A 71,300-nucleotide genomic window follows, 5' to 3' on the forward strand; every position below is an offset into this window, starting at 1 on the left:
CGAGTCTCTTTCATTTGAAAGGAAACTCTGGAATGAGAGGGCATAGGATGAAGTTAAGAGGTGATAGTCTCCAGAGAAATCTAAGGAAATACTTTTTTACAGAAAGTGTGGTAGATGCATGGAATGGTCTCCCGGAAGAGGTGGTGGAGACAGAGACTGTGTCTGAATTCAAGAGGGCCTGGGATAGGCACGTGGGATCTCTCGGAGAGAGAAAGAGATAATGGCCACTGCGGAGGGGCAGACTGGATGGGCCATTTGGCCTTTATCTGCCATCACGTTTCTATAACCATAAAGCTCTATGACCTCACAATGCAGGTGTAAATAGCCTTAGCCTATAGGAAGAGGAGATGCAAATGTTAAGAGCCTTAGCCAATAGGGAGAGGAGAAGATAGTAGATGCTGCGGATGGGCCATTGGCCTTTAACTGCCATCATGTTTCTATAACCATAAAGCTCTATGACCTCACAATGCAGGTGTAAAGAGCCTTAGCCCAATAGAAGAGGAGATGCAAATGTTAAGAGCCTTAACCAATAGGGAGCGGAGGAGATGGTGGATGCTGTGGATGAGCCATGTGGCCTTTGTCTGCCATCATGTGTCTATGACTTCACAATGCAGGTGTAAAGAGCCTTAGCCTATAGGAAGAGGAGATGCAAATGTTAAGAGCCTTAGCCAATAGGGAGAGGAGGAGATAGTGGATGCTGCGGATGGGCCATTTGGCCTTTATCTGCCATCGTGTTTCTATGTTTATTAAGCATTTATGTATACATAACAAACCTAAAGGAAGATAAAATAAAATTACTCTTATTGGTGAAATTCTAAGTACTCCAATTCTTCACGGGAACAAACAGCTGGTCATAGAAAAATACATATCAAAGAATAAAACCCCAAAAGAAGACAAAAAGAGAGACTTAGAGCAATGTCATTGCCTTTAATCAAGTATTAACAGAGGAGCTCGGCCTGTATTTCCCTGAGCACTGCAGCTCCACACACTTCACGAGTGACACCTTTGAGAAAGATGTCATACGCCCCTGACGTAGTGAAAACTCAAAACACAGATCCACATCAGGACAAACAGGAAAGTATTGCTAACCGGCATGATGAGAACAGCAGTGAAATTGCATTAAAAAAACACAAAAACCCAAACCAGAGGACTTTTGGACCTTTGACTATGACAGGAAAGAAAGTAAGGCAGTCACAGCTCCCTTGTATGAGGCTCCTTAAATATAAGAACTAGTGGGTCTTTTCGTAGGGTTACATATGGCTCCAGGAAAAGGAGGGCAGATTGAGACATCCAGGTTTTACTTCCCTTGCTTTCAAGGAAACTAAAGCCCAGATGTCTCAAACTGTCCTCCTTATTTCCCTCGCTTGCAATGAAGATAAAATCCGGATGTCTCAATCTGTCCTGCTTACTTCCCATGAAAGTAAAACCCGGATGTCTCAGTCTGTCCTCCTTTTTCTGCAACCATATGGTAACCCTAGTCTTTTCTGGTACATTGGTCATGTGAGAGGATTTACAAACTTTACAATTGGGTTTTGAAGAAATCCAGCTGAGCAATGAGATGTTTCAAGAGGATGGAAATGAATACATTGGTGGTTTGAGCAGAGACCTTGATGCTGCTCTGCTATGATCTTGGTACATCACACACTATTATACGTCTTTTCTACTGAATCATTCATATGCCACAACTTCCAGGACCAGCCCACAAGAACTGTGGAAGCAGAAGGTTTTCCAGCTCTGCAGAATATCCTGCATGCAAAGCTTCTCGACAAGATAATTATTCTCCATGAATTCAGGTTGGCATGTTCCACCATGGCTGGCCGAACATCAGCATGTCCCTCCACCGTGAGGCGCTGTTCCATAGTGCAAATACAGGAAACGGGAGCTTTCAGATAGCGCAGGGAAGCTCAGTTTAATATGGGAAGCTTTGGTATTGGTTGAGACCTCGGGCACATGGCTGGTACGTGGGATATCACTAATGAGGCACACAATTTGGGGTACGAAAGCTCTAGCCTAGATGAAGAAAAAAGTGCTTTTGCTCCTCTCTAGTCCGGGAAAGGAAAAGTGAGCACAATGCTTCTGTGTTAGCCAAGCAAACTCCAGTAACACCTGCAACCAGAGCCCCTGCTGGATGCTACTGCAACCGAACACCTCAAGAGTCTGACACACACAGAGCCTCTGCAGCATCACTCGGCCCTTGGTTCACCCCGCCGATGGCAAAGAGGCAGTTCTTCACCACAATGCTGGAGCAGGTGCAGCGAGGGGTGGGCATGGGGGCCAAACTCTCCCATTTATTCTTGCTCGGGTGGAAGGCTTCAGCCGAGTCCAGTACGTTTGGCTGGTTCCCTGAAAAACAAACATCCAAAAAGTGACGAGAAGAAAGTTGAGGCCACTGATAGCAGGATGAGGGGTGAAGCTGTTCATCCCTCTGTTTCTGCTTCAGACATTGGACAGAAAGCAACCTTTTAAGACCTACAGGGACCTCATGTCACTGTAGTGTTGACTTAGCATCATAAGCGTAGTTTGCAAGTAAGAAAGCCATATTGGAATTGGGGGATGAGGGGGACAAATGCAGATTCAGCATTAGCAACCCTCCCATGCCCACCTCAAATTATATCTATATTTAAAGGAGCGCCCAAGGCCTGCAATGATGGAGTTGCATCATTTCAGAAATTCCGTTGTGCCAAATTTTCAACAACTAAAAGATGTGAACGAGGTGAACTGGGAATGATAGAAAGTCCTAAGTGCGGTCTCACCGAGTCCTCCAGCGATGACCACCCGGCCCTTTAGAGAACCAGCGATGAAATCTGCTCGCCTCTTTCTCAGGAAACAGGAGCTGTCAGTCTTCATCCAGCCACCTGCAGGCACAGCACACAGAAGCCAAGGTGACACGCTGCTAATTACATCTACAGTTCATTTCCAAATGTGGACCTGTAGCCTAGAACCATAAACCACTGGCCTCCTTTTCTGCATTTTGGGCATTGAGTGAGCAGAGAAAAAGTCTAGGACTGAGTAAAGGAGCAGTGATTTCATAACAGGGTTACAAGACAGGCCCAGAACACTTGGTTCTGGAGAAACCCAGTCCTTCATGTTTCAAGAGCAAATGTCAACATTCAATTTCACTTTTCAACAGAGATGTGAAAAACCCAGGATTTATACATCTGGATATAGTTAGGGTTACCAGATCTTACTTTAGTAAAATCCGGACCCCCTAGATCCGTTCCACCTATCCCCGCCCTGTTATGCCCCAGTCCCACCCCCCGCTGCCTGCTCTTGTCGGGCAGGAGGGCATCCACACAGAAGAAGATGCCCTCCTGCCCGATGCGATTTTGAAGAAGCTTTTCAAAACCCAGACAAAGAGCTGGTTTTGAAAAGCTGTCCAGACCCCCTGGACATGTCCTTGAAAAGGACATCTGCTAACATTAGATATAGTGGCGCTCATTTGATCCAAGGACACTAGTTAAGTGTTAGTTTTCTGTGTGATGGCAAGTGGAACATACCACTACCACTATTTGATATTTCTATAGCGCTGATGGACATCTACACATTTAAAAGATAGTCCCTGCTCTGTAGAGCTTACAATCTAAATTAACAGACAACAGGACAAGTGGGGCTTAGGGAATTTCTCAGGGTGCTTAGGGGGAGGGGGTTATGAGTTAAATCTAGATTTAGTCTGGAACGTGAGATGGTGGTGTGTGGAAGGTACCTGTACGAGGGGCCGCTGAAAAGTCTCCATCGAGGGCTAATACACGTAGAGCTGCATATTCAAAACATACGTCTAAGTCTGATTTGGGCTTATGGCTTAATATCCTGATTCACTCTTTGGTGATGTCTAAAATCGACTATTGCAATTCTCTTTTCAAAGGAATTGCTTTACATGAAATAAAACGTCTTCAAATTATACAAAATGCATCAATTAAGCTAATAACCAAATCTAGAAAGTTTGATCATGTAACACCTCTCCTTAAAAACGCTCACTGGCTTCCAGTTATTCACAGAATAACGTATAAACTTTGTATAATTACCTTCAAAACCCTTTATAATATGACCCCTGCTTTTTTATTTAAGTTATTAATTCCATATTCTGCAAAGAGAATTTTAAGATCTAATGAACAAAACTTATTGTCTATTCCTTCGTTGAAAATTATAAATACTAGACGACAATTTATTTTTTCATGCTCTCCCTATATCTTTAAGGGAAGAGAAGGAATTTGGAAAATTTAAAAGTAACTTAAAAACATTTCTCTTCAAAGATACCTTTGCAAACTAATTTTATTATCTTACTACCCTACTCTATTTTATTATATTTTTTATTTGTTATCCTCTTGTACTTTCCCTTAATGTCTTCTCTTTACTTTAAAGAATTGTATTTCATTCCTCCTCAACTAATGTTATGAATATGTTAAATTGAGTGTAATTTTGTCCTTTTTTAAGTATTTTTATTTATTGTATTGTCACCTAACAAATGTAAATTTTAAAATGTACATCGCTTAGAAGTTTGATTAAGCGATTAATCAAGAAACCTAATAAACTTGAAACTTGATCAACCACTCTCTCTGTGAAGAAATACTTTCTGGTGTCGCCATGAAATTTTCCGCCCCTGAGTTTGTGGCCGAGGGTCCCTTGAGAAAGAAAACATCATCTTCCACTTCGACACGTCCCGTGAGGTACTTAAATGTTTCGATCATGTCTCCCCTCTCCCTACGTTCCTCGAGAGTGTAGAGCTGCAATTTGTTCAGTCTCTCTTCGTACGAGAGACCCTTGAGCCCCGAGATCATCCTGGTGGCCGTCCGTTGAACCGATTCAATTCTGCGCACATCTTTACTGTAATGCGGCCTCCAGAATTGCACACAGTACTCCAGATGAGGTCTCACCATGGCCCTGTACAACGGCATTATGACTTCAGGCTTTCGGCTGACGAAACGTCTATTGATACAACCCAATATCTGCCTTGCCTTAGATGAAGCCTTCTCCACTTGATTGGCAGTTTTCATGTCTGCACTGATGATTACTCCTAAATCTCGTTCTGCTGAAGTCCTAGTTAAAGTTTCTCCGTTCAAGAAATAATGACAATGCGTGTACATCAAATTTTAAATAAAACTTGAAACTTGTACTTATACCTGTTTTTACATCATCTAACTCACAACGTTTAAGTTTCGTCCAGGATGTCTAGTAAAACATTTGATTATCCCTGCAGGACGACTAAGTCTAGGTCAGCCATCCACATACTGCCCTAACCACTCCTCCAGATATGCCCATCTCAGCTCTGGGCGCATAGCAGCATTCAGAGGCACATCCAGAAAGTTGGTTTGATTATCGGCACTCGGATGACCTGTCTTTTAGGTCGTCCAAGTGCCAAGTGCTTAAATTTTGATTATGAGCCCCTTTGTCTAGCGATTTTCCACATTTTTTGTTCCAACAGAACAGAAAAAATGGAAAATCACTAAACTGAGTGTATAACCCTCGATGGAGACTGCCATAGCTTTGGCGGGTGAGCTGAGAACGGCCCCTTGTATATAATATGTAAACCATAGAAAGGCAGCATATCAAACGTATGACCCATAAGCCACTCAGGCATGGATAGGCTCCTATGCTACCATATGGAGTGACTTGCCAAGGCCTGTTTATATCTTCCTGGCTAAGGAGGCTCAGCTGTCCCTTATCAGGACTTCCTCGGTAGAGGGACCTCCCTTCCTCTTGGCTTGGAACTCACCTTGATCCAAGTCAAACACATCCACAGTCTTTGTGAATTTGGGGCGGCGGTATGTGCCTCCCTGCCGCAGCCCTCCTATGCTGAACAGATTGTTGTCTGCGATGACGAAGCTGGAAAAAGCCCTTTTGTTGGGGATGTTCGCGAATTTGTTCCATGACTTTGACTCAATGTCAAATACTTCAAAGGCATTCACTGCGTATTTCGACTGTCTTCCTCCTGGTAAAGACAGGTAAAAGGTCAGAATGTAACATAACTTGGGGGGTAGCTGGGGGATATTTTTTTTTCCCAGTTAACGCTCTCGTAGAATATTTTTTGTTAATTGGAGGGGGGGGGGGCTGCTATATGTTCTACCAGGTGTGCCACGAGATGCCAGCAAGGAGATGCACCTCTCTTCGCCGGCACCTCCGCTCCTTCTCCTCACCTCTCCATCTGCAACATCCCCTCTACTGGTGGTAATAGGAGGCTCAGGACCAGGGCCGGAGGACATCGACATGATAACGTCATCGTATCGGCATCTGTGCATTTCCGGGTGCCCTCCAGCCATGGCCGCAAGATTAGCGTACCGCACCTTTATAAGTTTGCGACACCCTGAAATAGCATAAGACATTCACTCTGCATTTTTTTTTGGAGGGACGGCTTTTTCCACATCTCTCAGTGTCCTTACTGGTCACTTAACCATTGAAGAATACGGAGAAGAGACTCATACTTACCAACTACATAGATCTTGGAGCCACTCAGAAAGGAGGTAGCGGCGTATCGTGGGGTGGGCATGGCAGTACAGTGTACCCAGATGTCCTTCAGTATGTCATATTGTTGCAGGTAAGCCTGGGGACGCAGGTCAGCACCCATTCCTCCTGCTGCATAGACTCTGCAGTCTGCAAAGAGACAAACCATCAGAAGGGGGAGTGCAGGAGGATCCTGGGAGATCAGTGCTCAAATTCTGCTATTTCCCACTGCCGTTCCTTGTGAACTCTTGTCAACTCAGATTCTGGGGGCAGGGACTTTCTTTCTCAGATTTGGAAATCCATACCAGAAAGGAGAGGGGTAGAGTCTAATCCAAATTTCTCAAACTGCTACATGTAGCGCCTAAAAAAATAGCCGCCGATCAGATTGGCTTTTAGTGTGATTGTATAAAAGGCACACAACTGAATATCAGCAACATCTCCAGCAGAAGCAAATCCCTGGGAGTGACACTCGATCAGATAAATGCTGTGGTACGCAAAGGATTTGCCACTCTCTGGAAACTGCGATCTATCTGCTCATACATCGACATCCTCAGCATCCTAGACCAGTGGTTCCCAACCCTGTCCTGGAGGACCACCAGGCCAATCGGGTTTTCAGGCTAGCCCTAATGAATATGCATGGAGCAGATTTGCATGCTTGTCACTTCCATTATATGCAAATCTCTCTCATGCATATTCATTAGGGCTAGCCTGAAAACCCGATTGGCCTGGTGGTCCTCCAGGATAGGGTTGGGAACCACTGTCATAGACTACTGTATCCTTGTCTACCTTTCCTGCTTCAAGAATCACTACAATCCAAAATTCAGCTGTCTGAAAAAATCATTTTAGCATAACTTCTAATTTGCGTCAGTTATGAGGTGTTAATTACCAATTATCAACACCGATTGGTCATATTAAACATTTGAGGGTCTGTTAGTTGGATTTTAAAAAGATTTGGACAAATTCCTGGAAAATAAGCCCATAAACTAGGTAGACCTGGGCACAGCCACTGCACAACCCTGGGGGTAAGTATCCTGGAAACTCACTACTATTTGGGATTCCGGAATCTTGCTACTTTTTGGATTCTGGAATCTCGCTACCCAGGTCTTTATCTGCTGTCATTTACTATGTTACTATGTTACTCTTTGGGATTCTGGAATCTCGCTATTTTTTGGGATTCTGCAGGAACTTGCAACCTAGACTGGCCACTATTGGAAGCAGGATACTGGGCTTGATGGACTTCGATCTGACCCAGTGTGGCTATTCTTATGTTCTGATGGAAGCCTCTCAAGGCGGATGCGCCCTCCTCTGTACCCACCACACAAGCAGGAGAGGCAGTGATAAGCAGGCAAATGAGACTCACCTTTCACAGTCACAGAAATGCCCATGGCCGCTTCTCTCAGCATTCTCTTCTTTTTCCACGTCCCCTCATCTGTGTTGTAAACCTCCACTATTTTCAGAGGGGTCTGCTGTATCCCAACACCTCCTATCACCATGATCCGCTTGCCCAGTACTGCTACTGCCACCCCAGCCCTAGCTGTGGGCATGGGGGGCAATGAATTCCATTGGTTTGCTTCAGGGGAGTACATCTCAAAGGAATTCATAGGGGTGCCACTGTCATCACAGCCTCCAAGGGCAAAGATTTGGTCCCCAACCTCCACCAGTGAGCAGTAGACCCTTTTGCTGGGTAGTGGTGCCAGAGTTTGCCAGTGAAAGTCACTGGCATTTGCTATATCCATGGCGGGTCACCAAGAGGAACAGAACATCTGGACTGCACGTCACAGTTGTGGAAGGCTGGAGGCTACATGAAATCAGAAGAGGCCATTAAAGAGCAGGATGGGCAGAAGCTTCTGGTTCTCCAAGTCCCGTTGGTCTCCTTCAATTTAGTGGCGGCCTGTGTCTGTCCTAATCGCTGCAGCGGTCTCCGTCTTCCCTTCCCTGCTGCATCAGGTGGGCAGTTTTTCGGAGCACTTCTGCTATACAGGAACCATTGGAGACAGATGAAGGTATGGAGAGATTACAATACAATTCAGCTATGTGGTCATGTTTTTCAATCTAAACAATGTTCTAATAACAGAGTTCTGAGCCACCTGCCAGGAGCTCAGTACAGTCTGGGGGATACCCAAAAATACGATGTTACAATAGTGTAGGAATGCCACAAAGGCATCCCTTATATGGGCAACAATCAAACTTTGCCTGAGCAAGGCTAATCAAGAGAGCTTAAGAAGCATGCATTATAACCTTTGGACTTTCACATGCCATAGTAAGATTTGAGACATATCAGAAAGGTACACATTGGGAATCACTTTATTATAACTGTTATTATGTATTCATATGTCACGTGAGTTAGTAGCTTTGAGACACACATGATATAGATAAACAATGGTTTAATCCTCACTGTAAATGCATTATGAAATTATAACCTTGTAGAGCATTAACTAAGTAATTAATGGAGATATGATTCTCAATAAAAAGAGGGAGAGACCATTCATTTGGAGCGCCTCCTCTCGACTCTAAGCCTGAGTGTTTGTGTTTCCTTTGTGGCATTCCTACACAATAGTCCATTGTCGACAACACTATAGCTTGAAGTATATTCTTATAGTCATCCCATGGTAAGTAATGGTATAGTCTATTCAAGAGATGCAACTTATTAGGTGTTTCTTATTAGGTTAAAAGACAGCTGGGGATTTCTTTAGACCATAGTGAATCTGGCAAGTGTGGGCAGAAGTGAGGAGGGGGGAGAGGGGGAGGGAGGGCTTTTCCATTCAGTATCATCAGACATGACTCAGGACTGACAGCCTGACCCTCAATGAATGGCAGGCAGCACAAGGTAAGAGCCAGCGTTGGAAAGACCCATCCTACCTAAATGCAAAAAAAATGCAAAGGAGGTGAATAAACTGGAAAGCACAGACACCTCCCGCACACATACGCATGCAACCTTCACCTTCTCCCCACACAGATACTCCATCTGTGCTGCACCACGTAGTCACATACAGATTTGGCCACATAGACATTTCATAAGTTCACTCATTTCTCTGAGGATTTCTATAGATGCAGCAATAAAAACAGAGAAATAGAGACAAAGGAAGGCCTATCCATGCCTCTACTGTCCCTTCCTCTCTCTTAGAAATCCTATGGACTTCTCCCAAGTTCTTTGGGATTCAGATACACCACCCTTTTCATGAAGAAGTATTTCCTTAGGTTACTGTAAAATCCGGACCTATGGCTCCGCCTCCTGGCTTGCCCTGTTCCACCCCAGCCTCATCCCTTCAACCTGTTCTCATGCTTGGAGCCGCGTCGGGAGGGATTTTGCACATGTGCAGGTGTGATGCAAAGTGCCGGCTTTTGAAAAGCCGTCCGGACATGTCCTCTAAAAAGAGGACGTGTCCGGGTAAATCCAGACGTCTTGTAACCCTAAGGTTACCCCTGAGTCTGTCCATTTCTTCAGGAGTCCAGGAAAAGAAGTCCCCAATCATGTACTAATATCATTGGACATCAGCCAAGTAGCATGGGCTCCTGAAGAAGATACCTTATAGACCCCGAAACACTGGCCGTGTTGAGTCAGTTTAAGTTTACTTTATATTACGACTTTGAACAATGATCTCTTTGAGTGACTGTCTGTCAAACCTTACCATACAGTTTCTTATAACCCACAAAATTTCAACAAGGATTTAATGAGGTTTACCCTCAAATTAGGTTCTACAAATTTTAACCAATATTCAAGGATAATTAATATGACAAATGATGTGTCTTCAATATTTTTCTGAACTGATAAAACAACTCAAGTTGACGCACATGTAATGGTAAACTATTCCAAACTCCTTTGCTTTTGAGCCTTCATTGGCTCCCGGTTCACCTCAGGATTCAATTCAAATGTGTTTCTATTACTTTCAAAATTTGCTATGGTATTTTTATTCCTCTGCTATGGAACGTTTATAGAATTTCCTATCAAGAGGCATTCAGCAATTTAAACTTTCCCTTCCTTCAAGAACTTTAGCCTTTCTTTGGCTTTTAAATTCTCTCAATTATGGAATGAACTCCCTTTAACTTTGAGATGTCCTAGTCCTTTCCGCAAATCTTTAAAAACTTTTTCATTTGCTAAACATTTTGAAAATTAATCTCCTTTGCAATTTGAGCATATTTTTCAGAATTATTGTTAACTGAGTCGAGCTTCCTCTGGATAAGGTTTAGTTTAGTTTAGATTCAAGCGCGCGTTTATGGCACACATGGAAAGGAGAAGGGAAATTTAACTTACCCCTTCCCCTTTTTACAAAACCATGAAAGTGATTTTTAGCGCTGGCCGGTGGGCTGAATGTTATACACTACTCTGATTAATTCTATGAGCAGCGGAACAGCCTTCAGTGCACTGACCAGCGCTAAAAAACGCTTTTGCAGTTTTATAAAAGTGGGGGGTTAAAGTGCTGTATCGATCTTGAATTATTACAAGATCTCAAGATATTAATATCAAAAATTAACCTACTAGAATTGAACCTATATATAGCCTTATGGACGACCATGCAAACAATCTTAAATTGGATTCTCTTTTTCAAAATGGACTAGCTCTCAAATTGATTTAATTGAAAGATTAATCTGGCCGCTGTATTTTGGAGTAACTGCAATCTCTTGGACGCATTACAAAGTGTTGCAAGTACAACAATCCTAAAGCTAGTCTGTCTTAAAACTGATCTTATTGTTCTTAATTGCCTTAATCTAAAGAAAAATATCTTTACCAGATAATTAATCTGATCTGCAATCTTCTTCATCCTTGTCTTTCATTCCCCCATATCTCCTCCTCTTCCTCCCTTTCATCTTCTCTCTCGCTGCTTAGTGACAGATGGAGAATAATGACAGTTTCTATGATGGTTTTTTACTTTCAGTTCATTATTGACAAAGTTGTATATTTAAAAGAAAAAGGGACTTGTATACTGCCTTTTTGTGGTTAGACAACCACACTCAAAGTGGTCAAGCATTTTCCCTCTCTGTCCCGGTGGGCTCAAAATCTATCTAATGTACCTGGGGCAGTGAAGGATTAACTTCATCACATTTCCCTTAGTCCTACTATTTTTGGAAAGAGTAAACAAGTGATTCCACTCCACTCAGTATTTTATAGACTTCAATCATATCACCACTGAACAATTCTCCAAGCTGAAGAGCTCTCACCGCTACAGCCTTTCCTCATAGGGAAGTCATCCCATCTCTTTTATCATTTTCAAAACCCTTCTCTGTATCTTTTCTCATTTCGCTATATCTTTTTTGAGATATAGTGACCAGAACTGTACATAGTATTTGAGGTACGGCCATACCATTCTAACATTTTCCTCTTTGTCTGCCATTCCTTTCCTGACAATTCCTAACATTCTATTTGCTTTCTTAGCAGCCGCCGGACACTGAGCTAAGGGTTTCAATGAATCCTCAACGATGACACCTGGATCCTTTTCCTGGTCAGTGACTCCTAACACAGAACCCAGCATCACATAGCTATAGTTCAGGTTCCTCTTTCCCACATGCTTTGCACTTGCTCACATTATACGTCATCATACATTTTGACGCCGAGTCTTCCAGTCTCACAAGGTCCTCTTGCAATTGAACAACTTTGTGTCATCAGCAAATTTAGTTATCTCACTAATTATTCCCATCTCTAGATCATTGATAAATATGTGGTCCCAACACAGATCCCTGGGGAACCCCACCATTTACCCTTCTCCATTAAGAATATTGACCATTTAACCCCACTTTGTTTTCTGTCTTTCAACCAGTTATCAATCCCTAATAGGACATTACCTCCTGCCCCATGACTTTCTAATTTCCTCAGAAGTCTTTCATGAGGTACTTTGTCAAATGCCTTTTCAAAATCCAAATACACAATATCAACCAGTTCACCTTTATCCATATGTTCATTTATTCTTTCAAAGAAATGCAGTAGATTGGTGAGACAAGATTTCCCTTGACTAAATCCATGTTGGCTTTGTCTCAAGAATCCATGCTTATGTATAGGCTCTATAATATTGTTCTTTATAATAGTTTTCACCATCTTGGCTGGCACCAACATCAGGCTCACCAGTCTATAATTTCCAGGGTCACCTCTAGAACACTTTTTAGCAACTGGTGCTACATTGGCCACCCTCTAATCTTCTGGTACCATGCTTGATTTTAAAAATAAATTGCATAATAATAGTGCTTTGGGATGTATACCATCTGGTCCAGGAGATTTGCTACTCTTTTAGTTTCTCAAATTGCCCCATTACATCTTCAATGTTTACAGAGATTTATTTCAGTTCCTCTGAAAAACCACCAACAAATACCATTTCTGGCATGAGGCATCTCCCTCTCATCTTCCTTGAAGAAGACCCACGCAAAGAATTCATCTCTCCACTATGCTTTTGTTTTCCCATGTCCCTTTTACTCCTCAGGCATCTAGTGATCAAACTGATATTTTTACTTGCATCTTGCTTCTGATATAGGTATAAAAGTTCTGTGATTTTATCTCCAAGGCAATCTTCTTTCCAAAGTCTCTCTTTGCCTTCTTTATCAGCTCTTTGCATAACACAATGAGTTGTAAACATCGGATCTAGCCCACCTGAGTTTGTTTGAATGTTATTTAAGCAGTTGTAAGTTTCCTCTTTGCTCTCTTCCATTCCTGACTCCTGTTTGAAGCACTTATTGGGTGCAGGGGAGGTGATGGTGCCATGACTCAGAATCAATGACTTCCAGGAGTGCAGAGCTCAGCTATTTAATTCCATCTCTTCCCAGGCACAGGGAATTATCACTTAATTATACTAACAAATTGCAGCTGTTACCATTGTTTGAAATGACTATGTTAATAGAGAAATGAATGGTAATGGATGAAATGGTTTTATGCATTGGCAGTACTGTCTGGGGGCTACTGTAGAACAAACGTAAAATGCATTGACATTTTCATGGGGTGGAGTGGGGGCTGGCCTCATTACCAAATAGCCGGAGTACAGTAGGAGGCATAGCGCCCTCTGTCTTACAGTGTGAGCAGTAAAATTCATGAGTTCTGAAATCCTGTTTAAAACGTAAAATGGGAAATGGTGTAACAGTGTTTGATTTCATGGAAGGAATCTATCGGACTCCATATTCCAGCTGCTGACACACATGTCACAGATAAACCGTCACGGGGGGGGGGGGGCTTTAGTACTTAAATGGCTTTCATAGATACTGCAGAGAGGGAATAGAATTTTATCTTTCCGCAATTACTTTCAAAAGCCATTATTGTTTTAACTTGCCCTGAGGAAGCCATTCGAATGAGGTGGATGTGTGTGATCCCTGCAGTACTCAGAGGGAAGCCAGGATACTTCACTTTCTCAGAAAAATGAATGGAATATACTGAGGGACTTCAGAGCACCTTTTCAACAAATGACAGCAGTGGTGTGCTTAGTATATTTGACACCCGGGGGTCTGATCATTTTGAATACCCCCCTCCTCTATATATATAAAATCTATATTTTAGTAATAATCCATGAGTCACATAACAAGGGTCCACCTAGGAAAAGGCAGCATCTTAAACACTGCAGTGAGCATTATAACATCAATATACCAGATTAATATAAATCGATCCTGCACAGTCAATGCAAACAGAAAACCATGTTCTTTTCATACACACAAACACAGATACACCCTCACCTAGTATGGAATATGTAATCACAAACTAAAAATAGAAATATGTAGACAAAAGTTAAACTGAACCACCAAGAAGCCAGACTCTACATACAATGCAACACTACAGAAACAGTGACTTATGTCCCCTAATACTATGCAAAATATAAACCCCTCCTTTTATAAAACGGTGATAGTGGTTTTTAGCGCAGGTCGGCATGTTGAATGCTCTGCGCTGCTCCTGACGCTGAAAGAAACTCTATGAGTGTTGGGAGTAGCGCAGAGAATTCAGAGTTCTGGCCTGTGCTAAAAACTGCTATTGCGGTTTTGTAAAAGGGGGAAAAAAGCAGATGTAAATTTGAAAAAACAGACAAATAGCAATCACTTTACAAATTAACAAATAGAAATAAAACAAAATAAGAAAATACCATTTTATTGGACTAATACATTTTTCAATTAGCTTTCAGAGCTAAGACCTCCTTCCTCAGGTCAGTACAGTATAGCATACTGCTGTTACAGTATCCTATCCTAACCTGAGGAAGGGGGTTTAGTAGTCCAATAAAAAGATGACCTTATTTCCATTTTCTTTTTATAAACATTTATCAATGTAGTTACAATACTATTTTATTCTAAAGCAACAACAACAAAAAATATTTTTTCTACTTTTTGTCATTTCTGCTTAAATCATCTGTTTATTCTGTTCTTTCCACCCAGTGTCTGTCATCCCTCTCCTTTTCTTGCAGCATCTGCCCTCTCTCTCTCTGCCCCTTCCATCTACTGTCTGCCCTCTCCCCACCCTCTTCCCCTTCCATAAGGCATCTTTTCTCTTTCTATGCCTGTTCCATAATCGGTCTTTCCTGTGCCCCTTTTCTTCTTTATACATGATTCATTTCAGCTTCACCCCCTCTCCATTTTCTCTCTGTCTCCACCCCCTCCCTATGCTCTGGCATCTCTCTTTTTTCCTCTCTTCCTTTCCATCCCATCCCACCCCCAGTTCTGGCATTTGTCTCATTCCCAACCATTTCTAACCTCCCCCTCTTCCTCCATGCTCTGGCATCTCCTCTCTTTCCCTTCCTCCTTCCTTTCCCCCTCATCTGGCATTTCTCTCTCCTTCCATTCCATTCCCTTCCCTCCCTGCCATGCCCTGGAATCTCTCCCTCCCCTTCCTTCTGTTCTTTCCCACTCTCCCTCCCTTCCCCATGGTCTGACATCCATCTCTCCATTCCTCTCCCTTCCCTCATCTTCCTTATCCCTCCCTCCCCCAATCAGGTACAGTATTTCTCTCCTCTTCCCCTCCTCCCCCCGATGGGTACCTCTCTCTCTCTCTTCCTGCTTCTGTGAAAACAGGACCTGGCTAAGAGGAAGGCCCATCACTGGCAGAGTAGCTTCAGTAATTGTGAAGGCTATTGCTGCCTGTGCCAGAAGGGGAAAAAGTTCCCAATCATGACACCGGCCCTTGGAGCACCCTCTTATGGTCTGCACCCATGGTAACCCCCCTCCCCCTGCCCTCACCTTGGTATACCACTGAGTGACAAAAAACCTGCAAGATTTCTTGGGGTTAGCAGGAACCACATGAGTAGAACAGAAAGAAAAAGAAAGCAGATAAAGACCACCTGACCTATCCAATTGGTCCATCCATGTAATCTACTATCTTCTCCTCTCCCTAAGAGATCTCATGTGCCTGTCTCATGCTTTCTTGAACTCAGACACCTCTAGATTACTCCGGAGCTTATCACCTCTTAACTTCATCCTATGCCCTCTCATTCCGGAGCTTCCTTTCAATTGAGACTCAACTCAGGTGTGTTTATGCCACTTAGGTATTTAAATGTCTCTCTTCTCCCGCCCTTCTTCCAAAGTATACTTATTGAGATCTCTAAGTCTATCCCCATACGCTTTGTGTTGAAGACCACCAACCATTTTAGTAGCTACAGTTGGAACTGACTCCTTCCTGTTTATATCTTTTTGAAGGTGAACATAATACCATAACAATAGCCTTACAGGGTCAGTCCAATGGTCCATCAAGTCCAGTAGCCTATTTTCACGGTGGTCAATCCAGGTCCCTAGTATCTGCCCAAAACCCAAAGAGTAGCAACATTCCCTGCTACCGATCCAGGGCAAGCAGTGGCTTCCCTCATGTCTTTCTCAATAACAGACTATGGACTTTTCCTCCAGGAAATTGTCCAAACTTTTCTTTAAACCAGCTACGCTATCCACTCTTACAATGCATTCCAGAGCTTAACTATTCTCTGAGTGAAAAAAAAATTTCCTCCTATTAGTTTTAAAAGTGTTTTCCTGTAAGTTCATCGAATGCCCCCTAAATTCCTTCCATATCCTTGGACGTTTGCCAACCAACTCCATCACAGACTGAGATGCAGGAAAGCTCAGTGGTCTTGTGGCTAATGCTGGAAACACAGGCTCCAGCCTTCGCTCAGGTCTTTAGTGTGGAGTGGCGGAGGCTGCACCCACACCTGAGGCCTACATTTCGTTTGCAAGTAACTTTAGACAGCTGCAATGTGTCCTGAGCACATGAAAAGAGAAGAGGAAGCAGAGCCTGATGATCTAAAGAAATCAGAGAAGCTTCAGAGCCATATAAACCCCCTCCTTGTAGCCTCAGCATAGGTGGTGCCAGTCAGAGGCTTATCACATTGTTTCCGCTGCATTTCAGAATATCATTTGCCAAACTAGGCCATTTCTCGAACAGCAAGATAGGGTCTGAGTCCAGAAGGAGCACAACGCAAAGCACAGCTTGAAAATGGAGACTGGACATTAGCCCTTCATCTGTACCTATCTCTGGGAGCTGCAGGGCACCACAAGACAGCAGCGGGCGCTTCAGAATGCTTAGAACCGAATACAGAAAGGTGGGATGGAGGAAAACGCAGATTCAGGCGCACTAGAAGAAATGAAGCACCTTCTGCCTGTTTTGTTATGGTCAGAACAAAGGAGGCGGCTCAGACAATGCACAGAAAAAAACGGACGCAATCCTGTGCTAAAGATTGCTTTTTCTTTTCCAGAAGAATTAACATAAACAAGGAGATTTCCTTGTTCAAATTTTGCCTACAGGCCACTGCAAATGTATTGATGTCGATTTTTGAGTTGCCAATCCGAAATGACTATATATAGCAATTGGTTCATACTCAGGGTTGTCCAGGAATTCACATGAGAAAGTAGGGCATAGTTTCCAGGTAACGGAGGCTGGAAAAGTCACCCCATGCAGGGAAATACATGAGATAAAGGAGAGAAGAGAATCCTTTGGGACAGAGATCAATAAAAGATAAGGCAACCTGCGCAATATCTCAGGCTTTTTTTTTTTTTTTTTGGGGGGGGGGGTAATTGATGGGATTTAAAGACAAATTAAACTCCAGCCCCCTAGTGACTGCATTTTGTGTGGGCTGAACATCTCCTTCCCTGGAACTGTATGAGAGGGAAAAATGGCCGTGAACAATCCTCTCTTTTCCCTTTTTAAAGCAGTAGCGTGTTTCCATATTTGGGCCACATAAAGCTAAGGTAGAGGATTCTGCTGCGACCCAGAGTGGTGAACGCCTGGAATGCTCTCCCAGAAGAGGTTGTGGAGGAAACCACCATTCAAGGTTTTAAGGGCAAGTTGGATGCACATCTTGAAAGCCACATTGAGGGATACGAATAACTAAGGTATTCGCCAGGGTAGGCCTGGCTGGGCCTCCGCGTGTGTGGATCGCCGGACTAGATGGACCCAAGGTCTGATCCGGTGCAGGCATTTCTTATGTTCTTATGTTCTATGTATGTATGTTCTATGATGCTCATAGGAATTCGATGAGTGTCGGAGCATTTCGCGCTCCGGGTCACAGTAGAAATCTCTACTATGGCTTAGTAAAAAAAAAAGTGTGTGTGTGTGGATTAATAAAGTAATACATTGTCACTGGACTAACTCAATGCATTTCTTCTCTGTCTTGAATACAGGCAGTCCCCAGTTTAAGAATGCTTGACTTAAGTCGAACTCATACTTATGAACCGGGGTACTGCTTCTCCCTTCCTGTCCCTTCTGTGCCCCTTTGTCCCCCTCTGTTCTGCATCCTATATTTGTGCTTCCCGCAGGTGTTTCCTTCCTTCCAGCCACACTTTTCTTGGCAAAGCCGCAAGTTGCGACTCCAGCACCTACTTCCCTGGTCTTCACAAAGCCGCGAAGGGCGGCTTGTGCATGCGGCCCGCTGACCTGGAAGCCTTCCCTCTGATGCAGATGTGAGAGCGAAGGCTTCTGGGTCAGTGAACCGCGTGCAGGGGTCACCGTTCCCGGCTTTGCCAAGAGAAGTGCGGCTGGGAGGAGGGAGCCGGCCAGAGAACATAAACGCGGGAACCAAAACTCCACTTCTAAGTCAGAGGTAAGTACCCTTGCTGCAAAAGATTCGCTAGGAGACACTCTAATTCAGATGGGTAACTCTCTAAAGGAGTTTAGTAGACACAAAGAGTGGAGAGCTATGTATGTAAATGCACACAGCCTAGGGAATAAATTTCTAGAACTAGAAACAGAAATAGTAAATGCAGACCTAGACGTGGTAGCAATATCCGAAACATGGTTCACAGACTCTCATGGGTGGGATATAACTATACCAGGATACAACCTGCTTCGCCAAGATAGAGAGGGTAAGTTGGGAGGTGGGGTAGCACTTTACATCAAAGAGAACATCAAGACAACTAGGATCACAGATGTCAAGTACACTGGGGAATCCATCTGGGTAAACCTGGCCAGAGGCGGAGAGAAATGCCTATACCTCGGTGTGGTATACAGACCTCCAAGACAATCGGAGGACAAGGACACAGAATTAATTGAAGACATTGAGAATATCACATTACGGGGGGACGTTGTCCTGTTAGGGGACTTCAACATGCCTGATGTAGACTGGAACACATTCTCAGCAACAACTTGTAGTAGCAGGAGGATATTAACATCCATGAAGGGAGTATAGCTCAAACAAATGGTACTAGAGCCCACTAGGGCCCAGGCCATCCTGGACCTGGTACTTACGAACGGGGAAAGCGTCACGGAAGTCTCAGTGGGAGAAATGCTGGCAACCAGTGACCATAACATGGTATGGTTCAACCTTAGAAAGGGCTTCCCTAGATCACAAACAAAAATGAAGGTACTCAATTTCCGGGGCACTGACTTCGCAAGCATGGGTGATTTCGTCCGTCAGACGCTACAGGCTCAAGAAACAACGGATGATGTGGAAGCTATGTGGTCAACACTGAAAAGGACACTACACGAAGCAACTATCCGCTACATAAAATCGGTAAATAAACAACAAAGAAAGAAGAAACCCCGTTGGTTCACTGATGAAGTCTCACACCTAGTCAAGGACAAGAAACGGGATAGTACGCCTTAGAACAGCAGATGGGATTTATGTGGAAACAGATTCCAAAAAAGCCAAACTACTGAACGATTACTTCTGCTCAGTCTTTACCTGCGAGGCACCTGGACACGGGCCACAGCTGGAAGCAAAGCCAAGCAAGGAAGACCCATTTCAGAATTTTGGGTTCTCACCAGCTGATGTTTACAGCGAACTGTCAAGACTCAAGGTGAGCAAAGCTATGGGACCAGACAAATTGCACCCACGAGTGCTCAGGGAGCTGTGCGATGTCCTGGCGGAACCATTAACCATGCTCTTCAATCTCTCCCTAAGTACGGGGAGAGTCCCCCTGGACTGGAAAACAGCTAACGTCGTTCCTCTGCACAAAAAGGGTTGCAGAGCGGAGGCTGCAAATTACAGACCAGTGAGTCTCACATCAATAGTGTGTAAACTCATGGAAACACTACTTAAATGTAAATTAGACACGATTTTGGATGAGGGGAATCTAAGGGATCCTAGTCAACATGGATTCACTAGGGGTAGGTCATGCCAATCCAATCTTATCAGCTTCTTTGATTGGGTAACAGGAAAGCTGGACTCGGGAGAGTCTCTGGACATAGTGTACTTGGATTTCAGTAAGGCTTTCGACAGCGTCCCACACTGTAGACTATTAAACAAGATGAAATCGATGGGGTTAGGTGAGACACTAATTGCATGGGTCAATGATTGGCTGAGTGGAAGACGTCAGAGGGTGGTGCTCTATAATTTGGCTCTGTCTTCTTCTTATACAACTTTTCTGTGAAAAGAAAAACTTAAATGTCTTTCAAACTTCAAAACAGCCCTAGGGGGTTAACCTGAAAGTCGAGGGGTGGGAGGGGGGGAGGTAATCTCCAAAGAGGGACAGCTACATTTCTAGCTATCTTACTGGGCCATCCCTGTCTTTGTCCTACAGTGGAAGAAAGCCTGCCCCTGCCCCCAACCCCCCTGTAACTGGTTTTGTAGTGAGGCTTCCCCTTTGCCCATTTAGAAGCCATCTGCTGAGATGAAAGAAGGACATCAGTTCACTCATAAGAACAGTAACAAAACCAGGGACCTAAAGGTCCAAATAAAGAGGCAACACGGATCTATTCTATAATGTTAAGACTTCTCTGGTGTAGGATGAGCAAGTTCTAGTTCCCCCCTTCTCCATCCTACAGAGATTAGAGAGGGCTGCCCAAGTCCGGTCCTCGAGATCTACTGGCAGGCCAGGTTTTCAGGATATCCACAATGAATATGCATGAGAGAGATTTGCATACATAGAAGGCAGTGCAGGCAAATCTCTCTCGTGCATATTCATTGTGGATATCCTGAAAACCTGGCCTGCCAGTAGATCTCGAGGACCGGACTTGGGCAGCCCTGGACTTTCGGATGCACATAAGCATTGGGGTTGGTCCTAACACCGGAGACCTTCATCACAATTTATTATTGTTTCATTTTGACCTTAGACCCCTGGTTTTGTTGCTACTTTTCTGATAAAATAATCATCTGTACTGGGGGAGGGAATAAACTGGCACAAGCTGAGCCAAGGGCTTCGACCACAGACTAAAGCTCACCTCAGTCCCTTTCTCTCTGCCACCCCCCCCTGCTGTGGGAATCTGAGAACAGGGGCTTTTAAATGCGATGAGCAGAATATGCAAGTACTCCCCCCCCCCTTTTTTTTTTTCAGGCGGCTCATCCCTGGCTCGAGTCTCCTGCTTAAGCCGGTGGTCTCAGGGAATTTAGTCTTGCAAAATTAGAGCATAGCTTTGCTGGCTAAAGCCTATCGGAGACCCCCAGCAAAAGGATTCTCTCCCCCAGGCAGGTGGGCTTCCTCTGGGAGGATCAATATTGGAAGCACGGGGGGGGGGGGGTACATCTAGAAGAGAGTCGGGGGGCAGGGCTGCTGTACTCACCGCTAGCCCCCTGGTGATCACCCATCCAGCTCTTCTCAGCCTTCATTTGCAGCGACCTGTAAATTCAGCACCGACAAGTCTAAACCGACAGGAGCTCTGCCTCCTCCAGAGGGAGGGAAAAGGCAGCTAGGAGCAGGCTGAACCCCTCCCCCTCGTGATTCCGGGGATCCCCTCTGCTCCTTAGGAAAGGGGAGGGGGGAGTCACCAATGGTCACAGAGCTCTGCAAGAGACGAGACCTGCAGTGAAGGACAGAAGGTCCAATCTTTTGTCTCCTTATCAGTGAAAAATGCCCCCCAGACCACCCCAAAACTATTGCATAGGAAAAGCGACATGGTTGGAGCAGATCTAGTCTGCAGAAAGGATTTTGCTCTTCCCAGAAAAGCAGAGCCCAAGCAGCAGAATGCAAAGCTGGAAAAGCAGGACTGGCTTCAAGTGATCCAGTGGCTCAGAGTGGCCTGTGGCAGCTTGGGGGGACCCTGGGGGCCTGAATGACTTCCCAAGGAGAAGAAACCCCCACAAGCATCCCAATGTGACTGTCTTCCTCCTCCCGTCATTTCATAGTGACATTAAGTCATCGATAGCCTGCCACACACTCAAAATAACAGCTTGCTGTGGGTTGGCTCTCTTGCGCCACCTTTTGGTCGTATTCCTAGGTCTCCTTGATTTTGCTTTTTTCTCTTTGGTAAGACACAAGGCTGTTTACATTAAAGATATGATGAACTATACTATGCAGAAGAATAATCTACTATAATAAAACCCTAAGCGTGCATGCGCACTTCAAACTTCGTGTTCCGTGATCTATAACTCTGTGCCAGTAGAATGCTACTGCATATGCAGAGTTTAGCGACCACGGACGCAAAGAGAACATTCTGGCGACTCCCTCCTCCCGCCCTCACTCACTCTCTCTAAGGCCCGCTGCTGCTCTTCGTTCGCGTCTGCCCTCCTCTTCAAACCAGCCTGCCGAGGATCGCCGGTCGGCTGTAGCGAACCTCGCAGGCCGCTCTCCACCTCGGTAGCACGTTCCCACTGACGCGATCCCATACATCAGAGGAGGGGTGGGATCGCATCAGAGGGAACGTGCTACCAAGGTGGAGTGCGGTCTGCGAGGTTCGCTACAGCCGGCCGGCGATCCTCAGCAGGCTGCTTTGAAGAGGAAAGGGACGCGAACGAAGAGCAGCGGTGGCAGCGGTTCATGCCGCTGGGCCAGAAGAGACCAGGAAGCCGGGATGGAGGGAGGGTAAGAACGGCGGTTTGGGAGTAATACAGACAGGGAGAGGGAAAGGGGGCTACTTTGGGGGGAGGGGTGTGCTGGGGGGCAGACAGCAATCATGCTTTACTCTGGGGGGAGGAACAGAAGGGGGCCACAGAGCAGGCAGGCATGGCACAACAGAGAAATACAGGCAGGCAGGAGGTCAGGGAGAGACACAGACAGAAAGAATGACAGACAGACAGCGGCCAAGGAGAGAGAGAGAGAAAGAAAGACAGACAGACCCATCTCTTCTAGCACCCGTTAATGTAACGGGCTTAAAGACTAGTGTAGACATAATCAGGTAAAAACCCTGAAGCAAGAACTCTGCACAGAATGAATATAGAAGAAGCCGGACTTAAGAGATGTGCCTGGAAAGTTGTTAGGCCTCTCTCTGAAGGAGGATTACTGGAATAGCTTTTTGGTAGGAATTCCCAAATGATTTCAGAATGCTGTGGTGGCCGTGTTCGTCCACTTTCCAAGGTCACCCTTCTTCTTCAGATCAGAGATAAGCAAATGTTGACCTGAAAGCATTTTCTATTGGCCTCATTTTCTTTCTTCTGATCTGAAGACCTTCAAAAGCTCATCATAAAATACATCGAGTTAGTCCAATAAAAAGGTTTCAGCTTATTTCCTTTGTTCTGTTTCTTTATATTACCTCAGATTGCTGTGGAAGGTGCAATTAAAGGCTTGTCTAACCCTGAATATATCACTCCAATTCTGGCAGAGCGACACAGGTTGCCGATTCAATATAGAATCTAAGATTATGATGGCAGTCTTTAAAGTTTTTTGATTGATAACTCCAGTGGTATCTGCTTCTTTGGCATTTGGCGTAAGGCGACAGACTTAGAGGTCTCAATGTGTATACTTTGGGGGAAAGGGTCCGATCTTGAGGCTAAGAGAGGTGCTTAGAGGAGACCTACAGGGATGTTGTAGAAAAGTCCCACCTCCAGTTTGGCAGCTTCTGTCTCGGAGGAGGGAGGTCTTCTTAAAGGAGAGCATCACCCTGATGAAGTAGGAGACAACCCTGTAGCCAGGACCTGCCCACCAGGGGATGAGCCGAAGAGGGAAGGGTTAGAACAGCCATTATAGTGGGAGATTCTATCATTAGGCATGTAGATAGCAGGGTGGCTGGTGGACAGGAGGATCGCTTGGTAACTTGCCTGCTTGGTGCAAAGGTGTCACTTAGAAAAAGATTTTAGACAGTGCTGGGGAGGAGCCTGCTGTCTTGGGATGTCCCATTTTCTTCTTCACCCCCCTGGTCTGGTTACCTCTGAGTCTATCCCCTTTCCCTCATTCCAGAGTTCTTTCCATTACTGGTTAGAGCTACAGCCTCAGCACCGAGGTTGTGGGTTCAAATCCCACACTGCTCCTTGTGACCCTGGGCAAGTTGCTTAATCCTCCATTGCTCCAGGTACATTAGATAGACTGTGATCGCACTAGTTCAGATAGGGGAAAATGCTCGAGTACCCGATTTATAATCCATTCTGAGGTGCTTTGGGGAAGATGAGCTAAAAAATCGAATGAATGAATAATTGAAAAAATCTCAAGTCTCACATGCAGCCCAGCTAAGGAAATGGATGAACAGCTGAGAAGTTGCCCTACAAGTTGCCTCTTCAATGTAATGGCTGCTTCGCTGGGGTTGTGAGAACAGTTCCATTTATGACCTCACTGTGACCATGGCCAAAACGATGCTTCATTTGCAAGGAATCTCATCCTACCCTAAGAAGCACAATGCACTTGAACCAGCGGCATTTAATATTTGCATCCACTGGCTGCAATAAAGCCATTTTTCTGACTTGATCTCTAAAAGGTAAAGCCAGTTTTTGTATTTTTCTAAGCTGTTTACTCAGATCCAAGAGGATCTTGACACCTAGATGAATCATTAACCACATACCTCTCTTCCCCCTGCCATTTTCAGAAAGACCTAGCCTCCTATCATTTCATTGCCTTTTATCATTCAACAATCCAGGGGCTTCCAGCAGCCGTGCCCAGCCAAGGTGAATGCAGGCCAGCCTAGGCAGGGCAATTTGAGTACAGAACTACAAACCTTCAGGGGGATGGAAGGCACCAGGTTTTGAGCAGGTGCAGGGGCTAATGGCCATGCTGGTACCATCCCCAACTAGTACTCCACACTGCTCAGGCAGGTCTGCCTTCAGCGCCTCCATTTTGGGTTGTTTTTTTTTTTTTTTTTTAAACGCAAGGCTTCTCCTTAATCAATAGCTGTCTGTTGGATTCCATAACTATGTGCTTGTTCACCCCTCCTCCCACTACTTATGTCTAAGCTCCTTTACAGAAAGCCTAGACTTTCCCAGCCTCATTTAACAGGTGCTACCAATATATCAAGAACTTGGTGTAAGACTTATTGGATGGTGTTACCTGGGCCACCTTAGGAGTCCTTTGCAAAGGCAGTATGGCCCATATTCTAAAAGAGAGCACCTACTGAAGTAATTATTTTGATTGGCTATTAACGGCATGGTAACTGACCAATTAAAAGAAAAAAGTGTAGGCACCACTAAGCGCCTACAACCAGAGCGCTGGAAATGCAACTACGCAGGCAAAAGAGGTGTGGTTATGGGCGTGATTCCGTGTCAAAGGTAGGTGTTGCACATGGACCACATTTCCATTGCCTACCTTGGACACAGGCCATGATTTGTAAAACGGCACTGCGATCTGACCGACACAACCAAGGCTATGTTTTCAGGCGCCACTTTCAGAATTTAGGGCCTATGTAAGCTCTGCTCGTGCCAGCTACAGGATTATCACACATCCAGGGTTGGCTTAAGCATTTAGGCACAGAAGGCAGTCACCTAGGGCAAGAGCTTCTGGTGGCAGCAAAAAGCTAAACAGGTCCAGCGATTCACACAACTCAGAGAACCATCATTTCCTGTTAATAGCAAAAACAGAAAAGAAAAAAAAAAAAAAAAAAGACATCTAGGAGCAGAGTGGCCAAGTGGTCAAGGCTGCAGCCTCAGTAACCTGATGGTGGAGGTTCAAGCTAGAGAATGACACAGGGACAAATTTTCCCTGTCCCCATGGGAACTTATTTTCCCATCCTGGCGAGTTTGTTTCCTGTCCCTGCAAGCTCTGTCCTCATCTGCACAAGCCTCAAACCCTTTAAAAATCAGTGTTCGAGGTTTGTGCAGTTGAGGCAGAGCTTACAGGAATGGAGCAGGGACGGGACAAGGAAATTGAGCTCCTGTGGGGACTGGGACAAAAATTGTCTCTGGGTCATTCTCTAGTTCAAGCCCACGACTGCTCCTTGTGAATCTTGGCAAATCACTGAACACTATTGCCCCAGGTACATTAGTCAGATTGTGAGTCCATCGGGACAGATAGGGAGAAATACTCGAGTCCTGAATGTAAACCGCTTAGGCTTTAAGTGGTCTATAAATAGCTTTGGAAAACTGACCTCTTGTTTCATTCCTGGAGGAAAGAGTAGTGGTGGTGGGGAAACAATTAGGATATCCAATATTCTTGCATCAGCTTAGGTACATCTTAGGTTTAATACAAGGGGACGCTGAAAAGTTCTCAGCCCAACCAACAAATTAGAGAAATATGGAGGGGGGAAAAAAATAAAATTGCTGGATTGTGTATAGCCCTCGATGGAGACTGGTTGGGCTGAGAACTTTGCAGGGGCCTCTTGTACTTTAGCCACCATTCTAGGTTGTTAGTGGAAAAACCACTTCTACTTCTTCCAGAATTACAAGACACCTCCCTGCACTGGCTCCTAAAATAAATATTTAGATAAGAGGTTTGAATCACAAGCAGCTTTGGAAGGAAAGACTTGACAGGTTACATAAATAAAACCACAAATCTTTATTTGAACACAGCACAAATAGTGATGTCTCTAAAACATGAGTTTTCAACAGATAAAAAAAAGAGACACCCTAAAGCCTCTCTTTTGTTAGCCTGCAACTTGGCTATGTAAAGAATTACATTCATTTTATTTGTAATCATACATCCAGCAAAACTTGAACTTTGAATTAACATGTGAACTACAATTGACCAACTTGTCTACTGAATGGTAACCATTGTCAGATGAAAATCTCATTTCTAGGGTTTAGGATGAACTGAGGTAGTGCCCTCTACTGTTAGGAGGAATGATCTACATCTAATGTGGTATATAAACAAAAGCTACACAACCATATTGAACTCCATTAGACACCTAGAACAGTGAATTCACAGCAGAGAACACTAAATACAGAGCAGCGGGTGGCTTGGAGAAACCCAAGTGTTAAGGGATTAGGAATACCTCCTTTTGGATATTTCAGGTGCTGCTGCCACTTCACTTTCTCCTGTTTAAAATAGTTTGGGTAGGGGGAAAAAGTCTGGCTAGCTCAGGACCCCACTCTAGAAGTGAACTGTCAGTGGAAAGCACGGTTTGTCTCTTCTGGGCACTTTCCATTGCTATGGACGAGGCATCACAGTGGCTTACTCCAACCAATAATTCTCAAGTTAAGAAGTTTAAAAGAACTGGCCTTTACCTCAGATTCATTTTTATGCACCACAAAGAAAAAAAAAAAAAAGTCAACATAAAGCTACCCATTCAAATTCCAAGGACTGGGCAGCTGGCAACAATTCCTGCCTAACTCCTATGTTGACGCTGAAAGAGAGGTTTTCTCTCCTAACTACTGCAGAGTCTTCAAAGTACAAATATGCAGCCAAGTAAGACCATTCTATTTGTCACTCTGTCACTTTGATGGGTGGGTGACCTCATTGCTCCAGTAGGAGACCCTGCTTTTCTGCTCTTAGCACATGAGAAAGGTCCCAAGTAAAGCCGCAGACACCTGTCGCATTATTCTCTTTAATGGCGTACATTCTTCAAAGCCGTCTGCAGTCTATAGATGGAAACGAGTTCACGGAGCTTGGTGCACTTCCACTTTCTCAATGAGTGATGTGAAGGGATTATCAGAATCGCTTTCCATGGTGAAGAACACTAGTATAAAGAAAACCACGATGGCAAACAGCACAATCTGCAGCGGCACAGTTAGCAGGCGAGGTGGCATTGCCTTCTTGCCCACCTCCACCTTGACCTGCTCCATTAGCTTCGCCTGGGCTGCAATGTCGTCATATTTGAACTGTATTGGCCGTCCAGCTGCTCCTTTAATTGGTCTTCTCCGGGTGGCACTGCAACAACATTGTAGCAAAATGGTTTACTGGGATGCCGTACTCCAATCCTAACCACAAAACCTGCACCCTGCCATAGGAGATCCAAGCAGCAAGAAGAGAACCAGTGCAAATTCAAAGGCTGCACTTTTGCTTCCCTGAGCAGGAATTTAAGTTACCTGTTGTGCCCCCAAATCAAAGGGCAGCTCTTAAGTGACTGGATTTCAGGGATGTAGTCACAGGTGGGGCTAGGAGAGCCTGGGATTTGGCTGTTCACTTTCACCTAATAGTGGAAGCTTCAAGCCCCAAGCTGAAGACTTCTGCAGCCTGCTAAACCCTGTCAGTAAACCACAAGAGGCAGCGGCAGAGCTCCAAAATGCCGATGCTGTGAAAGCTAAGCATTGCTGGAGTGATGAAAGCAGCTCCTGTGGTTTTCTGGCAGGGGTTGTTGGGCTGTGGATGTCTCCAGCTGGCAAGGGTCAGGGATTTCTGCCAGAGTGGGGAGGGCCTTCTGGCTCCACTACTGCAAACATATGAAGTAATCTCTCCAGACAGAAAAGAAGAGGGGCAGTTATTAGTAAGGGGGATACACTTTAAAGGACTGTATTAAGGAGTATTAATGTCCAGACATTAGCTGATAAAGCATGTAAAGCAGGGTGACCCCTTCCATTCTTGGGTGCTTTCACCACCTCGGAGACAAAGTATTCAAGAGCAAGTGGCCTATGGCATCTCAAAGCCACATTTAAGCTTTTTCCTAGATAAACATTAATTCATCTATGAAATACATGCGCTACCTCAATCCTAACGGAGGCTGCGTATCAGGAGGGAGCATTTCCGTTAAGACATCCTCTTTGCGAGAGTCACTGGTCTGTGGAGAGAGAAAGGATTTTAGGAGAAACAGCACTGGCTAAGAGGACAAGGTGCAGAAACGGCCAGGGCCCAGGGTGCATATTTAAGAAGGCATTTTCACTTGCCATTCCTAATTACTCCTTCCTCGTTGGAGCTTTAAAAGCTACAAAGAGGAGAATGTTTAAGTGAAAGTGCAGAAAAACTTAGAATACACCGCAGTGCAGAGAGAGGACTTGGGTTTATACAGTCTGCGTCCTCCTGGGACACGAATGCTGATGCAGACTAAGCTTAACAAGGAAAGAAACCCCCAAGATTACAGCTACCCAAAGCATCCAAAAAGGTTTACGAAAAGTGAAGGCTCATTGCCTGAAGTTTCCTGTACTTGTTAAACACAGATGCTTTTGGTGTGTTGCCTGGTGCCCGACAGGTCATGCTGTTCGTGTTGTTCATAAGATAATCCAGCTTAATAGATCAAGGATTAGATTTCACTTGCACGTTCTTCAAAGACTACCTCAGCCTCATGAAAGTTACAATTTAAGAAGAAAGCAAGGCTAACACTAGCAGAGACAATATAATGCATTAAAATGGTGCAAAAACATAGACATTGCCAATGTACCTTGAACGTTTGATGTTGTCTGTTACTGACATGACCATATGAAGCATAATCAGTCTAAATCAGTGTCTCTCAAACCTTTTTAGCTTCGGCACACTAAACTGAGCAAATGTTTTTTCAGAACATAATAACTGAAATGATAAAATTGCAAAACCAACAAAAAATTAAATCTGAGTTATTTATTTAATGTTCTTTAAGTTATATAGGTAATTTAAACTAAAGTAGATAGAATAGAATTGCTAATCAATGCGATGGATGTGCTTGATTTTGAGTGCAAACTGAAAACGTAGCTCGATAAGATGAAAAGCAAACATGCATTTCATCATCCACCATCTACAGTCGGTCTCTTTTTTTCAATTTAATTTCCGTCAGAACTGAAAATCCAAGTAGTAATAGACTGGATTGCTTTGTTGCTCAAGTTAGGATAACTAGTGCATAAAAAATAAAAATAAAGTTACATACCGTTAGTTTTCAAGGATCAATCATGTCAAAGAATGATGCTTGTTTGGGAGTTCCGCACAGACGCTCATAACATTGACAGAAGACTCTTGTGTATGTGATGTACATGTCATCTATTCTAGTGTATACTTATGAAGGGAAGTTTTTTAAAATAAATTCTGGAATCTCTTTGGCGCACACGGTTTGAGAGACACTGGTCTAAATAGATACAGACATGCACTGAGATTTTGTCTAATTGAATTATATATTTCAAAATATTCAATTTGCTGTTACTTTTTGAAAAACCCTTGCATTTTACAGTTGTGCCACATCATATGTGATATTAGAACAGACTATTCTGGGAAACTAACTATTTAAGAGAAAAAATATGTTTCATCCCTCTGTCCCTTTCCCTCCCCAAATTCACATGAATCTTGTTTCTAAGCTGCTCAGTTCACTATTTATTGAGGACTTTACCACCTTTAGTGACGCTACAGCAAAGCAGTTTACAGGCTAATAGATGGGAAAAGAACGCCATAATCGAGATAGGACAGAGAAATAAGAACAGTTCTGGCTTCGTCTCCATGTGAGAACACCCACTAGGGATTCGAGGCAAACCACACCTTTGTGCTCTGGGGACTCTGTGGGCTGTTCTCCGGCACTCTCTTGTAACCAGATGATCTTTTTTCTATCTGTTAGTATCCAAAACAGACAATCAGTAGCAAGACAGCATCAGGTAAAACCAATAAACCACAGCACGTCTCAAGAACAAAGATACTCACCTAAAACAGGATGAATATCCTTACACCACGGAGGCACCATTCCAGTGGATCCCAGGGAGGAAGGGGAGACTACCCAGTCTTCTAGAAACCTTTGGAAGCGTTCCACTACATGTTTTTCCACCTGCTGCTGTCACAGGACTCAGTTAGTCTAATAACTACAAATAGAATTCAACCTCTAGGGGAAGGAGGCAGGCTATTCTGATGTTCTCCGAGAACATCTGCTTTTCTCGGAGGACAAGCAAGCTACTAATATTCTTACATGCAGGAGTCCCTCAAACAAAAACAGGGATTAGTCATAAAGACCAGGCAACTAGCCCTCTTCCCTTTTTAGGCAGCCTGAACAGAAAGAGGGCCTGTGGAGGTGCTGGGTTCTAGACCCCAAAGAGATTGGCATGACTGGTCAGAACAAAAAGATGATCAGATATGCAAAACTCATTGGTAACTTCAAGGGAGGAGTCAAGCACTTCTGGTGCCTCCTTGCCTGCCGACATAAGCCACCGCTGTTGTATTGTCCGAGAAGACCGATTGTTTTGCCTTCCAGACACTTCTCCAGTGCCTGAAGCGCTAGTCAAATGGCTCGATCTATGGACCACTTTTGCTGAACTAGTGTCCAATGACCCTGAACTGGACGTCCATTGCAATGACCCCCCTAAAATCTGGCATTGGTCATTAGAATCTCCCAGAAGGAAATTCAGAGAGAATGCCCCTTGAGAGGGGAGCTGGCTGCAGCCACCACCACAGACTGCTCTTCGCGTCCGGTACCTAGGAAAGCGGTTGCTGAAGTGAGTCCGTCTGAAGAGACCATCGAGAGAGAAGAGAGTCTTGGAGAGGCCTTAAGTGCACCCTTGCCCAAGGGATCACCTATATGGCTGCCGCCATCGACTCCAGGACCTGCAGATAATGCAATACAGTGGGAGTCAGACTGTAGCGGGTCTGAAATCTACTTCTGGAGGTTCAGTCTGAGTGGACCAAGTTTATTTAAAATTTTCTATCCTGCCCTAAGGAGAACCTTCAGAGTGGCTTACAATCTAAAACATAGGAAAACAGTACAGTGTACAAAAATCATCCATAAGTTGGGGTTTGAGGGGAGAAATACAAAAAGATTTAGCAAAAAAACATGTTTTCCAAGATACCAAGACCTGGCCCAAGGCCGTGTCAAACAAAACTCCCCAGGTACTCCAGGTGCCGAGTCAGCTGACGATCCATCTAGTTCACACTCCTCCTTGGACGGGGCTCTGATTAGCCAATCGTTCAACTATGAGTGCACCTGAATCTCTTGTGGAGGTGTGCTGCCACCACACAATCGCCTTGGTAAAAGTGCAAGGTGCCATCGCGAGACCAGAGAGTGCCGAGAACTGGAAATGTTGCCCCAGCACACAAAACCACAAATACCTCCTGTGGGAATGTGGAGTTAGGCCTCCGTCAAATCGAGGGAGGCAAGAAACTCCCCCAGTGCCACTGCCACTATGACTGACCAAATGGTCTCTGTGAGGCACTTTCAGTGCAGCATTGACCGATTTGAGGTCCAGAATGGGCCTCCAGTCATCTAAGCCTCTATTTGATCTGATGACAAATGGAGTATCTGCCTGAGCCCGATTCTTCATCCAGTACTGGCTCTATGGTATGAAGATCCAGTAGCCTTTGTATTATTGCTCGGACTCTGAAGGCTCTCTCCAGCCAAATGGCCAAGTCTATAAAGAGATATGGAAGGGGGGGCACAAAACTATTTTGTAACCTTCTCAAACTTCTAGGACTCAGTCTGCACCTATTTGAGCCCACACCAACCAAAAGGCAGACAGCCTTCGGTCCTGGCGTCATTGTGATTTCTTGGAGGTTGGGGAGGGAAGAGAGCCAGAGGCTTGCCGTCTCCTAACCCCGCTGAACCTCTGCCATGACCCCAGAAAAGACCTCGTGTCACTTGCATAAGAAAAGAATTTGAGAACCTTGAAAATTCCCATGTCCTGTACCCCGAGTTGTCTGGGGTCTATTGTCTAGCAAAGCCTTAGGGCGACGGTCCATAATGCTAGCCATCAGGCCATCCCAACCCTTGCCAAATAGCATTTGCCCTTGAAAGGGAAGCCTGCTCAGAGTGCCTTTAGAGGCCAAATCTCCTGCTTACTGTCTGGTCCACAGCATCCGCCAGGCGGAGACAGCATAAGCAGAAACCTTGTTCATAATTCTGATATCACACAGAGCGTCCGCTATATGATCCACCCCAGATAGGAGCATATATGGATCTTTGTCATCCTCCAAGCTGTGGCTCAAGACAGACAGGTGTGGCAAGCAAGTGCCACAAAGGAAGCTACAGCTGTTGCCTTAATGCCACTTAAGGACCATGCCCACTTTATGGTCCTGAGGATCCTTTAACGGCATGACACTGTTTGATATGCTGGAGTGGGGGGTGCTGGGTGGAGGAGGCATAAACACTTAGAAAAAACCCCCAGAAAATAATAAAGCTGCAGAGCAGAAACTTCCAAGCAGCTTGCTTGCAGAAACAGACTGAGGGGGCAGAAGCAGCTCCCTGGGAAGGAGGCGGAGTTTAAAAGATGACCGACAGCATTCTGCAAGCAACTTGAGGGTTCAGATGCAAAACCCTACTGTTCAGGACATCTAGATACACTGCACTAGAAAAATGTGTTTGTACTGCTTCTTATGACCTCTGCAAATAGTTTACAAGAGGAATCATATCAGGTATCAATTTTGAAAGTCTGCAAGGTACATGGTCCTGTTGCACCAAGAGTACTTTTTGAAGTCCCTGACATATCAATAATCTTATATACCACTAACACCTCACAGTTGAAAGCGGCTTACAAACAATGAAGCATATTTCCAGGATGACCCTACATAAAACCAAATTTGCCACTGCGAGTTTTCTGGGACATACCTGGGGGGAGGGGGGGGAACCCCCAAAACAAAAAAAAATGTGACTAATCATATTTTGATAAGACACAAAAAATATCTACCCAGTGGGGTGGCCAAGGCTTAAGGAGGCCTAGTGGGCCACAGAAAACAGAAGAGTGCTGAAAACCTAGCTAGGAGACATGAGTGAAAATTAAAGTAAAAGTACTCTAGTACTGAGGACTGAAAATTCATCTGCTCCAGAGACTGACTGAATCCTGCACAACAGTGGCAGATGCAAAGCTTCCACAGGTTTCCAGAAGTGCCCAGGCTTCAGAGTGATGTCACGTAAATGGAAGGCTATTCCTCCGAGAATATATATCACACATGAACTTCAGAGAAAAAAAAAACCAACCCAACTTTTTTTTAGCAACCATGTCAAACTGAGCTCCTCTCATGGACTTACTAAAAGATTTTGTGTGTTAGCTGACAGCTTTTTCTGTTTCAGCTGAAACCAAAGCCCAAACTATCCACCTCTGCCCCAAATCAGTGGGGTGCTACAGCCTGGCTTCTCTCCCCTTATAATCACTGGTTGGGGCAGGAGCGATCAGTTGAATTTGCCTATGCCAGCTCCAATCCCAAAATGACTGCACAACCTCCAGTGCCAGTTTAGCAAAATAGTCATTTTAGAGTTTGGAGCTGGCATGGGCAAAAGCAACTGATGCCACTAACTCACCAGTGATTAAGGTAGGTGGTGGTGATGCATCTATGCAGACAGCACAGTTTCAGTTTTAGCCAAAAGTGCATTAGCATTTTTGACTGAAACTAAAAACAAGGCTGAATACTTATTTGGGCCAGTTTTGGCACCAAACTGTTGGCCTCTTATGTTTATTGTGGCACTTTCGCCCCCAGTGATTAAAGAGGTCCTTATAGCGAATCTCTACACCCGCCACATCCCTCTGCATTTACTAAATGGCCTTTCATGAACAAAGCAGTTTACAATAGACTGAATGTAACAAGATTTCTACACATGTGTTAAGACATCAGTGAACCCAAACTGTGAAATGGAAAGCAAAAGGATTCTGTCTACTATAGAAAAGAAAGAGAGAATAAGGCTGATAAAATTCAATCCCCACCGATACCATTCATCCATTCTGTTCAAAGACTTGTCCCCATTCAGCCCCTCTACCCTCCTTATTTCCCTACTAAAATTCTCCATTAGCCTCTCGATGGTCAGTCGGGTGAGAAAACGCTCACTGGATTCAATACTTCCCTGTTCCACCATCTTGGTAAGACTGAAATAGGTATCTGAAGGTGGAGGAGTCTGACTGTATCCTGCTCCTGGATAGCATGACGTCTACAACAAAGAAATGGAAACTCATGAACGAATCAAGTGCACTAATCACAAGACCCTGCTGCTATCAGATCACATCACATAAGAGCCTTACTGGGTCAGACCAATGGTCCATCAAGCCCAGTAGCCCGTTCTCATGAAACCAGGGCTCATCTTCCCTCTAGTACTATCAGTTATCACTGTGCCCTCTACCTAGAGGACCAAGTGTCCTGCCAACACCAGGGTTTGAAGGGCGCCTCCTTCAAGGTACCCCCTCAGTGCCTCTGGTCAGCTGGTAGAAGCCACTGCTGTAGTGGCAGTCATCCTCCTACTTCCGCAGTACGCCCAGGCCTGGTTAATGCCGTATTGTCTACATAGCAGCATATCACTGTGGTCTCAGCCACAGGCTGGCTCAACATTTACATTTTTAATTCCTCCACATGGCCACTGGAAAAGGCAAAACCAAAATGCAATTGTTTTAAAACATTAACAGAGCTATTTTGTTCCAAGATCAGATCGGCATAAAGATAGTTGCTAAAAACAAGATTCCCTCGACAGACACATCCTTATGTATAATTTTCAGATATGGCTATTTAGTCTTTGTAATTATATTAGTTTTAACAGTAGTGAACTAACATGATACACCCCACTCCCATAGCCCACTACAGCTGTGGAAACAAAGGCTTTCTGAACATAGCCTACTGGCTAGCAAAGTGGCTGGACACCAGGGACAGTGTTGAAATCCCACTATTGCTCCTTGGGCCTTAGAGTACACATTTAATTTCTTCCCTAAGGTAGCTACGGTAATAACTTGTCTTATACTTATTTATTGCTAATTTATAACCCGCTTGTAACCTAGGTGAATAATCCAATGTCTTGAGAACTCAGTAGTGAAAGCAAGCCCTAGGGCCAGAGCAGCCTTCAACCTTGTGGAGCTTCTGAGTGTAAATGTTAGTTAAGATGACATCTCTCCTGAGATACCGAGAACTACATTCAACAGTTAACACTTCAATCCCACTCCTAAAGTGATCCTGTACAACAGTGGTCTAACGCGTGGCCCCCAAACTCCTCCATTGCGACCCAAATCCTGTAAATGTGTTCATTTCAATCTTGCCCACTTGATAGGATAACTGCAAAGAAATCTGGGCTACTCAGGTGTCTCATTTATGGAATTTGCTACTGTTGACAATCCAAAACAAAGCGAGTTTTAAAAATATATCTTTGATGTTATAGAATCATTATTAGTATTTGTAATGTTTAATACTCAGTTTGAACAAGGAGGTCAAGCTGTTTACAAAATTAGTAGCCATGTCGTATTCACACGAGGATCCTTTCCATGAAAAAGGTTGGAGACTTCTGCTGTACAATGTCAAGACACGTCCACACTGCTGATTTTTGCAGGTCGAATGGCTGCCAGGACATCTTGTTTTGCTTTATTACAGTGACTCTCTGCCACCCTTCAGAAGCTGCTCCCAAGGTGAATGCCAGGTTGTCTAATGGTTAAACCGGCCCTGCTAAGTTACCAATAGCTGGTTGAGCCCAACACCCTGACTCCAACGGGGACCAATCCAGGTTGCTTGAAAATCTCTCATTAGCTGCAATGGAGATTTATATACATTTCATTTTTTATCAAGCAGATTTTGCAGTGAAGGTCACTGAACAGCTGCAGAAGGTCAACAGCAGACACTGAATATATCTGTAGGTTAGTAAAGACAGCTGAAAGCTCAATCTGCCCAGTTACTCCTATCCACCCAGCTAAACAGGCCAGCTTGTTCCTTACTTAGTCAGGGTGTGTTGTGCACATAAGTGTGGGAACCTTTTGATCGGTGCCAACACCCAGCAGCCCACTTTTGCTGTATGCCATCTAGGCTGTTTACTGAATCCTGATTTGTACTAGCTAACAACTGTCGGTCATTGTCACTGTTAACCTAGAAAGCATGGGACAATTTTTAAAAGAACCTCGATTCTGTTAAACTTCAAACTATGGAAAGTGGGACATGACCCTGGTAAAATTGTAAATGGTGGCCAAAGACTCATTAAACATGCTTCTCCCATTTTGAAATCGCTCTCATACTGAAGGGTTTAAATTGGCACAAATTATAAGTGGAAACCATTTCTATTCTTGCTCACTGCATACTTTACTGTGGCTGAAGTTGCTAGTGGTGTTTGCTGGTGCTGTAACTGCTTCGCTTTTCACAGCAGTTCCATTATCGAGACGTAAACCTTCATGAAGAAAAAAAAAAAAAAAAGAGCCTTAAAGTCTTTAAAATCAGGAATCCTTCACAGGGTAATGAAAGGAGCCCATGGGGATAATGCCCCCCAGAACCTTCCTTTCTGGGTCATTGCTAAAACGAGGTCAAATTTTGCTTGTGAAAATGGATGCTTAAGTTTATGCTATAATGCTGGAGAGTTGGGAGGGAAAGTCAAAACCTTTCTGGGCCTCTGAGAGTTAACAGTTTCCCTTCACAGCTTCCCAGAAAAAAGGTGAATGTCAACCAAGTCTGGTGCTTCTAGGGTTCAGTCATTAATTTCTTGGGGGGGGGGGGGGAGATGGAAACATCTAAAAAAACTTTTAAAAAAGGCTTTTTATTACTCTTAATTAGCAGGATTTTCAGGAATTAGGGGAGAACGTGCCCACCCCTTCAGAGTTTGTGGGGCCGCTCTGTGCTTCACTGGTCTGAGTGATCTTTACACAATCCCAGAACTGCGATGGGCAATATTACAATGAACAGACGTATACCAGAACCCCAGAGATTTACTAGTATTAGGTACCATACTTAAATTTAGATTTCCAAATAAAACAGTCACGGAGTGGCTGTCTGAGAAGTCGCCACTACCTTCTTCCTCGCTGTCCGAATATCGATCAACATCTCCTGTTCCATTCTGTTTCACTTGTGGTACTAACGGTCTTTGATCCAACATCTGCAGCAATTTCTTCTCATAGACAGTTCTTGTGGTTGCTGGAACAGATAAGAAAAGTCCTTATGCTCCTGTAGAAATATCTCCCGCCCTTCAACATGTTACCATGTAGACAACACCAAGCGAGAAGCCAGGGAAACCGTCTGTACCACTGGCTCTCTTTTCTAATCTAGCCTCTGAATAGACTCTAGATGATCACCTCTGGGAAAAGGTGACTAAAGTCGCCAGAAAAAAAAAAGAGGTTTTAATGAATTCTGTTATAGCAAACTCCATTAGTTTATGTGGGGGAAAAAAATGATAGAAACGCAAACATGTAACATGATCCATTCTCAACATTTTGAATTTGCTACTTTAGTCACCTTTTCCCCTAGACCAAAGTTAGAAGGAGATGCACAGAGCCAAGAGCAGGCCATACACGTATCCTTTGTGGTCTAGGATTGGGTCCTCTTGCCATATCAGAGACTAAGTGTCCCTCCCCCCACCCCCCAGGTCAGGTGATGCCTACGTAGTATAGGTCCTGGTCTAACGCCACGTTTGAGAAGCTGCTCCTTCAGTTCGCTGTTGGTCAGACTTTTCACATCCAGCACGCTCATGGTCTTTTCTTTGTCTTTCAGAGATGGAATCTAGAAAAGAAAAAATTGATCCGTAAGACCCTGTGCACATTAATACAGTAGCCACCAGTCACCACTTTTCAGGGTGGGGAAAAGCCAGATTACCAGTCACAGAAACTATTCTATTGCTGTCAGTACCAGCATCTTATACTAAATATGTTTTATTTGGGGTCCTGTACTGACTATATATTAGGAAAAGGGATTGCGACAACCTCACTCAATCTTATCTAATATACCTGGGGCAATGAGTAAGTTGCCTAGGGCCACAAGCAGCAGTGTGGGATTTGAACCCACAACCTCAGGGTGCTGAGGCTGTAGCTTTAACCACTGCACCACTCTAGAAATCAAAAAGTAGCAAGTGAGCCAAGTTTAGAACAATGAAACCACTGTGACATCACTGATGAGGTTGGCTCTTATTGGTGGAATGAGGCATTATGACATCAGGGAAAGGGGTTGGGACCTGTATACCGCCTTTTTATAGTTCTACAACATCACTCAAAGTGGTTTACATACAGGTGCGTCAAGCATTTTCCCTCTCTGTCCCGGTGGGCTCACAATCTATCTAATATAGCTTTCAACCCTTAACCCTACTCCTCTGCCCTCCAACCCAACCCGCTGATTAACCGTTCCCCTTAACTGTATCCATGACATCCTGTTTACATTGTAAGCTCTTTTGAGCAGGGTCTGTTTTTCTTACTCTTTGTGACACTGCGTGTGTCTGGTAGCGCTATATAAATATTTAATAGTAGGGGCAATGGGGGGATTAAATGACTTGCCCAGGGTCACAAGAAGCAGCGCAGGGTGCCAAGGCCACTATGCCACACTTCTCCATACACGTTATAGGGATTTTTTTTTTCTTTTTTGCCACAGAGTCCTGCTTCCAAGAAAAGGCAACTTCTAAATTTAAAAAGCCCATTACATACAAGAGTCACAATTAACAGCCACACAGCAATGGCAACTTTACTGCAGCATTTCTTTTTCTTCCCTTCTAGGCCGGCTACTGGTCACAGGGCTCCTAAGACTTAACCAAACTCTGGTAGCCACAGCCTAGCAATGTTTAGGGGGACAGGGGCACAGCCTCAAGCAAAAGGAGTTCAATAGCTTCTTTAGGTCAGCAAACCCCAAACTTCTCAAGCACTGCTACAGATGCACCAGGAAACTTACCAGTAATCTCAGAAGCAGATCGGAGTGCTCTCAGCAAGGCTAATGCAACAGGCCCTGGACTAACTACTCCCTGCCACAAAAGAGAAAAAAAGAAAACCTGGCCTGTTCCTCTAGCAGACTTTTCAAACCTTCCTGATTACAGGTCTATCTACACCTGAGATCAATCTTACTCCCAGCAGGGAAATGGAGAGAAGTCTGGACCTCTCATATTGGGACACTTTGGCCTCCACTGTTACAAGTTCAAGGATTTTCTTTCTTTTTAATTTCATGACAAACATCTCAAGAAACAGACAATGTTTCAAGTAAATTTAAGTTAATGGTTTCCAAGAGCCAGTTCCAGGGGACAATCCTGGTTTTGAAATTACATCCCAAAGCATTTGGGATTTGTAGTGCCTGATCCTGCCCACTGAAATCAGGGCTAGAAAGTCTCATAACGCACCACAATGCGATGGTCCAAAATCCAGGACTGCCCCCAAAATCACCAGCCTTGAACTGGCTAACTTGGCATCTATGGACTCTGAAAAGGAACACTATGGAAAAATCCTGAGTAACTTTAAGTGTTGAGGGCAGAAATGTTTTCTGAAATATAAATGATGAAAGGAAACCAAATTTAGTAAGTTTACTAGAAAGTTCATAGGAACCTAGATAAATATTTGTCTGCCCAGTAAGGTGGTAGAGCTGCCAACATATCTAGCTCCAGGAGGGATATTTCTGACAGTCCCATCCTGATGTGTTATTGGACCTGCAGGACTGATCTCAGTGGTAGAATCAAGGATTACAAATCCCACAGTGCTTTGGGATGTCAGTAGAAACCCAGGACTGGACAAAATATATCCCTCCTAGAACTGAGTAACTTGGCACCCCTGAGCCCCCCCCTCCCCAGCCATTGGGCTCAAATATCCCTTTCAGTTCAGGTTCTCTTCCAATAAACGACAGTTACTCACAAATGTGTCCACTCTAAATCCTACAGGTCTTTTATAATGACCTACATCAGAACTAATACACAGAACATACTGGTATCGACATACAGGTTCTGCTACCGAGACTAAACATAAGATAAGAACCTAAGAATAGTCTTACTGGGTCAGACCAATGAAACCCAGTAGCCAGTTCTCATGGTGGCCAATCCAGGTCACTAGTACTTGCCCAAAACCCAAGGAGTAGCAATATTCCATGCTACCGATCCAGGGCAAGCCCATTGGCTTCCCCCATGTCTTTCTCAATAACAGACTATGGACTTTTCCTCCAGGAACTTGTCCAAACCCTTCTTAAAACCAGCTAAGCTATCTGCTCTTACCACATCCTCTGGCAACGCATTCCAGAACTTAACTATTCTCTAAGCAAAAGAGATTCTGAAATTTTGCTGGGAAAGTCCATAATAAATTACTTCTTTTGTAAGCCAGAGAGTTTGTGGGCATCTGCATGAGGGCCTGAGAGCAGCCACAAAATTGCTGAATGGGATCCTAACTGGGCGAGCAGCACCCAAGCTTGTGCCACCTAGATGAATGAGAAGAGCTTAATAACTAGCTGTGGTCTTTGAAACCCAGGAATGATCCGTACCTTCCAGGGTTGGGGAAGATAATATGTAGAAATAAACCAAAAAGAATCCAAGTGATACCTTTTTTATTGCACTAACTACTAGAGCATGGTTAGATTAGATTTCGAAGGCAATTCTTCTTGAGATCAGAGTTGAGGAACAAAGGCCGGAATCCCTACCAGGTCAAATACCCTGGGCCCCAAGCCTGTCTGAAGCTGAAGAAAGCATAAAGGAAGGGGGCTTTGAGTCCAACCCCTGACTGAAACAGAGTCACCATCTGCTGTGAAAATGTGAGTTAAGTGAAATGGCAACCACAGAATAAGCCAGGAAGACACACCGGAAAGCTTCCGGGCATGAAAGGCAGCAAATTGAGTAATCCAGCAGCCGGGGCTAGATTCTTCTGTGTGGCAATTCAGCACCTATCTCTGCAACAGCTGCTCACATCTGCTTCAGTCTCTCCTGGGACCTGATTGTTTCTCGCATGTGCTAAGCGGTAAAATAACAAAATGCAGTAGTGCAATAGGAGAAAGTGCTTCAAAAACACTGATTACAACAGGCTTTGTTGGGATACTTCTTTGGTTATTTTCTAAATCAAAAATGATTTGTGAGATCACAAGTGGAAGGGTAGCCAAATCCTGGGGGGGAGGATATGGGAACTAAACGGTTTTCATCTAAGCCAGAGGTGTCAAAGTCCCTCCTCGAGGATCGCAATCCAGTCGGGTTTTCAGGATTTCCCCAATGAATATGCATGAGATCTGTTTGCATGCACTGCTTTCATTATATGCTAATAGATCTCATGCATTTTCATTGGAGAAATCCTGGCCCTCGAGGAGGGACTTTGACACCCCTGATCTAAGCAGTCTGGTACACAATAGTCTTAGAGCTGCACTGGCCCTGGAAAAAGCTGGGTTGTTTTGCAAATTGAAAGACTATTAAGGGCATTTTTAAAACAGCCACTTGGCTGTTTTTCTCGTCAAAAAGTTCACGTGCCGACTTTCTGGACTTCTTGCTAGGCTTCTTAGCCGTTGGCGTGTTGGAGATGGGCTTTGGCGGTGCTTAACATTTAAGTGCCAAAAAGGAGTCAGCCACTGGAGGGATTAAGTAATGGCCCCCTTCCAATCCCACAAAGATCTGAACAGCAGTATCTGGTATGGGAAAGCCTAGTAGAGCATCACACAGGTGTCTTCAGTAGCCTAATGAGCCAAAGAGAGGAGGACCCAGGCCCATAAGCCACTCGAACCACTACATTTATGGTGGAAAGTGTGAGGCTACCAAAACCCTACTCTACTGCTATAAAGGTATTACCTGCATCCATAAGGGCTATAGGGATAGGAGACAGGTGGGTATAGTAGGTTTGGGGCAGTGGTCTCAAACTTGCGGCCCGGTACTATTTTGAGGCCCTTGGTATGTTTATCATAATCACAAAAGTAAAATAAAACCGTTTCTTGATCAAATGTCTCTTTAGCTATAAATGACAATATTATTATTAAGACTTAGCCAAAAGGAAAGATTTATAAACTAGAAAGAGTTTTACCTCATGCAAAATTGTCATTTCTTTAATAAAACATTAACTATTTTTTCTGCGGCCCTCCAAGTACATACAGATCCAAAATGTGGCCCTGCAAAGGGGGGAGTTTTGGAGGTCTCAGCATAAGGGGGTTATGGTGAGATGTACATGAAGCAGGTCGCTGAGCTAGGCAAGTGAATGCAGCACAAACCCCTGTCCTGATAGAGATCCAAAACGCGTTGGTGGGGACTAGTGTAAGAACAGCATAAAGCTAAGTCAGGTATTATTAGCATAAAGAAATGAAATGAAAACCTGTGAAACACAGTACCAGTATCTATGAAATATTAGTGGAGAATTTAGTATGGAATTAACCTATATAAAAAGTACCTGAATGGTCTGAGAATCCCCATTGTGATATTAATTACATCAGCATGATATTTGGATTAAGAGATGTACAGCTGGCACCCTTTATGTGAAGTTCACAGCAGTGCCCTCTAAGCTGCCCCACTGCTCTGTTGGCATTGGCCATTACAATGCTGGCCCCTCACATGTTCAAATGGTCTGCATTTGGACGTTTTGAACTTGGATGTTTTTGTGGTCGAAAAGGGTGAAAAAAGTTAGGCGTCGTAAGGTCATTTTTTTTAAAAAAAGCAAAAAATTGGATGTCTATTTAATTTTCTGCCAAGGGTGCTCAGAATGGTTTAGATGAATTTATTCAGGTACTCAAGCATGTTTCCCTGTTGGGCTCACAATCAATCTAATGTTCCTGGGGCATTGAGTGACTCGTCCAGGGTCAGAGAGAGCAGTGGGGGCTTGAACCACAACCTCAGGGTGTTGGGGCTGTAGCTTTAACCACTGCACCACACTCATTTTGAAAATGAACATTTCCCCACTCCAACTTTGGATGTCTTGTGAGAAACGTCCAACGTCGGACTTAGACCCACTGCTGAAAATGGCTTAAGAAACTCATGCTAAAGGACTAGGTATATAATGAATCTTCTAAGTATAGAACAAGCATTTTCTTCTCAAGAGTATACATTACCATGAAATTTGAGATTTACAGAGCTCAAAGAAGTCTCAAGGGTGGCCAGTGGACCTGTAGGGCCACCTGCATGTCATGGGAACCTGTTAGGCCAGGTTCAGTAAATGGCGCTGTTATGATCTGCGCTAAGATAGGATTCCCGCACACAACAGCAACTTGGTGGGCTTCTCACACCTAACTTCGGGCACTTATGCCTGCCAATACCTGGAGTAAATGTTCGTGCCCTATTGATGCCAGATAGGCATATAAATTCTATAACATTGTACGTAATTCCTGGGAATATCCCTGACCCACTCATGCCCCTCTTTTGAGCTGCATGCTATGAAATTTTGGTGACGTACCAATTAACTCAAATCATTGTCAGAGCTTAATTGATTAATTAGTTTACGCATGCACTGGTCATCTGTACCCAAATTTGGGCAACTTATACAGAATCTGAGGTAATGGATTTTGATCTGTTCAGTGCTTAGAGCCCATTCCTAGGCCCAAATTTCTGCACCAGTATTTATGCCAGCTGAAACCTGCTGTAAATGCTGGCGCCCAACTCATAGAATCACGATAGCAGATAAAGACCACATGGCCCATCCAGTCTGCCCATCTGCAGCATCCACTATCTCCTCCTCTCCCTATTGGCTAAGGCTCTTAACATTTGCATCTCCTCTTCCTATAGGCTAAGGCTCTTTACACCTGCATTGTGAGATCATAGAGCTTTATGGTTATAGAAACATGATAAAGGCCAAATGGCCCATCCAGTCTGCCCATCCGCAGCATCCACAAGCTCCTCCTCTCCCTATTGGCTAAGGATCTTAACATTTGCATCTCCTCTTCCTATAGGCTAAGCTCTTTACACCTGCATTGTGAGGTCATAGAGCTCTATGGTTATAGAAACATTGATCCAAAAACAACATCCAAAGCTATTCAGCACTACCTATAATATATAGAAAAAAGGAGAAAAGGCCTCAGTGTCTAATAGGGATTCCAAAAAACTTCCCACATAGACAAGCCAATCTGTGATGTTTGCATTTTCTTGTAACAAAACTATTCAAGATTTACTTTGTCCAACAAGTAGAGTAGCGATTGAATCTACTATGCGGGAGGATGGGTCATACTAAATGCGGGCACTGCTCTGTGTGCAAGGAGTGTTCATCCTTTGTGATGTCCCTGTCAAAAACTTTATGTGGGACAGACTTCTAGGGCTTTCAAGACCAGACTTATAGAACATCGATCATGTATTTTAAGAGAGCGAGTGGAAACCCCGATGGTGCAGCATTGCATGGATCAGCACCATAATTTTGAAGATCTGCAATGCTGGGTTCTAGAGCAAGTGTTTCCTTCTGTTCGAGGTGGTGATTTTAAACAACTGCTGCTGCGGAGAGAACAGCGCTGGATCGGCCGAAGAGGGAGGAGAACCGCACGGGGACCCCGGGGAAAGGAAGCCACCATGCTACAAGGGCTGCAGCACCCACAGGCAGGTACCCACGTCTGGGCCACCATAGTAAACCTTGGTTGTGGAACGAATTGTTTCAGTTTACATTGTGGCCTATGGGGACATGTGCTTTGATATATGAGTACTTGAATTACGAGCATGCTTCTGGAACGAATTATGCTTGTAAACCAAGGTACCACTGTATTTGGACATCCTTTCTTGTTAGTGAATGTTTTTATAGAAACATAGAAACATGATGGCAGATAAAGGCCAAATGGCCCATCCACAGCATCCACTATCTCCCTAAGAGATCCCACGTGGCTGTTCCCCACTTTCTTGAATTCAGACACAGACTTTGTCTCCACCACCTCTACCAGGAGACTATTCCATTCACCTACCACCTTTTCGGTAAACTCTTGGCACTTAGGCATGGAAATGGCAGTATTCCTGCCATTTTTGGAATACATCTATCATGCGCTTGGCCATGCCTCCTTCTCAGTTGTGCACTCAAGGATTTAGGCGCAAAGGGTTACAAAACAGCATACTGGAAGGTACATGCCCAAAATCTAATTAATGCCAATTAACAGCAATAATGAAGAAACATTTCCACTAGCGTTTCTGCCCACCGTTAAAGGTCTTTTCATTCATTTACTCTTGTAAACCAGTCAATAAAACCATGGCATGGGGTGTTCTTTGCCCACAATGAGTTAGCTACCAATCTCTTCTACTTTCAAATGAATAATATTATTTAATTTTCTTGATTTACATATTCATACAGGGTTATGTGTTTCTTGACTTCAAATTAAACCATATGAAAGCCACATCTAGAAAAGACACATCAAACTGTATCAAAAATCTATTGAACAATGGACAGTCATTAAACCAATTTTTCCAAGCAACTTACTGTAATGAAGACGTTTCAAATTAGAATTGTATCCCTTCAATCCAATATAATAACCAAGTCTTATTATTTGGGCTGAACTCTACCTCCTGCCTGGGACCTAGTTGAACTCCCAAAGCAAGCCATCCCTTTATCATAATTTAGTGCTATTTGTGACATTGTAATTGTCAGTTCTGCATCTCCAATCTAGGTATCTCTTTCCCTTTTTTAACCTATTTCTCAAGGTATTATAGCATTTGCAATACCCAGAACTTTATCTATCATTTTTAATTCACCTATTTAAACCATCCTAAGCGAGAAACAGAAGCTGCTCAGATTTCTAACAAACCCCAAACCTAGGACGATAAAAATACTTTCATCATTTGTATGATCAAGAACACTGCCTGCCCCATCAATCAAATGTTAGTGTCCCCTGGAAGATGGGTACCTGCAAGCACGTGTCTAAGCCCTGCTCTGGCAATACATCCCAAAGGAGGAAAGGGATCAGTCTTCAGCCAAGATTTTCATGTAAGGGTTCTGGGGACCATCTGACGTCATAGGGCAATACAAGACGTAACAAGTCGAATTAAGTAGGTCCCAACTCAAACCGAATCAATCAGGCATATATTAAAAACGACTAAAGTACGAATATATATTAGCAGATAATCGTCACGTTATTTATAACAATTAAAAAAAAAAAAAAAAAAAGTAACTCTGACCCCGACGTGATTCGAACACGCAGCCTTCTGATCTGGAGTCAGACGCGCTACCGTTGCGCCACGAGGTCTGTTGCTCGGTTTGCTATACCATAACTTATAGAAGCTGCCCTGCTTGATTAGCCGCTCTCACGGGGTCAGAGCCAACACAAAGACTGGAAGTCCCTGATGTCACCTTCCAAAACAGCAATCGAGCATTTCCAGTTCAGTCCCCAGATAATATCCGGAAAGAACGTCTGCTTTGGGTTAAATGGTTTGGGTTTTTCCTGAAAAGGTCAGGGGAGATCTTAAACTTGCAAGAGAGCCGCAGTTGCAAAGTTGACGCCCTACCAGAAAGGTCCTGGGATCAGCTAAGCTGAAATCTTCCAGCGCATCCAGTCCTTCAAAGCGGCGCGTTGTGCAAACTCCTCCACCGACACTGTTAGCCAAGCTGCTGACGTCACAATGAGCCGTCGTGTTAACCAAGGTGACGTCATGGCAGAGCTGGACAGCCCCAATTGTCACCTTCAACCAAGTGGGCAGGGAAAAGGCAGCACATATTGTTCTGAACCAAAAACTTCAATGACCCCGACGTGATTCGAACACGCAGCCTTCTGATCTGGAGTCAGACGCGCTACCGTTGCGCCACGAGGTCCGCTGAATGACAGCCCTTCCGCAGCAAAGCTATCAGGACCAGAGGAACTCGTGACGCGCAGGCGCAGAATACTCCCTCCTCCTTGCCTTTACGCTGGCGCATGCGCACACGCTGGCGCATGTCCCGCCTGCCTAAAGTTTTGAGGGAAACCGACGAACGCGACGGAAACCGTGATAAGGACGGGACACTGCCCTTCCGGCTCTGGCCCTAGCCCCAGCCCTTTTTTGGGGTCCCAAATCGCTCTACCTTAGCTGCCGCCACGGTTTTCCGCAAAGCAAACTTTTCAAACCACAACTGTCTTCCCCGGCGGCATCGAGAAGCGCCTCGCGCGCCGTTAGCGACACCACTATTAGCGTTAGGAGGGGAGTCAGTTCCGAAGCAGAAACTCTGAATAAGGAGAGGGGGGGGGGTTTCACTAGTTGACTGTACCAGGTTTTACACCAGTGAGTGTGGAGGCGAGTGACTTCTAGGGTTCATGTTAAGGAACACAAGTTGCAGAATGGTAATAATATATTTTTGCCGCCCCCCCCCCCTTTATTTCATTTTATACTCGCTGAGTGGTATCATCTGGGTCGCGCGCGCCGCTCTTCTAAGCAGTTAGGTGCACGCGAAGAGCGGATGATGTCTGCCGACCAATCAGAGTGGGTCTGGCGCGAGACAGCAGCTGCCAAGTGCCGCCATTGCTAGTGTGGCAAGAAACCTGCCTGATCTTAGTGCTAACTAGGGCAAGGCGGAGTAAGACTTGTGGGGTCTCCTAGACTCCATTCCCTGACCTGTTCTAGATCTAGAACCATGACCACCTCCCTAGGCCTGGCTTTGTGGGTCACATAAGCTTGATGATGAGCTAAGCTAAGCCTAGATTTGAGGCCACCTTTCTGGCCTTCCTGGGGAGGTTGACAGCAGTATTAGTCTCTGTCCCGTCACTGATTTGTAGTTATTTTCTTTCTTTGATTGTAAACCACTTCATTTGTAGCTTGAAGGCAGTATTTGAGGCCTAGGTAAACATAAGCATCCTCTACTTGACTAGAACTTGCCTTAAGCTGGCACTGAAAACTAAATACAAAACAATAATGTAATGTAATTTATTTCTTATATACCGCTACATCCGTTAAGTTCTAAGCGGTTTACAGAAAATATACATTAAAATTATAAGAAAGAAAGGTACTTAGATATTCCCTTACTGTCCCGAAGGCTCACAATCTAACTAAAGTACCTAGAGAGTAATAAAGAAGTGAAAAGTAGAGATAAAGGAAAAATAATCAAGTAAACATTCTAACAAGACTGTTTTAAACTAAGTACTTTGGAAGGTAGAAGAGAGGAGAGAAAGGAATAGATGCAGAAGGAGGAATCGTTGGACAAAAGAATTCTGGTGAATTTTAAATGATAGAAATAGAACAAAACAAAAACAAGTGGCAAAACAATGAATAAGATTAAAAATAATTCATAAACTGGAAAAAAAAATATATTATTTTCAATCCACTGTTTCAGCTTCGGTGGAAAAGCCGCCCGGTGCCGATCTCGGTGTGCGTTGGTGCCGTAAGCTTAAGCATAGCATCTCTGGCTAGGAGAATGTCCCACTTCACAAACTTGTGGATTAGTTCTGGTTTGCCAGTTAAACTGGAGCTAAAAATGTCCTGTGATTTCTGCCATAAAACTATAGCAATTTGTTTTATTTCTCTGACCATCTGAATCATTACTGTGTAACATACAAACTAACCTTTTAATGATAATGAAGGTGATATTTAGAAGATTTGGGCCTTAAAGGAATGGTGCACATTAGATTTTTTTTTTTTAGTCAACAAAATGTAAGTTTGAATTTGTTCAGAGGTGTCAAGGGTGGACCATCCTAAACAGATTTACTATCCCAAAGACTGAGATTAAACATAAAAACAGCCTATTCGGTCTGCCCCAATTCCTTCTCCCTCAAAGACTATGTGCTTGTTCCATGCTTTCTTCAAACCAAAAACCATTCTACCATCCTTTCTGTGAAGAAGCATTTCCTTAGATTACTCCTATCCCCTTTTACCTTCCGTTCTATGCCCCCTAATTCCAGAGCTTCTTTCCAATTTAAAGAAACTCGCCTCTTGTGCATTTATGCCAAGGAGGTATTTTAAAGGTTTCTATATCTCCCTCCATCGTCTTTCTTCCAAAGTATAAATATTGAGATCTTTAAATCTGACCCCATATGCTTTATGGTGAAGAACACTGACTATTTTAGTAGCCACCCCTTGGTCCAACGTCATCCTAAGTACTGTATATATTTTTAAAAGCGTACTCTGCAGAATTGTAGTTTCAAGTTTATTTAAAATTTCTTATACCGCCTAATCAATCCTTCTAGGCAGTGTACAAAATCATTAAAAACATTTGATTAACTAAAATACAGTTTAAAAAGAATAATAAACAACCAACTTTCTGAGATGTATAAAAACATAATACAAACGAGAACAAAGGGGAAAGAAGGGCTGGAACTACAAAGAAAAGAAAACATGTAAGGAAAAAAAACGATAGGGAGGGGTACTGATAATAAAAAAAACCTTCTAGGTTCTAGGTGGTCCTTAAAAGGGCAGTTAGGTTTCAAAGGCATCAAGAAAGAGGAATGTATACAGTATTTAAATAAAGTTTCAGTAGGCTTGTACAAAGGCACTGTCTCCTTTCTTCCTCCCTATACACCCAAGTATCCTGACTTTCACTATTGCCTTTTCTACCTGTTTATCTACCTTAAGATCAGCAGATACGATGACCCCCCAAGTCCGGCTTGACTTTCATGCACAGAACTGCTTCACCCTTATACTCAATAAATAGTTACGCTTTGGATTTTGTTGCCAGAGGAGGTTATTACACTGGTTAGCGAAGCTAGGTTTAAGAAAGGTTTGGAAAAGTTCCTGGAGGAAAAGTTTGCTATTGAGATAGACATGGAGGAAGCCACTGTTTGCCCTGGATTGGTAGCATAGAATGCTACTACTATTTAGGTTTCTGCCAGGTACTGTGACCTGGATTGTCCACTGTTGGAAATAGGAAACTGGGTGAGAGGGACCATTGGCCTGACCCAGTATGGCTGTTCTTATTGTTTTAAATGCATGACTCGGCATTTCCTAGCATTAAATCTTAGCTGCCAACTTCTGGACCATTCTTCAAGCTTTGCTAGATCCCTCCTTATATCGCACCATCAGAGATGTCTGCTCTATTGCAGATTTTTGTATCATCTGCAAAGAATGTTGATTGGGGTATTCCTATTGCGGGGTCTTCTGGAAGTAGGGAGATCCTGTATTCTCTACAAGGAGAACTATTCTAGCAGTTAGTAATGGAACCCACGTGGGATGGGGTCATACTGGACTTAGTGCTTACAAACAAGGAAAGTGTCATCTGGCATCCAGTAATCACTGCATGATACAGTTTAATATTAAGATGGGCATAGAGAGGGCTCAATAAAAAGCAAAGATTCTAGACTTTCAAAAAACCTAACTTTGTTTGGAAGGGGGTTTACGTTAAGGAATTGTCTGGATAGGAATGTCTGGAGGAAGTAGAAATGCAGTGGGCAAAACTGAAAAGAGATTGTAAGGGCAACAAACCTTTTTGTGAGGCAAGTAAGTGGAAAAGAAGGCCGCTTTGGTTCTCAAAAGTAGTAGCTGAGAAGGTAAGGAATAAGAGGTTAGATTTCATAAACTACAAAAGATCACAGAAAGAGGAAGACAGGCAAAAATATCTGGAAAAGTTAAGAGAGGCTGGTCGTGTAGTCAGGAAAGCAAAGATGCAAATGGAAGAAAAAATAGCTGACATGGTAAAATGGGGAGTCAAGAATTTTTTAGATATATTAGTGATAGGAAGAAGTGCAAAAGTGGCATTGTGAGACTCAAAGATGAAGGGGAGGAATATGTAGAGGCTGATAAAGGCCGAATTGCTTAACAAATATTTCTGTTCTGTGTTCAGGGCTGAAGCGCCTGGAGGGGAACCGCAGCAGACAAACATAAATAGGGATGGAGGAGTAATAGACCCTGATGGATTTTCAAAGGGTTGTGTTCATGAGGAGCTAGCTAAAATAAAGGTAGATGGGGCCAGTGTACATCCGAGGGTGCTGAAGGAACTTAGGGAAGTTCTCGTGGCTCCGCTGATTGACCTTTTCAATGAGTCTCTAGAGTCGGGAGTGGTATCGGAGGAATGGAGAAGGGCGGATGTGGTCCCTCTCCACAAAAGTGGAAGTAAGGAAGAAGTAGGGAATTAACAGGCCAGTAATAAGTCTGACTTCTGTGGTAAGCAAATTAATGGAAACGTTTTTAAAACAGAGAATGGTGAAGTTTCTGGAAATCTGTGGATTACAGGACTGGAGGCAACATGGATTTACTAGAGGTAGGTTTTGTCAGATAAATCTGATCAATTTATTTGACTGGGTGACCAGAGAATTGGATAGAGGATGTGCACTAGATGTGGTGCATTTAGATTTTAGTAAAGCCTTTGACAGTGTTCCACACAGACGTCTAATAAATAAACTGAGTGCCCTTGGGATGGGTTCCAAAGTGACGGGCTGGGTCAGGAACTGGTTGAGGTTTGTATACCGCATCATCTCCACGTTCGTAGAGCTCGATGCGGTTTGGTGTGTGGTCTTTCTGATAAGGCGTAGGGGACAGACTTAAAGATCTCAATCTGTATACTTTGGAGGAAAGGTGGGAGAGGGGAGGATATGATAGAGACACTGAAAAACCTACGTAATGTTAATGCACATGAGTTGAGTCTTTCATTTGAAAGGAAGCTCTGGAACGAGAGGGCATAGGATGAAGTTAAGAGGTGATAGTTCTCAGGAGTAATCTAAGTAAATACTTTTTTACAGAAAGGGTGGTAGATGCGTGAAACAGTCACCTAGAAAAGGTGGTGGAGACAGACTGTGATTTCAATAAAGCTTGGGATAAGCACGTGGGATCTCTTAGAGGACGAGATAATGGCTACTGCGGAAGGGCAGACTGGGTGGGCCATTTGGCCTTTATCTGCTATCATGTTTGTATGTTTCATCATACCATGTACCTTGGACGTAGCTGTTTACACATTTCCTAAGGCTATATACAGAATGCCTTGGAGTCATCGTCTCACTACCGCAGGAACATCCTGACATCACTGCTGACATTCTCCATAGTCCATTATAGGTCGGACGTTTTATGAGGAACAGTAACTCAGATTTTGGATGCATTTATGCTGGATTTTTCTGTCAGCCATTTTCGGTAACATGGGATATAGTTTGTATGTTTTTTAAAATTATCGCCAGTACCTTTTGTGCATCTTAAATAAAACGTCCAAACTTGGACTTAGATATCCTGTTGAAAACGCCCCTCCATGTGAAGTCAGTTAACTTACCCACTAACTAATAAACGAGCTGAACAGACTTGTTCTTGCAACTACACTACAAAAGCAGCCTTTTATTTCACACTGGTATTCCCAATTCATTGTTGCATTAAAGGTTTCAGTGCTAAATCCTGACAGTTCTTGCTTGGACCACCAGCAGAGAGTGTAAACACAGAACAGCCCATTCAAAAAGGCCTTTGTCTGGTATTCTAAAGCATTGTTACCAGCACTCGTCTAGATATGAAATTTAACTATTATGAAAACCGTCTAGCTTGCAGATTCTGTTAAATGTTGTTAACAGAGCAAAATGGCTTTATTTGAAATATTGTACAGCCCTTGGGCCTGGATTTTTAAAGAAAGCATCAGTCCGACTGGCCTTATACACAGGAGAGTGGGTCATACCAGTTCTCCCATGGAGATGGACAAAGTGGGTTTATGGGCATCGTGACACGAGAAAGCAGAGTACAAATAGTCAGTTTCTATGGCTACCTCAGCTGGAAGCCTCCTGAACTCAAGGCGTCTTGCCTCTGCGTCCTTCAAAGATTAATCTAGATGAAGAGCAGGAGAAGGAAAGGCGGGGCAAAGAGCTTAAAAAAAAAAAGAACTACAGAATAAAGAAACAAAGCAGAGAGATGGCATACAGAGAGAGAGAGAGAAAATAGAAATAACATCAGTTCATCAGCTGCATTCCCCAGTGTGGCCTGCTTGTGTCTATGACAGTACTAGGCATGCCTTGGAATGTGCCCTGCACCCCTCCTCTCTGTGTGCCTTTCGGTTACACTGCCGAAACCAGCCTAAAGTCCTTTTTCAGCTAAAACAGTTTTTGAATTTATAGTCATGTCCCATTGCTTCACTTCTCGCTCCCCAGGAATAGGAGTGATTCCCAATCACTCCTGCCCATGCTGGCTCTGCTCTCAAAATGGCTGCCACGATCTCTTGCAGCTAGGATTACCAAACGTCCGGATTTCCTCGGACATGTCCTCCTTTTGAGGACATTTCCAGGGGTCCGGATGGCTTTTCAAAACCCAGCACTTTGTTCGGGTTTTGAAAAGCCTGGAACAAATCACTGACGGGCAGGAGTGCATGCAGTGGGGGATGGGACTGGGGCGTAACAGGGCGGGGACTGGGTAGAACTGGGCGGGTCTAGGGGGGGATCCAGATTTTCCTTGCAGCAGTCTCATGGATGTGTACGAAGGAGAGATATTCTTGCAATTTTTTGTAGCGTGATTACAAGTAATGAAGTTATGATCGTGCATAGTAGTTTATAGGGTAAATAGAGAGCTCCAAGTAAATGCTTTTGATAGAAAAATTTAGCAGGAATTGAAGTCTGTAAATTTGGGATAATAAGCTCCTTAGGGATTGGCTTCTCTAGAATTATGACATCAGCTGTCACTCCGAATATGGCTGATTTCATGTCATTGTAAAACTACAGTGGGAAATTCTGGTTAAAAATGGCTCTACTGTGTTTGTAGGTCCTGGGAAAAGATTGCTTTCCCAGTTCCATCCTCATTTTGGAGGGTAATAATCTCCTGTGGGTTTACCAGAAGGCTGCAGGCTGCCTCCCAGCACTGAAACTGTGATACTGATGCACTGTCCCTCACGGTAGCAATGCAGACACTTTAGAGGAGATTTGGCTTGAGAGATGGATGAGACACAGAAGCCCACTGGAGAGCAGCTTCCTGTTAGTTAGTTATTTATTGAGATTTATTAACTGCCTTTATGAAGAGATTCACCCAAGGCAATGTACAGTAGTTAGAAACAATATTGCAAGAAGTTCTACACAGAACTAAAGGAGGGAACTTTCTAGAACCTGCAAGTATACCGCTACCTAGATACAAAATTTAAATAACCCCCCCCCCCATCTCTGATAAGATTCCCTGGCACAGGGCTGGCTAAAGGGTATCCAATACCACAGCCATGCTCTCCCCAAGGGTGGCTAAAATGCTATCCTCCATAGTCCAGCATCGCCCCTTCCCTTTAAAAAAAATATGGAAACATTTTCCAGCATCATATGCATCTTAGATATAGTCTGAAAACTTATTTGGACTGTAAGTTTGTGAATGAGCATTGAATATTGTATTTGTGCTGAATATGTTCAGTTTATATGAATTGTTAACCGCATCAAACTGTTCGGTGTACAGAGATATATAAATAAAATGCTGTTATGTTTTGTTATCTCCCTTCCTTTTCTTATATCTTTCTTTTCATGACCACCTAAGAGTCCGTCATCTCCCTTTCATAAGTGTCCAGCATCAGCCCTTCCCTCTCTAGTTACCCAAGTGTTCATCATTTCCCCTTCTCTTCTCCAACTTCAATGTCCAGCGTCGCTCCTCTTCCATTCCAACCATTTGCTAATGGAGCCTCTGCTGTTCCAGCACTGAAGCACTGTAAGAGCTGCCTCTGTGTGTCCTTGAGCATATATATACACACACACTCAATGCCCACCGAATTCCACCCCTTCCAAACTTCCTAGAGGGAATTGGGCCCAGCAAGCCCTGAGCATGTACATCTACTCAGGGCCAAATGTCAGCAGCTTTCACTGTGATGTAGTGCTGCTGATGACTGTTTTTACTGCCCTAGGCAGACACCTAGGCAACCTAGTGAAGGGCCAGGCCGGCCCCTGGCCTGACATGTACTAGAAGCCTGTTCTGGATAGGATACTGAAAACAACACAGCAAATACAATAAGCAAGTAGGGAAGTTAAAAAAAAAATTGAAAACCAAAACACTTCACCCAAAATGTGAAACAACAATCCACAGAATGCAAAAAGTCACAAAACACATTCAATGGAAGGAAAAAAAGCCTCAGAACCCCATCTGTAGTTGCAGACTTTCGCTTACAGCAGGGGTAGGGAACTACGGTCCTCGAGAACCGTATTCCAGTTGGGTTTTCAGGATTTCCCCCAATGAATATGCATTGAAAGCAGTGCATGCAAATAGATCTCATGCATATTCATTGGGGAAATCCTGAAAACCCGACTGGAATACGGCTCTCGAGGACCGGAGTTCCCTACCCCTGGCTTACAGACTTGAAAGGGTAAATAATCTCTTTGGCTGAGAAAAAAAAACAACCTTCCACTATTGAGAAAGTTCCTTTTAAAACAAACATTCAAAGCAAACGTACTCATAACTTGTATCAAATGCACTTATCTGTCAAATTTGGTCTTGGTCCCATCGATGGTGGCCAGCGTTTCACTTAATGTTGCATCAGAGAGGAAAGGACCACAACCATTAACATTGGCTCACAGGCGCTGCAAAGATCACCCAGCAATCTTTGAAAAGAGGAATGCAGGGCATGGAACGAGAAGTAACGATATTAGGTCTTCTGGGAAACTGTGATCATACAGTAACATGATCAAATTTGAGCTAATATCTGGAGTGAAGTCACAAAGGAAATCTATTGTAGCAGCATTTAATTTTCAAAAGGGCAACTATGATAAAATGAGGAACATGGTTAATAAAAAGCTAATAGGATCGGCCACAAAGGTTAGGACTTTAAATCAGGCATGGATGTTGTTTAAAAATACCATCTTGGAAGCCCAGACAACATGTATTTCACATTTTAACAAAGGTGGAGCAAAATGAAGAGCAAATGACAGCCAGCGGGGTTAAAAGGTGAAGTGAAAGAGGCTATTGGAGCCAAAGGAACATCCTTCAAAGACTGGAAAAAGGATCGAAATAAAGAAAATAAGCAACATAAGCCCCAGAAAGTTAGATGCAAAGCATTGATAAAGAAGGCTAAAAGAGAACATGAAGAGAAACTTGCCACATAGGCAAAAACTCATAGTAACAACTTTCAGATATATCAGAAGCAGAAAACTTGTGAGGGAATCTGTGGTACCCTTAGATCATGAAGAAGCACAATGAGCACTGAGGGAGGACAAAGCTATAGCGGAGAGACTGAATGAATTCTTTGTTCGGTCTTTACAGAAGATGCAAGAGATCTACAACAAATGGTTTTCAAGGGTGATGATGCAGAGGAACTGAAAGAAATCTCAGTGAAACCGGAAGACGTATTGAGCCAAATCGACAAATTAAACAGCAGTAAATCAACTAGACCAGTTGGCATCCACCCTAGGGTACTGAAATAACCTAAATGTGAAATTGCTGATCTGCTGCTAAGTTTCTGTAACTTGCCATTAAAATTATCCATAGTACCTGAAGATTGGAGAGTGGCCAATGTAATGCCAATTTTTTAAAAAGGTGATCCGGGAAATTACAGACTGGTAAGCCTGACTTCAGTGCCAGACAAAATAGTGGAAACAATTATCTCTCTCTATATAAAATTGGGTGTATGTGTGTGGGTATGTATGTTCCAGCATAACTCTGAAACGCATGGACAGATGTCAACCACACTTGGTATACATGTCACTTACTATCTGGTGAAAAATACTGTGGGGGTGGGAAGGGGGTGACGTGTTTTATGTAGATGGAGCTGCTTTGACCAATTGTGTGAAGCTTGGGGAATGATGTCACAAGGAGCTGGGCTTTCATTGCTGTAACAATGCCTCCAAGGGAATGTAAGGCAATTGGCCAAGTTCAATCAAATGCTAAAAAAATGAAACACCAGAAAATCCCAAGGAGAGGAATACAAGACTTGCGATGCTGCGCAATGGAGCAACTACATCTAGAGCTTTAGAAACAGTCCAGCAGTGTGAGGCCCGACTACAAGATATGAAAGAGAGATCAGCTACATCTAGAGCTTCAGAGACAGTACAGCAACATGAGGCCAATTTTATTCCTTTTCCTGTCTAATAGAAGATTAGAATAAATAAATACCCGGGCAATGCCAGGAAATCAGCTAGTAAAGAATAAAACAAAGAAAACATAGACAGACATGGTTTAATGAGACAGCATGGGTTCAGCCAAGAGAAGTCTTGTCTCACCAATTTGCTTAATTTCTTTGAAGGTGTGAATAAACATGGATTAAGGTGAGCCAGTTGTTCTAGTGTGTTGAGATTTTCAGAAAGCTTTTGATAGAGCTCCTCATGAGAGACTCCTGAAAACATTAAAGTCATGAGATAGGAGGCAATGTTCTGTTGTGGAGTAGTAATTGGTTATTGGCTAGAAAACAGAAGGTAGGGTTAAATGGCCATTTTTCTCAATGGAGAAGGGTGAATAGTGGCACCCCGCAGGAATCTGCACTGGGACTGGTGCTTTTCAACCTACTTGTAAGTGATCTGGAAATCAAAATGACAAGTGAAATAATTACATTTGCAGATGACATAAAACTATTCAAAGTTGTCAAAACACATGCAGACAGTGAAAAATTGAAGGAAGACCCTAGGAAATTGGAAGACTGGGCATCCAAATGGCAGATGAAATTTAATGTGGACAAATGCAAAGTGATGCACATTGGGAAAAATAAAACAAATCATAGTTACGTACCTTGGGAGTCAAGACCCAAGAACAAGATCTAGGTGTAAATCTTCTACCCAGGGGGAGAGTGGCGCAGTGGTTAAAGCTACAGCCTCAGCACCCTGAGGTTGTGGGTTCAAACCCTGGGCTGCTCCTTGTGACCCTGGGCAAGTCACTTAATCCCCCCATTGCCCCAGGTACATTAAATAGATTGTGAGCCTGCTGGGACAGTCAGGAGGAAAATGCTTGAGTACCGGAATAAATTCATGTAAACCATTCTGAGCTCCCTTGGAAGGATGGTATATATGCTAGGAATTATTAGAGATGGGAAATAAAACCAAGAATACTATGTCTCTTTATCACTCCATGGTGTGACTATTGTGTTCAGTTCTGGTTGCCATATCCCAAAAAAGATGTAGCAGAATTAGAAAAGGTGCAAAGAAGAGCAACCAAGATGCTAGGAACTCCTCTCATCTGAGGAAAGGCTAAAGAGGTTGGGGCTCTTCAGCTTGGAAAAGAGACGGCTGAGGAAGTCTACAAAATCCTGAGTGGTGTAAAACAGGTAGAGGTGAATCCATTTTTTTTTATTTCAAAACTTACAAAGACTAGGGGACACTCAATGAAATTACATGGAAATACTTTAAAAGCAAATAGAAAGAAATACTTTTTCACTTAACAAATAGTTAAGCTCTGGGATTTGTTGCTAGAAGACGTGTTAGCAGCAGTTAGCGAATCTGGCTTTAAAAAAGTTTCTGGAGGAAGTTTCTAGTCTGTTATTGAGAGAGGCAAGGGGGAAGCCACTGCTTGCCATAGGATTGTTGCTACTATCTGAGTTTCTGCCGGGATTGTGACCTGGATTGGCCATTGTGGAAACAGGATTAGTGAGCTAGATGAACCTGGTCTGACTCAGGATGGCTATTTGTATTTTCTTAGTCAGGATCTGTAATGTGTCTCAGAAACTGACTAGGCAGTTGGGGCCAGAGTGTTCAATGGTTTAAGTGGCATGAAAATCCCCTTTCTAAAATAAAATAGCCACAGCTACATGGCCTCTGGGACCGGCACCTATGTCCCTGGTGGCTAGTGGTGCATAGTGATGCCAAAGCCCGGAAGTGGCAAGCTTAGGGCAGCGCTGGACTTCGGCAACAGTACGTGCCACTGGCTACAATTCAGGAAGGACTGGGGGTGCTGGAGATGTTGGCCTGTAAAACTCTGATCTACATTGCAGGCAGTTGGGGTTCTTGGATCTGCATGCGGTGCCTGCCGATGCTTACAAACTCAGGGCCTTTGGGTCACTTTCAAAGTTTATCCTTTTAGCTGTGTGCAAAGCATTCAATAGGGAGCCTAATCCCACCTTAAATAGTGTTTATCCAGCTAAGAGTAAATTGCATAGGTCGGGAGCAGGTAAACACTGCACTTTTCACTGCACAGTTTTTGGGTGCATTTTCACTTTGGAACTTACTTTTGCCCTTCTCTGCAGCAGGCAAGGTTTCCTCCTGGTTTGAAGATCTGCTGCAACTGACTTGGTGTCAGACTGCAGTTGTTTCAAGTGAAGTTCCCATGCTTTGGAACCTCTTTGCATTTGGCCTGAAAACCTGTAAATATTATCAGTTGGATCAGGATTTTTAGAGCTGTTGACAACCACAGTAGACCTGGGGATTCCCTGTTGGGGCATCAGCTTTTAATATCCAGGTCTTTGGCTGATCTGAAGGTTAAGGGGAAATTCTTTAAATGGTATTCATAACTCAGCACTGAATGGTTTTCTATAGTGGGTGTTCCAGCATCGGCATCCTTCATAGAAAGGGTATAGGATGGGGACATGTATATCACCTTTAGGCAATTCTACAACCACACAAAAAGATATAGTGGAATTAGAAAAGGTACAGAGAAGGGCGACAAAAATGATAAAAGGAATGGGACGACTTCCCTATGAGGAAAGGCTACAGCGGCTGGGGATCTTCAGCTTGGAGAAGAGACGGCTGAGGGGTGATGTGCCATAGGTCTAGAAAATACTGAGTGGAGTGGAAAGGGTAGATGTGAAACACTTGTTCACTCTTTCCAAAAATACTAGGACTAGGGGGCGTGCGATGAAGCTAAGGAGTAAATTTAAAACAAACTGGAGAATATATTTCTTCACACAATGTGAAATTGAACTCTGGAATTCATTGCTGGAGAATGTGTTGAAATCAGTTAGCTTAACAGGGTTTTAAAAAGGGTTGGTTAATTTCCTAAAAGAGAAGTCCATAGGCCATTATTGAGATGATTTGGGGAAATCCACTGCTTATTCCTAGGATAAGCAGCATAGAATCTGTTTTACTACTTGGGACCTGGGTTGTCTACTGTTGGAAACAGGATACTGGACTTGATGGACCTTCGGTCTGTCCCAGTTTGGCAGTTCTTATATTATGTCCATTTTTGATGACCCATGTGGAACCCCCTTCTCCTAATTTTTGCATGTATTGTGCTTCTTCCTTGTCTGCACAAGTCACATATTTTGGACACAACCAGTGCATAATTCTTTATAAATTTATAGCAATCATAAGTCTATATTTGTCATTACATTTCGGACCAGGTCTGTCCTGGTTCACGGCAAGTCATCACCATTTTTACAAAGTGACAGTGCAAAGTGTTTATACAAAGAAGTATCACAGAAAGGCTGTATTATCAAATCTAATAGAAACATACATTCAATCCACAGCCATCATCAGCTTGTAGCAGGAGTGGGATGCAGCTAGACATCCTCTCCATTTAAAAATCAAGTCAGAAAAGTGTCTGGTCAAACATCCTGGGACTTCCAAAGATCTCTGAGAAATGTGTCCATGTTCTGAGCTGTGGTAGTCCAATGGCCGTGGCGGAGACAGGAAGTCAGTCTGAGGTGCGTGGGACGGTTAGCTGTGGCAAACTGTGACTCAGTGGTAAGGCTTGCAAAACTTCTGAAGAATTTTGGTTTTCATGTGAGTCCATTCTTTAACAGCCTGTCTTTTGCCTAGTTTCATAAGACCCCCTCTGCTCCTAATCTACTGGCATGATATGTTCCTGGATCACTGGGCAGCTAAGCTCAGTTTCCCCAGGCTGAACAATCTTGGGTTATATATTGAAAGTGGTTTAAGTGGGCAGGAGAGGCTCCTACTCACTTAAAACCCAACTCAGAGGGCCACCCCCAGACATTCAGCAGCCCTTAACCACTGTGGCACTAATAAAGCTGGTGTCGGAGTGGTCAGCGGGTGGAGTCAGGCCGCAAAATCCAGTGGCAGCACCTATATAATAACTAACTGGACAGAGGGGAGCATAGAAAAGGCAGGTCCTACCTTTGCTAGGTTAGCTATTTGGGCTCTGGCAGTGATTCTGGGTCCGTGGCTGATCTGGATATATAGTGCCGCTGGGCATTGAACGCCTGAGTTAGATCCAGTGGCCTTTAATCTAATGCAAGATTTCTGAATTACATCAAAAAGACCGCCACATGCTGACTATCAGGGTGGCTCCAAAGGATGTTGGGATCATGAAAAATCATCCTTGGTATGTTGTCTGTTTAATACAACCCCCTTCCCTGGAATCCAGGTCCTCTATGGCTCATTTTCAATCCTAGGAAAGCCTAACTCTACTGCATTTGCAGTGTATTCAGATCTAGGGTTACCATAAGGCTCCAGAAAAAGGACAGATTGAGACGTCCCAGGTTTTACTTCCATTGCTTTCAATGGAAGAAGAAGCCAAATGACTATCTGACCTTCTTACTTCCATTGCTCTCCCTCTCAGTGGAAATAAAACCTGGTGGTCTCAATCCGTCCTCCTTTTTCTGGAGCCATATGGTAACCCTATTCAGATCTAAATGCCTCTTTTATAAAGCCGCGTGGCAACAGCTCTGAAGCCCTTTAAATCTCTGTGGGCTTTGGGGCCGTTAGCACAGGGCAGCTGCTAGCACGGCTTTGTAAAAGAGGCCCTATGCCACCTAGAAGGTCTATCCAATGGGTGGGAGAGCTATTTCTCACCCTCTATAAAAACAACCCAAAAGTGGAAAAGCCAGACTGCCTTGACCACAGGATAGAAAATCTTCACTCGATTTCAGGTTAGGTATTAAGAAAAGAGATTTTCAGTTGAAAGTTAAAAATATATCAGAGAGGGAAGTTTCCTGTTTTCCTTCCTTTTCATAAACCATTCTGTTGTAGACTGGAGCAGTGGACCCTAATGGTTAATGCAGTGGGCTGAAAACTGGGGGAACTGGGTTCAGTTCCAACTGCATTTCCCTTACTGCAGTCATGGAGACACATTTTCATGTCCCAGGACAGAATCTTACATAAAAATAAGATGTGTTTTATAAAGGGAATGGGGTGATCTTTCTGATGTACCAAAAATCTGAAGCTTCTTAGGGCAAATTAATACCAAATAGAACCTTCTCAGTTGTATGATCCATTGGGTCTTTTGGGGGAGGGATATTCTATCTTTTGAGAAGATGTTTGTTTCAGTGCAACTCCATCGGAGAAGCATGGAAGGAGTCAGTGGGTTTAACCCTTCAAATGCACTGAATCAACTGTACAAAAATCAACCAAAAAGTCCACCAAAGGGATTCCACAAAAAGGCAGCAGAGCAAAAACAAAAAAACTGTGGAATAAAATCTTTATTTGGACAAGGTGCAGCTTAAAACCCAAAATAAAATATAAAACACAGTAAAAAGTTGTGGTAGAGACCCGACATGGGCCATGTTTTGATCGTAAAAGACCTTCCGGGGTCCAGTATAAACCACAAATAAAAGATTGTGCTCAATCTCACATAGTATCTTTTGCTCATTTTGCAATCTTTTATTTGCGGTTTATAGCAGTACCGGATCCTGGAAGAAGGTCTTTTATGATTAAAACAAGGCCCATGCCGGGTCTATACCACAACTTTTTACTGTGTTTTAAATCTGCACCTTGTCCAAATAAAGATTTTATTCCACAGTTTTTTGGTTTTGCTCTGCTGAACCAACTGTACAACATGGCGATCTTGGGCAAGAAAGCATTAATGAAGAAAGCTTATGGAAGCAAAAGTCCACCCATAGACTATCAAGGCACAGTGCATTCTAGATACATGGATGTTTGGATGGGAAAATGCCCTGATCCTCCCAGCCAGGAAGAGCATCTCCTCCCAACCATCCCAGAGTCCCCTCTGGGTCAGCAGAAGCAGCTGAGGCTCGGAAGGACTTCCTCTTGGTCTTTTGCCATTCTCTGTTCCAAGTCAAACATCAGCTTTATGCTTATAGTATTTGTTCTTTATACAGTATCTGATACTGACTATCACCTCACTCTTTGAGGGTAAGAACTTCCAGGAGATTAATTGCATTGCTTCTAGGCTTCAGGTTCTATTCCTGTGCCTCCATCCTAGATCCCTTTGCTTGTCATGTGTACTTTGGTAATTATTTGGCAACTTGACTTTGGTCCGCTATTCTGCCCTGTATGGGGGATAGATAATGAGTGATCTCAGGGCCGGATGCACAGAAGTCTGGCAACCCCATGGAAAACACCGGGTTGGGAGTGACTTTCATTTTCCGAGCGATGCTCAAGATAAACAGCATGTAAATTATATGCATGCTTTCTGTACTGAGTATCACGGTGAAAGGGGGAGGAACTATGCCTGGCTCCTGCGCACAAGAGCTGAGCGGTTGTGTGCAAGCCCGCAGAATGCAGGGCTGTGATTGCCGGAGCTCCCAACTCGAGCAAGCTGCAGCTCAGGGGTAAAACCACAACTTTTCAGTTACCGCCGTAGCAAAGAGGCTTCAGCTGAAGTTCAAGAAGCCTTTCTTTTTTTTCAGTGTAATTTTGGATGCAGCTGTTGTGTGTGTTCCACGCCTATGGCCATGTACAAACAGTTCCTAAATTCAAGCTACCAACATCTCAAGACCTGCTGGAAAAGTTTGCACGGTAAAAGGAGGATTACACAGAATGCTGGTTTTTTTAATACTAATGAGCTCCTTGTAATGCATTGGCATAGGGTTCTCGGTGGCTGCTACCGTGATCGGTAAAAGCCCCTGAGGACCCTTTTGTGTATTGGAAGTTGAGCTAACTTGCAAGTAAGACTGGCTAAGAGCAGTCTTACTTCAAGGGCAGTGGCGTAATAAGGGTGAGCGGCGCCTGGGGTGGTGAAACCCCTCCCCCGCTCTCTGTCCTGTTCCCCCCCCTCCCGCGTGCACGCATGTCACCTTTCCCCATACCTTTTTCCCTTCTCCGGCATGAGCAGCATGCCCGCGTTGGTGCCAGCTTGCCCCTTTGATGTCACTTCCTAGGTGTGGGTCCCAGAAGTAACATCAGAGAAAGCACCAATATTGACGCAGGCAGCAATCTCGTGCCGGGGAAGTAAAAAAAGTACGAAGGAAGGCAAGGGGCACGTGTGCGTGGAGAGGAGGGGTGCAGCACCCTTAGCAAGAGGGCACCCAGGATGAACTGCCCCCCTCGTCCTCCCTTATGCCACTGTTCCAGGGTGAGCTTCTGAGCATTGGGGCCTCAGTTTATAACAAACGATCCATCCCCTCTCTGTTTATAATGAGCGATCTGTCTCTTCTTTCTATTTATAATGATCGATCTGTCTCATCTCTCTGTTTATAATGAGCAATTTGTTTCTTCTTTCTGTTTATAACAAGTGATTCATCTCCTCTCTCTATTGTTCATTCCTGTTGCGATATTATTGATCTCTGCCTTCAGCGTCAGATCTCCTTTATCTATTTCAAGCTTTCTTCAGCTGGGTTGCTATAGTCTCTTCCAGGCCCCCACGCCTCCCTCCCCTTTTTCTGATGAAATCTTTCTTTATTTCTCAGTCTGTGTCATTATTTAGCTACACTTTCATGGATGTCCTCTCTAAGGTGTGTGGGAGTCGTCTTCTTGCATCCCTATCACGAGAGTTTGTGCATCAATACTGTGGTTTCAATAGTGAGGGGAAAGTGAATTCCAAAGAACCTCCCAGGAACCTGCTTGCTCCTTCTACTTAAGCCTAACATTGATGTCCCACTACCCTGTGGAAGGCATATGTATGGAGGACTCTCGCGCACCTCCGAGGCCACCAATCTCTCCTTTCCATTAGGGTGTACATAGGTAAGAACATAAGAAGTGTCGCTGCTCGGTCAGACCAGTGGTCCATCGTGCCCAGCAGTCCGCTCACGCGGCGGTCCCCAGATCAAAGACCAGTGCTCTAAATGAGTCCAGCCTCACCTGCGTACATCCCAGTTTAGCAGGAACTTGTCCAACTTTGACTTGAATCCCTGGAGGTCCTTAAGCTTCAAATCCTGGGGCAGGGCGCCCTATTTTGATAACCCTTCTCTGGACTCACTCTATTCTGTCTGTATTCCTCTAGAGACTCTAGGACGGTGACCTATTCAGAAATATTATCCCACTTTTGTGCTCTTTGTCTGCACCACAGCATTCCCCTGCTTGGTCACAATCGTGTTACAATGTGTGTGTGCAACTTTGAGATCACAAGAAATGATTACATCTTAAACCCTGTCCTGTTTGGTGGCAATGTTTCACAGCCTTTCTGCCCCACTCTGCTCCCACATGTGCTGTTCCCATATCTTTCTGCACACTCTTCAACCTTTCTTAGATGATCAAGTAAGGATCCTGTGGGTTGAAAGAAACGTTTCTGGTTCTTTTGATAACATCAGCAAAACCTTTCAAAGTCTCAGTTAAGGGCCATGGACCACTGGCCTGACCCAGCAGTGGTAATTCTTATGTTCTTACAAATGTAAAGCTGAATAAATGATCTTCCTTTTGGTTCTATTTTTGTGTTTTGCTAAGAAGTCCAGATTACCAGGTTTGAAGCTTATAGCACCCATTAGATGTGATGAATTTTTCTGAAGAATAAGGGGGGAGCTGGCGAACGTGCATATAACATTGGCTCCAGGCTGGCAGCTCAGGTCTCTTCCAAGGAAAGCCCAGTAATGGCACAGATCGCATAAAGTCAAAGATAAGAGAGAGTTATAAGACCAGACGCTCCATGGAAGAGGCAACTGCCAGAAATTCAGGATGTTAGCTATTTTCCAAGGTGGGCTGGTGCCTTCTGTAATCTCTCTTTGATGCAAGTGGAGTCCCTTCAAGGATATTTTCTATCATATCTCCAGAAGCTGCAGTTTTTAAAATGGAATCAAAAGCTTACACAATTTCCAGGAATGATAATGAGAGGGACCTCAAAGATTGTCGCTAGCAAGAAAGCGCACGGAGCCCAAACAGCCACCCACAACCTCCTATAAATCCCTGTAACATTTCCACAGGTTTTAGTTTCTTAACACATCATTTTGTTCGTCTGTTTCCTTTCGTGGTGAGTCATCTGGAGTTTGGCCTGCTGAGGTGACTCTCTGGGGAGGGAAAGATGAGAAGTTAGTAATGAGGGAAAGGGTACGATGTAGAGATCATCAAATGATGTCTCAGCCCTGGAAGTCCATCTCCTGTTTTCAAATCCATTTCAGCAGCGTGTTACCAGGAATCAGGCAGGCTGCAGGTCCCTGGAAGTGGAAGGGGGGGGGGGGACTGGGTTTTAGGCTTGTCGCTGCACTCCATACTATTTGGAGGAGGGGCAAGGGACATACTTCTAGTCTGGACAAAGACGTACCATTTGGAGGCCCCACATGACTACTGAAGTACAACTAACCCTTTCCCCATTTCAATAATAAGAACAGACAGAACTCAGCCCAAATCAGTATACATGACTTTGCTGAAGTTCTTGAGCTCAGTGATGGGAGGTGGGACGCAGGGACAGGATTCTGTAGTTTTGGCTAAGCTTCAGGAGAGTGAAAGCAAGAAGCAATGGAAGCTCTTGTTAAAGCGACTCCTCTCATCCCAGTGGCGTAGTACAGGAAATGGCAGACTGCCGACACCCACCTCTTCAAATCTTCACCAGCAGCATCTCCCACCTACTATTCTTGCCGGTCTCAGTTCTCCTGACGTCACTTCCTGGTCGTGGGACCAGGAAGTGATGTCAGAAGGATGCCTGCCCCCCATACCCCCAAAGGAATGCTTACGACCTCTCCAGTCTCTCCCAGCACCTCCTCCCATGCAATGCCTTTTAAGTCCCTTTACAGGAGGACAGATGATGTGCCGCTCTTGAATATTATCATTATTACCTGTTCACTAGAGCAAATCATGGAGCCCACACTGAGCCAGAGAGACTGAAATCCAGCCCTCCACCTTCAGAAAAGAGGAACAAATTTCCACTGGCGCTCAACTCTTTCTTCTATCTCCCCCCTTCAAAAGATGGCAATATAAGGTTGCTCACCCCACCTGTTATGTGGTGCCAGGTGAAGGGATGAAAAAGCAGTCGTCCACAGCCTGCTCTGGTCTCAGCTGCTGCAGACATTTTGGGCTCTCTCTTTTCTTGCTGGGGGTGGTTACAATGAAATAGTTATCAGATGTTCCAGGAAATGGGACTGGGAAGGCTATGCTGGGACTGGATCTATAACCACCATGTCATTGGATAAGGCACAGAAACCTTCAGTGCCCCTCCCCCCCATCATACGGAGGTCTCCAGCTCCCTGTCAGGTTCCTCTCGTTTCCTCTTCATCTTGCAGAAACCATGCAGTCCACAAAAGCAGGCAAAGGTGAACTGGGGCATCGCCTGAGGCGCAGGAGCATCCGACGTCAATCTGGCAAGAAAAGAGAGCAGAAACAACAGAAAGAGGAAAAGCACTTAAAACGCTTTGCAAAGCTACTGAATGGCAGGTGTCAGCTGCGGCGAGGACACTTTTCAAACTACGACTCTCACATCCTTTCCATGGCTAAAGGTGTGAAAGAGTCATCAGTAATTCGCAGTCTCCTCCGCATGACACCCCTAAACAAGCTTCATCAGTAACAAACGGATGCAGAACAGGCACAATACTCCCCCCCATGGGCACACAAATTGCACTTTCACCCACCCACCCACTTCTCCATCCACATGTATACATGCACATTCGCACTCACACAGACACAGAAAAGATGCAGCACAGGCAGTAGCAGTTGAAGTTTTGCAAACATGCATGGACACAAGTGCATAGCGGTCCCTCTGCTCCTGTAGCACCCTTGCCCTAGAGAAGTGGTCTTCATTCATTTTGAAGCTGGGGCCACTTTGGATTCTAATGAGCTGAAGGAGAGCCACCAAATATCTTCCCATTCAGGGCCGGCCAGTGTGTATCAATGTGCATTCACACTAAAGATGGCACTATTTAACTCAGTTTCATTAATGGTTGGGAGTGATACAACACAAGTCTCCAATACTTCATGCCAATCCAATCTTATCAGCTTCTTTGACTGGGTAACTAGAAAGCTGGACTAGGGAGAGTCCCTGGACGTCGTGTATTTGGACTTCAGTAAAGCTTTTGACAGCGTCCCCCACCGTAGATTATTGAACAAAATGAAATTGATGGGATTAGGTGCAACACTAACTCAATGGGTCACTGACTGGCTAAGTGGTAGACTTCAGAGAGTGTTGGTTAACGGTGCCCTCTCCAAAACGTCGAGGGTGTCCAGTGGAGTGCCGAAGGGTTCGGTCCTGGGACCGATCCTTTTCAATATATTCATAGGAGACCTGACCCAGGGGCTTCAAGGCAAGATAGCATTGTTTGCCGACGACGCCAAACTATGTAACACTGTAAGTAAAAATGATTTGTCCGACAGCATGAAGCAAGACCTGCTTTTACTGGAACATTGGTCCAAGACCTGGCAGCTGGGCTTCAACGCGAAAAAATGCAAGATCATGCACCTTGGCAACAATAATCCGTGCAGAACATACACACTGAACGGCGAGACCTTGGCTAGGACGGCAGCAGAGCGGGACTTAGGGGTGGTCATTAGTAAAGACATGAAAACAGCCATCCAAGTGGAAAAGGCTACATCCAAGGCTAGACAAATGCTGGGTTGTATCCGTAGAAGCTTTGTTAGCCGGAAGCCGGAGGTCATAATGCCATTGTACAGAGCCATGGTGAGACCTCATCTGGAGTACTGTGTGCAATTCTGGAGGCCTCACTACCGTAAGGACGTACTGAGAGTTGAGTCGGTTCAGCGCATGGCCACTAGGATGATCTTGGGGCTTAAGGATTTCTCATACGAGGACAGGCTGCACAGATTGCGGCTATACTCTCTCGAAGAGCGTAGGGAGAGGGGAGACATGATTGAGACATTTAAGTACATCACTGGCCGCATAGAGGTGGAAGACAACATTTTCTCTTTCAAGGGTCCGTCAGCCACAAGAGGACATCCGCTGAGAATCAGGGGCGGGAAATTTCATGGGGATACCAGGAAGTACTTCTTCACAGAAAGAGTGGTAGACCATTGGAACAAACTCCCAGAGCAGGTGATCGCGGCCAGCAGCATACAAGATTTTAAGAATAAATGGGATGCCCACGTCGGATCTTTACGAGGGCAGTATAGAGGTGATACCACCTGTGAGCGACCCCTTAGGAGTGGTTAGGGGAGGGTTAATGGAGTGGGCAGACTTGATGGGCTATGGCCCTTTTCTGCCGTCATCTTCTATGTTTCTATGTAACCTCCACAATATCCAACATCCCTGTCCACAACATTACAAGTTGTTCCACATGCTCTCATATATTTCAGATCTGGCAAAATGTGGCCTCAGGTACACCTCCTCCACCCTTAGTAATGTTCAATAGAGGTAGGGACACCGGTGTTTTTATTCCTCATTGGCCCACATTCTTTTATTGCAGTTATTAGGTAAACTTTTTTTTTAAACTTTTTTATCCACCATAATCTTTTTAGAAGTTTTAGAAGTTTCCTTGAGATTATTCTATTTAAACATATTCAAATAAATTGTATACTTAGCTTAGTATGCTACTGGGTTACATGATCCGATATGTTTCACAACAATTTGCTTTATCAAGGATCCCCCAGAGCCATTATGTCCACCATCTTACTCAGTTTACTCTGACTGCAATAAAAGAATGTGGGCCAATGAGGAATAAAAACACCGGTTCATTTTCACTTGGGCACATCCTAAGCTGAGGGTTCTTCGCCCACTCCTGCTAAGGACGTTTCTGGTTTCTCAGCTCTCTCCCAGTGCAATCTGGGATTCCTTGAAAGGAAGCCTGGATTCATTTCTCCTTTTTTGATAACATATCATCAGCCTGGGCTAAGTGAAAATCAGTTCCACAGTCACAAACTAGCTGTCAGCCCTTGGACACTGAACTGATTCATCTGGGGAGACCTCAGTAGCTAGTGAAAATGAGTTAGCCGGCTCTTATAGGTCGCTAATGGACGCTATTTGTCCATGCTAGTTTCATGAGCCCCAGTTCAGCAGGTGCTGTGTGGTTATCCATAGGTGCCAGCTTGAGCACCCCCAGTCTTTCTGAAAGCTGGCTCCTATCTCTTCATCTGGTGCAAGAGAGAAGGATACCTCACTGCTGCCTGAAGACTTTGTGCTCTTACAGGATTATCTTTGGAAGCTAATAAAAAAGGCATCACCTTATTTCATCTTTATTTTACTTCTATATATTATCTTGCACTCGAAAAATTGAAAAAATCTAAATTTTGCATCTAAGCTTGCTTTCTCAGGCTTTTCTCTTCTCCCTCCTCCTGTTCCCCTGATTTCTAAGCATGGGGAAGCTCAGAGCTGGTGCTAGAGGAACCCCCCCCCCCCAAATTAAAGCAGAAATACATCAAGCCTTTTGCTCCTGCAGATCACATGGGCAAAACCTCCCTCGTCTCTGGCCCTCTCCTTCCATTTCTAATTCGACTGAGGAGGATGAGTGTGGCTTGCGGCAAAGCCCAAGGAGATGGTGCATCCTCTGAGTAGCCCATGGCTTTTAGCCCTACATGAGTTAGCAAGAGCATCGCATAGGAATAAAAAGCCATACGCCACAGCAGAGGGTCGATGGGGACAGAGCGTTAGCCTCCAGTCTGGCTGGCAGGAGACCCTTTTCCCTCCCCTTTGCCTGCTTTGGACACTAAGGGCTCCTTTTTACTAAGTGTGATAGCGATTTTAGTGCGCGCTATGCGGCTAGAACTAACGCCAGCTCAATGCTCAGCTCTAAAACCACTATCGAGTCAAATTTTTGTTATTTGTAAAAAAAAGTACAGGATAACATTTGTTACTCTTACTTTTACTGAAGTAATCATTTCACTCCTTTTACCTGATACTTGAGGTTAAAAGTAGAAATTAAAAGCGGGAGCTAGATGTAACTGGTTCCTCAGTAAACCAAATGAAACAGCAAAATTTGGAACGCAAAAAAGTGGATCATCCCATCTGAAATTTTGCTGCTCAGTGAATAGAACCTATCGGATTCCAGCTAAACAAAGCAGTGATGAGTTGGGCCATGAGATGAAGCCAAAGCTGGTCGCAATTCTTGGTGAACAGACATTGTAGCTATATGTGGCAAGAACAATTTTACTTTTACCTTATAATGAGTTCTTACTTAAGTATTCAAATCTACATTTACTTAAGAACACTGCGGGCACCAGCGTGAACAAGGCACCCCATTCACAGATTATCTACAGAAGCCACTGCTGCCTAATTCACTCTGCCCCAAACTGCCGCTGCTGGGTCAGACCAGTGTCCGCTCACGCAGCGGCCCCTTAGCTCAAAGACCAGTGCCCTATTTGAGCCTAGCCTTACTTGTGTATGTTCTTTTCCAGTAGGAACTTATCCAACCTTGTCTTGAATCTCTGAAGAGCGCTTTCCCCTATAACAGCCTCCAGAAGAGTGTTCCAGATTCTGTGAGGGCAAGCACATG

At 44.1% G+C, this 71,300-nt stretch overlaps 2 protein-coding genes and 2 non-coding genes across 9 annotated transcripts; all 4 read right to left on the reverse strand.

Annotated features, from left to right (window-relative positions):
• Positions 1 to 1,093: 1,093 nt before the first annotated feature.
• On the reverse strand, positions 1,094 to 24,548 carry KLHDC8A (kelch domain containing 8A). Of its 2 annotated transcripts, none has more exons than XM_033919095.1 (6): positions 24,446 to 24,548; positions 7,796 to 8,405; positions 6,421 to 6,585; positions 5,711 to 5,926; positions 2,754 to 2,855; positions 1,094 to 2,343 (listed from the first exon to the last, which is right to left on the reverse strand). In XM_033919095.1, the coding sequence occupies exons 2-6, from the start codon at positions 8,169 to 8,171 to the stop codon at positions 2,150 to 2,152; spliced, it is 1,053 nt and encodes a 350-aa protein (XP_033774986.1). In that variant the 5' UTR covers positions 8,172 to 8,405; positions 24,446 to 24,548; the 3' UTR covers positions 1,094 to 2,149. The 2 variants fall into 2 exon arrangements, with proteins under 2 accessions (XP_033774986.1, XP_033774985.1); XM_033919094.1 differs by lacking the exon at positions 24,446 to 24,548 and adding an exon at positions 21,302 to 21,430.
• Positions 24,549 to 26,348: 1,800 nt separating this feature from the next.
• Positions 26,349 to 46,873, reverse strand: LEMD1 (LEM domain containing 1). 5 transcript variants are annotated; one of them, XM_033918671.1, is made up of 9 exons: positions 46,643 to 46,873; positions 37,935 to 38,052; positions 37,348 to 37,470; positions 36,648 to 36,733; positions 34,451 to 34,534; positions 30,181 to 30,249; positions 28,873 to 28,968; positions 28,452 to 28,525; positions 26,349 to 27,678 (listed from the first exon to the last, which is right to left on the reverse strand). In XM_033918671.1, exons 2-9 carry the CDS (start codon positions 38,020 to 38,022, stop codon positions 27,408 to 27,410), a joined length of 891 nt encoding a protein of 296 aa, XP_033774562.1. In that variant the 5' UTR covers positions 38,023 to 38,052; positions 46,643 to 46,873; the 3' UTR covers positions 26,349 to 27,407. The 5 variants fall into 5 exon arrangements, with proteins under 5 accessions (XP_033774562.1, XP_033774561.1, XP_033774563.1 ...); XM_033918670.1 differs by lacking the exon at positions 46,643 to 46,873 and adding an exon at positions 39,205 to 39,355; XM_033918672.1 differs by lacking the exons at positions 34,451 to 34,534; positions 46,643 to 46,873 and adding an exon at positions 39,205 to 39,355.
• TRNAW-CCA lies at positions 46,312 to 46,383 on the reverse strand. Its single transcript has one exon. It is a non-coding gene; the product is annotated as a tRNA-Trp (tRNA).
• A 1-nt stretch (position 46,874) lies between the features above and the next one.
• Positions 46,875 to 46,946, reverse strand: TRNAW-CCA. Its single transcript has one exon. It is a non-coding gene; the product is annotated as a tRNA-Trp (tRNA).
• Positions 46,947 to 71,300: the final 24,354 nt, after the last annotated feature.

The sequence above is a fragment of the Geotrypetes seraphini genome, chromosome 13 (assembly GCF_902459505.1).
Source record: "Geotrypetes seraphini chromosome 13, aGeoSer1.1, whole genome shotgun sequence".
In the NCBI taxonomy this organism is placed as follows: domain Eukaryota; kingdom Metazoa; phylum Chordata; class Amphibia; order Gymnophiona; family Dermophiidae; genus Geotrypetes; species Geotrypetes seraphini.

Bases quoted from the DNA above. Each gene is read 5' to 3' on its own strand.
- LEMD1 (XM_033918671.1), bottom strand. From the start codon at position 38,022: ATGAGCGTGCTGGATGTGAAAAGTCTGACCAACAGCGAACTGAAGGAG. The intron at 37,471-37,934 runs GTAGGCATCACC...TATCTGTTCCAG, and splicing joins TAGACCAGGACCTATACTAC to CAACCACAAGAACTGTCTAT. The intron at 34,535-36,647 runs GTATGCAGTGAG...TCTTTGTTGTAG, and splicing joins GCAACTTCAGCCACAGTAAA to ACGTCATGCTATCCAGGAGC.
- KLHDC8A (XM_033919095.1), bottom strand. From the start codon at position 8,171: ATGGATATAGCAAATGCCAGTGACTTTCACTGGCAAACTCTGGCACCA. The intron at 6,586-7,795 runs GTGAGTCTCATT...GTCTCTTTGCAG, and splicing joins CATTTCTGTGACTGTGAAAG to ACTGCAGAGTCTATGCAGCA. The intron at 2,344-2,753 runs GTGAGACCGCAC...TTTGTTTTTCAG, and splicing joins GGTCATCGCTGGAGGACTCG to GGAACCAGCCAAACGTACTG.